The following is a 60948-nucleotide window of genomic DNA, read 5'->3' on the forward strand; positions in this document are numbered from 1 at the left end:
ATATATACACTGCACAGTACCCCTCCTCCTGTCCTGTATATATACACTGCACAGTACCACTCCTTCTGTCCTGTGTATATACACTGCACAATACCACTTCCCCTGTCCTGTATATATACACTGCACAGTACCACTCCTCCTGTATATATACACTGCACAGTACCACTCCTCCTGTATATATACAGTACATGACAGAACAATAATACATTACAGGACACCGAACATAAGAACAAAACAAGACGACAAATCACAGAAAATAAATCCCCCCAGGAATATATACATATACAAGAAATAACTATTATAAAACCTATAAGACCCCCGGCCCAGCTTCATTCATACTACTATATACAATCCCACACAACGCTCACACCGTCCTATATACACATAAAACACCGTCCTATATACAAGATTATATACAATAAAACACTAAACCTAATATAACGTATATACAACCGGGAACTAACACTAACCTACTGGTCCCACTGCCGGACCTTAGTCACCCCCTTACCGCACCTCATTCACACCACAGAAAACCAAAAATAACAATATATACAATAGTGACATGAACAATTTTAAACCTTTTTTTTTTTTGTATATTTTTGTATTTTTTTATTTTTAATTTTTTTTTTTTTTTGTAATTTTTTTAATATACTTTTTTTTTTTTATTATTATTTTTTTTATTTATTTTTTTTATATAAAACACAGCCCTACACTAACTATCCCGCCACCCCTGATCCAGCTCTGGCCACAAAGTTCAGGATTACTCCGAGCTAGGATCAGGCCCCAAAGTTTTTCCCCAGGCGGGGCCTGGACCAGGCCAGATCAGTCCTCTTATCACCGCTGATGAAGAACCCCCCCAAATCCCCCACCCAACCTAACTAAAACCCCCTATTATACATTATATACAATATATACAGAACACAACCTACACACCATCCAAGGCTCAAGTTCGATGCCGGCAAACCTTCTATTCAGGAGACAGAAATACAAAACAAAAATCTAGGGTGGAAAGACATCAGCCCACCACCAGGATATAGGAGTACTACCGGACTAAGGCACCCTGAAGGAAAAGCCCCTCCAGAGACGGGCCGCCCTCCGGGCACCCAGTCCTTCATACTCCAGAGAACGTACCTTCACCAGGTCACCTAGGATGTTCCTACAGACTTCATCTACATGGAGGATTTTACTCTGCGTCGAGACTAAAACTCGTGCGTTCCACGTGAAATACCTCACCACTGCGCTGACTATGAATAAAGTGTCTCGGTCCCTTCTCCCAAGGTCTCCGAACGCTCCATAGGCCCACCCGGCGTAGGACAGAGTAGCCAGCCGCGGCCAACCAATGGAAGCCCCCACCCTGTTGTACACCTCTGTATTAAAGGGACAATGAAGCAGGAAGTGCTCCATGCTTTCCAGCACGTTAGCACAAGCCTCACGGGGGCAATTCCTGTCCTCGGAGCTCCTGAACTTCAAATTGTCCCTCACATACAGCTTACCATGAAAGCAGCGCCAAGTCAAGTCCCAGTACTTCTCGGGGATCCTGCTAGAATTTAACAAACTCAACCCAACCTCCAGATCCCGACTTGGGCAGTCTTTGAGGGCCAATGGACTCTGAAAATGAGAAAGCAAGACCCTCATATCGAGGAGTTTCCTTGGGAGGGACCTCACCTCCCACATTCCCAGACCCCACCGGCGGATCATTTTCAGAACCGAGGTAACATAAGCTGGGAGATGCCCGTGTGGTGAGCGAAGATCCTTCAATCTTCCCCCTGTCTCCCATTCCTGGAAGAAAGGCTGAAACCATCCCTTGCAGGAGAATACCCACGGAGGAGCCCTCTCTTTCCAGAGGTTTGCCACGTTCACTTTCAAGAAGGTGTTCACTAGGAACACCACGGGGTTCACCATATTCAAACCCCCTAGTCTCCTCGTGCGGTAAGTGACCTCCCGCTTGACTAGGTTCAGTCTGTTCCCCCATAACATCTGGAAGAACAGACTGTAGACCCGTGTCCAGAGAGGCTCTGGCAAGACACAGACGCTGCCCAGGTAGATTAGCAAGGGGAGCAGGAAAGCTTTGCACAGGCCAACCCTTTCCCTCAGGGTCAAAGACCAACCCCTCCATTGGTCCACTCTTTGGGTGACACCTTTGATTCTGCCTTCCCAGTTTTTCGTGGGGTAATCACCCTGGCCGAATTCGGTGCCCAGGACTTTGGCATGTTCTTGGGGTTTGGGGAGGGTGTCCGGAAGATCAAACCCGGGATCTCCGCCTCCCAGCCAGAGACTCTCACACTTATCCTGGTTGACCTTGGACCCGGATGCCTCCGAGTAGCGTTCCACTTCTGACATCACCACCACTGCCTCCTCTTGCGAAGAAACAAAGACGGTGACATCGTCCGCGTAGGCCACCACCCTCAGGATAGCCTCCGGCGCCGCCCAGCCCATCCGCACCCCCGCCAGCGGTCCACAATCGATCCTTCTGAGGAAGGGATCGATCGCAAACGCGTAAAGCAAAGGGCTAAGAGGACAGCCCTGACGGACACCGGATCCTACCCCGAAAGGTCGTCCAATCCACCCATTCACCAGAGGGAAAGTCTCAGCCCCTGCATACAAGGTCTTAAGCCAGTCCACAAACCCTCCAGGCAGACCATACCTCAAAAGAGTGGACCAGAGGTACTCGTGGTTAACCCGATCAAAGGCTTTTGCCTGATCCAGGGTCAGCAAGAACCCCTTCCAGAGGCCCGCCCTGCCTTGCTCCACGGCCTCTCGGACACCTAGAACAGCACTAAAAGTGCTACGGCCAGGAACGCAACAGTGCTGAACCTCCGAAAGGAGCCGGGGTGCAAACTTCACCAGCCTGTTGAAAAGTATCTTAGCCAAAATCTTCCTGTCCACATTGAGAAGTGCTATGGGACGCCAGTTCTCAATGCGTGACGGATCCTTACCCTTTGACAAAATGATCAAAGCTGACCTCCTTAATGATCTCGGCAGAGTGCCCGAGGAGAGACACTCGTTAAACACCTGAGTCAAGAGGGGGACCAAAGAGTCCCTAAAGGTCCTAAAGAACTCGGATGATAAGCCATCCGGACCTGGCGACTTTTTGGGCCTAAGCCCATCGATCGCCAGTCTCACTTCCTCTTCTTTGATCGCTTCTGCCAAATCGCCCAGCGAGAGGTCAGCCCCTGGCTCAGGAACGGATTCAGCCAGGAAAGCCGACATCCCGTCACGATCAAGCTCCCTCCTTCCCAAGAGGTGCGAGTAGTAGGAACTGACGACCTCCAAGATCCCTGATCTGGACCTTCTCAGGGACCCCGTACTGTCCACCAGCCCCGTCACTATCTTACTATTCACTGACATCTTACAGTTTCTGTAAGGGTCGGGCGAGCAGTACTTCCCGTAGTCCCTCTCGAAAACCAAAGATGCGTGCCTATCGTACTGACACCTCTTCAGCAAGGACTTCACTCTGGAGATCTCCTCGCGGCTACCTCCAGTCGAGACAAGACGCTCGAGTTTCCTCCTCAGGCTCTGATACAGGCGATCCCTGTTCAGGCTTCTGAGGTTCGAGAGCTGCCGGAAGAATCTCGCCACCCGATGTTTGAACATCTCCCACCACTCTGACTTACTGTTACTTAGGCCCAGCAATGGTACCTGGCTCTGAAAGAATTCCTCAAAAGACCGTCTCACAGCTTCTTCCTCAAGGAGTGACGAATTCAGCTTCCAATAACCTCTTCCCATCCGAGGAGTCTCTGTAACGTTCAGAGAAAACATAATCAAACAGTGATCGGAGAACTCCACCTCCACAACCGACAACGGTGAAGAGACGGCCTCCTCCTTCAAATAAAACCTGTCTAGCCTAGACCTGCACTGACTACCTCTAAAAAAGGTGAATCCCGTGTCGCCCGGGTTGTGCCGGATGTGGACATCCACCAGGCGAGCCTCACTCACTATCCTGTTTAACGCGACGCAGTCATAAGCCAGCCGGTCTCCGGAACCTCCTCTATCACAGGATCTCGTGACATTGTTGAAATCCCCTCCGAAGACCACCTGCCGACTCGAAAATAAAAAAGGTTTGATCTTCAGGAAGAGACATTTGCGGTCCCACTTGGACTGGGAACCATAGATGTTAATGAGCCGAAGCTCTTGTCCCCTCATGGAGACATCTAGGATCAAGCATCTCCCCATTTCTAATTCGATCACTCGTCTGCATTCAACCGCTGCGGTCTTAAAAAGGACCGCCACCCCGCTATACAGCTCGGCCGCAAGAGACCAGTAGGAGGGTCCATGCCTCCACTCCCGCCTTGCTTTATGCAAGGTTGATATATCGGTCAACCTGGTCTCCTGCAAAAACAAAATGTCGGCGTCAAGTTGGCCGAGAAAATGAAAGGCCGTGTACCTTGCCGCATCTGACTTTATGCTGCAAACATTAATAGTTGCCAGCGTCAACGGGGTGGGTGCCGCCATCATGATTGATTGAATTAGATAGCCTTTTTCTTCCCACCACTGACAGTCCCAACCTCTTCCTCCGATAATGACGGGTTTTTAGTGCGCTTAAGACAAACAGACTCGTCCATTCTCTCCTTACATACATTCTTGCCCTCGTCTGGTGGTCCTGGGTTAGTCGTCCCCCCAGAGGGCTTTGTATTTGCCCCCCGAGAGGAAGACCCAGCCATCTCCTGAGCCCCAACCACCTTGTCCGCAACCTCCGGCCCCGGGTCCCCACTTCCCCCCTCCAGAGGGAGGTCCTGGAGAGCCCCGAACAGGTTGGAGAGATCCACCAGAGGGGGGGCGGCTGAACCCTCCAATGGCGCTTGGATCCAGCCAGAGAGTCAGAGGGGTCGCACTCCACAAAGAGGCAGCTCGAGACCTGGTCCCCCTCCTACCTCTGGCCGTTTTTCTGTTACCCTTTTTCTTTTTCTGTGACCACTCCCCCTCTCCCTCATCTAGACTGTCACCAGAAGAGGGTTCCTGGGAAGACGTGGCGTCCTCTCGCTCTTCCTTTTCAAGTCTCTTGACTTCCTCGCTCAATTCACTGTCTTTAGGATCCTCAGCTGCAAGTGAAGTACCTGGGTCAGAGTTTAGGGACATTACTCCCTGCCCCCTGTCCCCACGGCGCTTCTCCTGCCGCCTGATGGTGGATGGCGGCAGCTTGCTCCTCACCGGTTCCCTGCCTCCCCCGCCCCTACTGGTCCCTTCACCGGCAAGATTAGTTCCAGCTTTCGCCTGTCCCGCACTCGCCGCTTTCAGGACCGCATTGGCGAAGGAACGCGGACAGCGACTGAACGGGTGACCGAGGTCACCACACAAGTTACACCTAATCCTGCGACAGGCAGCAGCAAGATGACCGAGGTCCCCACACAGTGCGCATTTCTGGGTGGTACACTGCGCACTGAAGTGTGTGGGGCTACCGCACCTGTGACAGACCTTAGGCTGCCCCCGGTAGAAAATCAAGATCCTATCCCTCCCCAAAAAGGTTGAGGAGGGGATATGGGTAACAGTGTTTCCCGAAACCTTCAATCTCACCATGAAGGTCCAGGCCCCTGACCAGATACCATGGTCATCCAGATTCTTTTCGGGAATATTGGTGACCTCTCCGTATCGACTCACCCAGGTGGTAATGTCCATACAGGAAAGCGACTCGTTACTAGTCAAAACGGTCACTTTCCTGACTGAATCTTGGCGAGTTATTGCCAGGGGAAAGAGACCATGCCATTCGGGGCGACTCCGAGCCAGCTCATGGCGAGACCAGAAAAGCTCAAGGCCCACTGGTCTCACGAAGCTGACATCGAAGTAGGAGGTCCCGTAGGGATGGATCAAGGCAAAGATGTCATATGCCGCAAAGCCCATCCCCATCAGGAGCTCAACCACCTTCGACCTATCAGGGCAGACATCCTTGCTTACCCACTGGAGACGGACCACGTTCCTACGGTTACTCCTCTGCCCCGTTGTCGGCAGAGACCAGACAGTCTCTGCCCCTCTATCTCGGAAGGCTGAAAGACCATGTCTCTCTATCCAGAAAGACAGATCAACCTCCCTCCCCTCTACAGTGATGGAGCTCTCCCCTCTCCTCAGGGCGTCCAGGAGCTGCTGTTGCAAGTCACCATCCCCAGGACCACCAGACGAGGGCGCACTACTACCCCCAGCACTGACAGCTCCTGAATAGCTTTGGGCTGAAGCCCCCGCCAATGCTGGGGGGGCAGCGGGACCAGCGCCTACTTTCCCCCCACCAACACCAGTGCTGCTCACACCATTCACTCCAGTACTATTCACACCATTCGCAGGACCATTACTCCCATCGTTCACTCCACTACTACTCACACCATTCGCAGGATCATTACTCCCACCATTCATTACACCACTACCCCCAACATTTGCTACACCACAACTCCCACCATTCCCACAACTCCCAGCATTCATTCCACCACTACCCCCACCATTTGCTACATCATCATTCACTGTACCACTACCCCCACCATTTGCTGCATCATCATTCACTGTACCACTAATTCCACCATTCCTACTACTCTCATCATTTGCTCCACCATTACTCTCACCATCTGCTCCACCATTACTCCCATCATTCACTGCACCACTATTTCCATTCCCTTTACTTGTCACCCCATTACCTCTGCTGTTCTCTGCACCTTCCACAGTCACCTCCATTCCTTCCTCCCTTGTGTCTGGTGTCTCTGCACTCACACCTGCTGGGCCGGGGGAGGGGAGCACTTCCAGAGACTCCTTTCCCTGCAGCACCACAACCGTTTCCCTTTGGTTGCTGCTGGCTTTCTGCAGGTCGTCTGCTGGAGCGCCCCGCCCCCCTACTGCAGCATTTTGGTCCTTGTTCTGGCCAGACTGTTTTCTCGGCACCTCTGCCCGCCCTGCACCCACAGACTTTGGGGTCTTAGTGTCCTTTTTGGGCGCTGGGGCACACTGCCCCCCTGTCGCAGCAGTGTGCCCAGTGTTCCTCACAGGTGTTTTTTTCACATCCTTCCCTGCCCCCCCAGCCCCGGTGATAACCGGCTTAGCCGCAGAGGGCAGGGTGGGAAACTCCACAGAACTCCCTATGTCCGGCGCTGTGAGTACCTCCACAGCCTCGCCCCCTGCACTGTTCCCCGCACAGATGGCAGCATCGCCGGACGTCCTCCTCCTCTCCCCACCTTGCCTCTGGCTCGAGCCCACTGCAGATCCCGTGCCTTTAGGTTTGGTGGGGTTTAAACAGAAGGTGGCAGGCGCAACATCAGTCATTGGTACATACTTATAACTCACCACCTCCTGTGCAGCTCCTCAGGTCTTCCTCTTCCTCCTCTTGGTCTCCTCCACTGGTTTGTCCTCACCGAAGGAAAACCGCGTCAGGTCCACTGGAGACTCCAGCAGTCGGATCTCCCTCAGCAGTCCTCCTTCCTCCTCCTCCCCCGACACTCCAGCCTCTGCTGTCGGAGTCCTCTGCCCTGCAGGGAGACCACTGGAACTCCGGCTCTGCCCCTCACTGGCTCCAGCAACTGAGACTCCAGTCACCTCTTCATCCTCCTCCTCCTCTTCACTAAGGACGCCGGCTGGCGGTTCTCCTGAGGTGTTTAACCCCTTCATTTCTGAGAACCGCCGCTGGTTCTTAAACCTCTCCAGGAAGGGACCTGCGCTTTTCTCAATCCCTTCCCGGAGGAGCACTAACCTGACCACCTCGTCTCTGAGGGCTTTAAACCTCTGGGAGGTCGCGGGTCTCTCCTTGTTGGACGCCCGGGTGTTCAGGACCCAGGCCTCCCTCAGCTCCTCTTTCAGCTGGGTTAGTGCTTTGCCGGCGTCCTCGTACTCTCGCAACGTGGCGACCACTCGGGAGGAGAAGGAACTTGTGGACTCGCTGGAGCTCATCTCCCCCCAGGATCTTGCTGGGCTCTTGTTCCTGGGGCCTGGGGTGCCCCGGTCTCCCTCTCTGGGCTGGCGGTGAACAGTCTCGGGGTTGGAGCAGGTGGATGTGCTCTTCCTCACCCTTCCCGATCTCCTCACTCCCTCCTGGGCCGGTTGTTGAGGCTCCTTCTCCCCCGCCGGCATAGACCGTGGGATAGGAGGCTGGGAAGCCATGCCGGCCTCCCAGTAGGCCTGCCTCTCCCTGGGGAGAAGAGAGGCAGACGACGACCCTCCTCCTGGAAGTCCTGGAGCTCAGGAGGCAGGTGCTACTCTCAGCACCGCTCCTCCTATCCTGTATATATACACTGCACAGTACCACTCCTCCTGTCCTGTATATATACACTGCACAGTACCGCTCCTCCTGTCCTGTATATATACACTGCACAGTACCGCTCCTCCTGTCCTCTATATATACACTGCACAGTACCACTCCTCCAGTCCTGTATATATACACTGCACGGTACCACTCCTCCTGTCCTGTATATATACACTGCACGGTACCACTCCTCCTGTCCTGTATATATACACTGCACAGTACCACTCCTCCTGTCCTGTATATATACACTGCACAGTACTCCTCCTGTCCTGTATATACACTGCACAGTACCACTCCTCCTGTCCTGTATATATACACTGCACAGTACCACTCCTCCTGTCCTGTATATATACACTGCACAGTACCACTCCTCCTGTCCTGTATATATACACTGCACAGTACCACTCCTCCTGTCCTGTATATATACACTGCACAGTACCACTCCTCCTGTCCTGTATATATACACTGCACAGTACCACTCCTCCTGTCCTGTATATATACACTGCACAGTACCACTCCTCCTGTCCTGTATATATACACTGCACAGTACCACTCCTCCTGTCCTGTATATATACACTGCACAGTACAGCTCCTCCTGTCCTGTATATATACACTGCACAGTACAGCTCCTCCTGTCCTGTATATATACACTGCACAGTACCACTCCTCCTGTCCTGTATATATACACTGCACAGTACCACTCCTCCTGTATATATACACTGCACAGTACCACTCCTCCTGTCCTGTATATATACACTGCACAGTACCCCTCCTCCTGTCCTGTATATATACACTGCACAGTACCACTCCTCCTGTATATATACACTGCACAGTACCACTCCTCCTGTCCTGTATATATACACTGCACGGTACCACTCCTCCTGTCCTGTATATATACACTGCACGGTACCACTCCTCCTGTCCTGTATATATACACTGCACGGTACCACTCCTCCTGTCCTGTATATATACACTGCACAGTACCACTCCTCCTGTATATATACACTGCACAGTACCACTCCTCCTGTCCTGTATATATACACTGCACGGTACCACTCCTCCTGTCCGGTATATATACGCTGCACAGTACCACTCCTCCTGTCCTGTATATACACACTGCACAGTACCACTCCTCTTGTCCTGTATATATACACTGCACAGTACCACTTCCCCTGTCCTGTATATATACACTGCACAGTACCACTCCTCCTGTCCTGTATATACACACTGCACAGTACCACTCCTCCTGTCCTGTATATATACACTGCACAGTACCACTCCTCCTGTATATATACACTGCACAGTACCACTCCTCCTGTCCTGTATATACACACTGCACAGTACCACTCCTCCTGTCCTGTATATACACACTGCACAGTACCACTCCTCCTTTCCTGTATATACACACTGCACAGTACCACTCCTCCTTTCCTGTATATATACACTGCACAGTACCACTCCTCCTGTCCTGTATATATACACTGCACGGTACCACTCCTCCTGTCCTGTATATATACACTGCACGGTACCACTCCTCCTGTCCTGTATATATACACTGCACAGTACCACTCCTCCTGTATATATACACTGCACAGTACCACTCCTCCTGTCCTGTATATATACACTGCACAGTACCACTCCTCCTGTATATACGCTGCACAGTACCACTCCTCCTTTCCTGTATATATACACTGCACAGTACCACTCCTCCTGTCCTGTATATATACACTGCACAGTACCACTCCTCCTGTTCTGTATATATACACTGCACAGTACCACTCCTCCTGTATATATACACTGCACAGTACCACTCCTCCTGTCCTGTATATATACACTGCACAGTACCACTCCTCCTATCCTGTATATATACACTGCACAGTACCACTCCTCCTGTCCTGTATATATACACTGCACAGTACCACTCCTCCTGTCCTGTATATATACACTGCACAGTACCACTCCTCCTGTATATACGCTGCACAGTACCACTCCTCCTTTCCTGTATATATACACTGCACAGTACCACTCCTCCTGTCCTGTATATATACACTGCACAGTACCACTCCTCCTGTCCTGTATATATACACTGCACAGTACCACTCCTCCTGTATATATACACTGCACAGTACCACTCCTCCTGTCCTGTATATATACACTGCACAGTCCACTCCTCCTGTCCTGTATATATACACTGCACAGTACCCCTCCTCCTGTCCTGTATATATACACTGCACAGTACCCCTCCTCCTGTCCTGTATATATACACTGCACAGTACCACTCCTCCTGTATATATACACTGCACAGTACCACTCCTCCTGTCCTGTATCTATACACTGCACGGTACCACTCCTCCTATATATATACACTGCACAGTACCCCTCCTCCTGCCCTGTATATATACACTGCACAGTACCCCTCCTCCTGTCCTGTATATATACACTGCACAGTACCACTCCTCCTGTATATATACACTGCACAGTACCACTCCTCCTGTCCTGTATATATACACTGCACGGTACCACTCCTCCTGTCCTGTATATATACGCTGTACGGTACCACTCCTCCTGTATATATACACTGCACAGTACCACTCCTCCTGTCCTGTATATATACACTGCACAGTACCACTCCTCCTGTATATATACACTGCACAGTACCACTCCTCCTGTCCTGTATATATACACTGCACGGTACCACTCCTCCTGTCCTGTATATATACACTGCACAGCACCACTCCTCCTGTATATACGCTGCACAGTACCACTCCTCCTGTCCTGTATATATACACTGCACAGTATCACTCCTCCTATCCTGTATATATACACTGCACGGTACCACTCCTCCTGTATATATACACTGCACAGTACCACTCCTGTCCTGTATATATACACTGCACGGTACCACTCCTCCTGTCCTGTATATATACACTGCACAGTACCCCTCCTCCTGTCCTGTATATATACACTGCACAGTACCCCTCCTCCTGTCCTGTATATATACACTGCACAGTACCACTCCTCCTGTATATATACACTGCACAGTACCACTCCTCCTGTCCTGTATATATACACTGCACGGTACCACTCCTCCTGTCCTGTATATATACGCTGTACGGTACCACTCCTCCTGTCCGGTATATATACGCTGCACGGTACCACTCCTCCTGTCCTGTATATACACACTGCACAGTACCACTCCTCCTGTCCTGTATATACACACTGCACAGTACCACTTCCCCTGTCCTGTATATATACACTGCACAGTACCACTCCTCCTGTCCTGTATATACACACTGCACAGTACCACTCCTCCTGTCCTGTATATACACTGCACGGTACCACTCCTCCTGTCCTGTATATACACACTGCACAGTACCACTCCTCCTGTCCTGTATATATACACTGCACAGTACCACTCCTCCTGTCCTGTATACATACACTGCACAGTACCACTCCTCCTGTCCTGTATAAATACACTGCACGGTACCACTCCTCCTTTCCTGTATATATACACTGCACGGTACCACTCCTCCTGTTCTGTATATATACACTGCACAGTACCACTCCTCCTGTCCTGTATATACACACTGCACAGTACCACTCCTCCTGTCCTGTATATACACACTGCACAGTACCACTCCTCCTGTCCTGTATATATACACTGCACAGTACCACTCCTCCTGTATATATACACTGCACAGTACCACTCCTCCTGTCCTGTATATATACACTGCACGGTACCACTCCTCCTGTCCTGTATATATACACTGCACGGTACCACTCCTCCTGTCCTGTATATATACACTGCACAGTACCACTCCTCCTGTCCTGTATATATACACTGCACAGTACCACTCCTCCTGTATATATACACTGCACAGTACCACTCCTCCTGTATATATACACTGCACAGTACCACTCCTCCTGTCCTGTATATATACACTGCACGGTACCACTCCTCCTGTCCTGTATATATACACTGCACAGTACCACTCCTCCTGTATATACACACTGCACAGTACCACTCCTCCTGTCCTGTATATACACACTGCACAGTACCACTCCTCCTTTCCTGTATATACACTGCACGGTACCACTCCTCCTGTCCTGTATATACACACTGCACAGTACCACTCCTCCTGTCCTGTATATATACACTGCACAGTACCACTCCTCCTGTCCTGTATACATACACTGCACAGTACCACTCCTCCTGTCCTGTATACATACACTGCACGGTACCACTCCTCCTTTCCTGTATATATACACTGCACGGTACCACTCCTCCTGTTCTGTATATATACACTGCACAGTACCACTCCTCCTGTCCTGTATATACACACTGCACAGTACCACTCCTCCTGTCCTGTATATATACACTGCACAGTACCACTCCTCCTGTATATATACACTGCACAGTACCACTCCTCCTGTCCTGTATATATACACTGCACGGTACCACTCCTCCTGTCCTGTATATATACACTGCACGGTACCACTCCTCCTGTCCTGTATATATACACTGCACAGTACCACTCCTCCTGTCCTGTATATATACACTGCACAGTACCACTCCTCCTGTATATATACACTGCACAGTACCACTCCTCCTGTATATATACACTGCACAGTACCACTCCTCCTGTCCTGTATATATACACTGCACGGTACCACTCCTCCTGTCCTGTATATATACACTGCACAGTACCACTCCTCCTGTCCTGTATATATACACTGTACAGTACCACTCCTCCTGTATATATACACTGCACAGTACCACTCCTCCTGTATATACGCTGCACAGTACCACTCCTCCTTTCCTGTATATATACACTGCACAGTACCACTCCTCCTGTCCTGTATATATACACTGCACGGTACCACTCCTCCTGTCCTGTATATATACACTGCACAGTACCACTCCTCCTGTATATACGCTGCACAGTACCACTCGTCCTTTCCTGTATATATACACTACACAGTACCACTCCTCCTGTCCTGTATATATACACTGCACAGTACCACTCCTCCTGTATATATACACTGCACAGTACCACTCCTCCTGTATATACGCTGCACAGTACCACTCCTCCTTTCCTGTATATATACACTACACAGTACCACTCCTCCTGTCCTGTATATATACACTGCACAGTACCACTCCTCCTGTATATATACACTGCACAGTACCACTCCTCCTGTATATACGCTGCACAGTACCACTCCTCCTGTCCTGTATATATACACTGCACAGTACCACTCCTCCTGTCCTGTATATATACACTGCACGGTACCACTCCTCCTGTCCTGTATATATACACTGCACAGTACCTCTCCTCCTGTATATACGCTGCACAGTACCACTCCTCCTTTCCTGTATATATACACTGCACAGTACCACTCCTCCTGTCCTGTATATATACACTGCACAGTACCACTCCTCCTGTATATATACACTGCACAGTACCGCTCCTCCTGTCCTGTATATATACACTGCACAGTACCACTCCTCCTGTCCTGTATATATACACTGCACAGTACCACTCCTCCTGTATATATACACTGCACAGTACTGCTCCTCCTGTCCTGTATATATACACTGCACAGTACCACTCCTCCTGTCCTGTATATATACGCTGCACGGTACCACTCCTCCTGTCCTGTATATATACGCTGCACGGTACCACTCCTCCTGTCCTGTATATATACACTGCACAGTACCACTCCTCCTGTCCTGTATATATACACTGCACAGTACCACTCCTCCTGTATATATACACTGCACAGTACCGCTCCTCCTGTCCTGTATATATACACTGCACAGTACCACTCCTCCTGTCCTGTATATATACACTGCACAGTACCACTCCTCCTGTATATATACACTGCACAGTACCACTCCTCCTGTATATATACACTGCACAGTACCACTCCTCCTGTATATATACACTGCACAGTACCGCTCCTCCTGTCCTGTATATATACACTGCACGGTACCACTCCTCCTGTCCTGTATATATACACTGCACAGTACCACTCCTCCTGTCCTGTATATACACACTGCACAGTACCACTTCCCCTGTCCTGTATATATACACTGCACAGTACCACTCCTCCTGTATATATACAGTACATGACAGAACAATAATACATTACAGGACACCGAACATAAGAACAAAACAAGACGACAAATCACAGAAAATAGAAACAAAATAAATCACCGCAGGAATATATATATATACAGGAAATAAATATTATAAAACCTATAAAACCCCCGGCCCAGCTTCATTCATACTACTATATACAATCCCACACAACGCTCACACCGTCCTATATACACATAAAACACCGTCCTATATACAAGATTATATACAATAAAACACTAAACCTAATATAACGTATATACAACCGGGAACTAACACTAACCTACTGGTCCCACTGCCTGACCTTAGTCACCCCCTTACCGCACCTCATTCACACCACAGAAAACCAAAAATAACAATATATACAATAGTGACATGGACAAATTTTTTTTTTTTTTTTTTATATTTTATATTTTTTTTTGTAATTTTTAATATATATACATAAAACACAGACCTACACTAACTATCCCGCCACCCCTGATCCAGCTCTGGCCACAAAGTTCAGGATTACTCCGAGCTAGGATCAGGCCCCAAAGTTTTTCCCCAGGCGGGGCCTGGACCAGGCCAGATCAGTCCTCTTATCACCGCTGATGAAGAACCCCCCCAAATCCCCCACCCAACCTAACTAAAACCCCCTATTATACATTATATACAATATATACAGAACACAACCTACACACTCACCATCCAAGGCTCAAGTTCGATGCCGGCAAACCTTCTATTCAGGAGACAGAAATACAAAACAAAAATCTAGGGTGAAAAGACATCAGCCCACCACCAGGATATAGGAGTACTACCGGACTAAGGCACCCTGAAGGAGAAGCCCCTCCAGAGACGGGCCGCCCTCCGGGCACCCAGTCTTTCATACTCCAGAGAACGTACCTTCACCAGGTCACCTAGGATGTTCCTACAGACTTCATCTACATGGAGGATTTTACTCTGCGTCGAGACTAAAACTTGTGCGTTCCACGTGAAATACCTGACCACTGCGCTGACTATGAATAAAGTGTCTCGGTCCCTTCTCCCAAGGTCTCCGAACGCTCCATAGGCCCACCCGGCGTAGGACAGAGTAGCCAGCCGCGGCCAACCAATGGAAGCCCCCACCCTGTTGTACACCTCTGTATTAAAGGGACAATGAAGCAGGAAGTGCTCCATGCTTTCCAGCACGTTAGCACAAGCCTCACGGGGGCAATTCCTGTCCTCGGAGCTCCTGTACTTCAAATTGTTCCTCACATACAGCTTACCATGAAAGCAGCGCCAAGTCAAGTCCCAGTACTTCTCGGGGATCCTGGTAGAATTTAACAAACTCAACCCAACCTCCAGATCCCGACTTGGGCAGTCTTTGAGGGCCAATGGACTCTGAAAATGAGAAAGCAAGACCCTCATATCGAGGAGTTTCCTCGGGAGGGACCTCACCTCCCACATTCCCAGACCCCACCGGCGGATCATTTTCAGAACCGGGGTAACATAAGCCGGGAGATGCCCGTGTGGTGTGCGGAGATCCTTCAATCTTCCCCCTGTCTCCCATTCCTGGAAGAAAGGCTGAAACCATCCCTTGCAGGAGAATACCCACGGAGGAGCCCTCTCTTTCCAGAGGTTTGCCACGTTCACCTTCAAGAAAGTGTTCACTAGGAACACCACGGGGTTCACCATATTCAAACCCCCTAGTCTCCTCGTGCGGTAAGTGACCTCCCGCTTGACTAGGTTCAGTCTGTTCCCCCATAACATCTGGAAGAACAGACTGTAGACCCGTGTCCAGAGAGGCTCTGGCAAGACACAGACGCTGCCCAGGTAGATTAGCAAGGGGAGCAGGAAAGCTTTGCACAGGCCAACCCTTTCCCTCAGGGTCAAAGACCAACCCCTCCATTGGTACACTCTTTGGGCGACACCTTTGATTCTGCCTTCCCAGTTTTTCGTGGGGTAATCACCCTGGCCGAATTCGATGCCCAGGACTTTGGCATGTTCTTGGGGTTCGGGGAGGGTGTCCGGAAGATCAAACCCGGGATCTCCGCCTCCCAGCCAGAGACTCTCACACTTATCCTGGCTGACCTTGGACCCGGATGCCTCCGAGTAGCGCTCCACTTCTGACATCACCGCTGCTGCCTCCTCTTGCGAAGAAACAAAGACGGTGACATCGTCCGCGTAGGCCACCACCCTCAGGATAGTCTCCGGCGCCGCCCCGCCCATCCGCACCCCCGCCAACGGTCTACAATCGATCCTTCTGAGGAAGGGATCGATCGCAAACGCGTAAAGCAAAGGGCTAAGAGGACAGCCCTGACGGACACCGGATCCTACCCCAAAAGGTCGTCCAATCCACCCATTCACCAGAGGGAAAGTCTCAGCCCCTGCATACAAGGTCTTAAGCCAGTCCACAAACCCTCCAGGCAGACCATACCTCAAAAGAGTGGACCAGAGGTACTCGTGGTTAACCCGATCAAAGGCTTTTGCCTGATCCAGGGTCAGCAAGAACCCCTTCCAGAGGCCCGCCCTGCCTTGCTCCACGGCCTCTCGGACACCTAGAACAGCACTAAAAGTGCTACGGCCAGGAACGCAACAGTGCTGAACCTCCGAAAGGAGCCGGGGTGCAAACTTCACCAGCCTGTTGAAAAGTATCTTAGCCAAAATCTTCCTGTCCACATTGAGAAGTGCTATGGGACGCCAGTTCTCAATGCGTGACGGATCCTTACCCTTTGACAAAATGATCAAAGCTGACCTCCTTAATGATCTTGGCAGAGTGCCCGAGGAGAGACACTCGTTAAACACCTGAGTCAAGAGGGGGACCAAAGAGTCCCTAAAGGTCCTAAAGAACTCGGATGTTAAGCCATCCGGACCTGGCGACTTTTTGGGCCTAAGCCCATCGATCGCCAGTCTCACTTCCTCTTCTTTGATCGCTTCTGCCAAATCGCCCAGCGAGAGGTCAGCCCCTGGCTCAGGAACAGATTCAGCCAGGAAAGCCGACATCCCGTCACGATCAAGCTCCCTCCTTCCCAAGAGGTGCGAGTAGTAGGAACTGACAACCTCCAAGATCCCTGATCTGGACCTTCTCAGGGACCCCGTACTGTCCACCAGCCCCGTCACTATCTTACTATTCACTGACATCTTACAGTTTCTGTAAGGGTCGGGCGAGCAGTACTTCCCGTAGTCCCTCTCGAAAACCAAAGATGCGTGCCTATCGTACTGACACCTCTTCAGCAAGGACTTCACTCTGGAGATCTCCTCGCGGCTACCTCCAGTCGAGACAAGATGCTCGAGTTTCCTCCTCAGGCTCTGATACAGGCGATCCCTGTTCAGGCTTCTGAGGTTCGAGAGCTGCCGGAAGAATCTCGCCACCCGATGTTTGAACATCTCCCACCACTCCGACTTAGTGTTACTTAGGCCCAGCAATGGTACCTGGCTCTGAAAGAATTCCTCAAAAGACCGTCTTACAGCTTCTTCCTCAAGGAGTGATGAATTCAGCTTCCAATAGCCTCTTCCCATCCGAGGAGTCTCTGTAACGTTGAGAGAAAACATAATCAAACAGTGATCGGAGAACTCCACCTCCACAACCGACAACGGCGAAGAGACGGCCTCCTCCTTCAAATAAAACCTATCTAGCCTAGACCTGCACTGACTACCTCTAAAAAAGGTGAATCCCGTGTCGCCCGGGTTGTGCCGGATGTGGACATCCACCAGGCGAGCCTCACTCACTATCCTGTTTAACGCGACGCAGTCATAAGCCAGCCGGTCTCCGGAACCTCCTCTATCACAGGATCTCGTGACATTGTTGAAATCCCCTCCGAAGACCACCTGCCGACTCGAAAATAAAAAAGGTTTGATCTTCAGGAAGAGACATTTGCGGTCCCACTTGGACTGGGAACCATAGATGTTAATGAGCCGAAAGCTCTTGTCCCCCCATGGAGACATCTAGGATCAAGCATCTCCCCATTTCTAATTCGATCACTCGTCTGCATTCAACCGCTGCGGTCTTAAAAAGGACCGCCACCCCGCTATACGGCTCGGCCGCAAGAGACCAGTAGGAGGGCCCATGCCTCCACTCCCGCCTTGCTTTATGCAAGGTTGATATATCGGTCAACCTGGTCTCCTGCAAAAACAAAATGTCGGCGTCAAGTTGGCCGAGAAAATGAAAGGCCGTGTACCTTGCCGCATCTGACTTTATGCTGCAAACATTAATAGTTGCCAGCGTCAACGGGGTGGGTGCCGCCATCATGATTGATTGAATTAGATAGCCTTTTTCTTCCCACCACTGACAGTCCCAACCTCTTCCTCCGATAATGACGGGTTTTTAGTGCGCTTAAGACAAACAGATTCATCCATTCTCTCCTTACATAGATTCTTGCCCTCGTCTGGTGGTCCTGGGTTAGTCATCCCCCCAGAGGGCTTTGTATTTGCCCCCCGAGAGGAAGACCCAGCCATCTCCTGAGCCCCAACCACCTTGTCCGCAACCTCCGGCCCCGGGTCCCCACTTCCCCCCTCCAGAGGGAGGTCCTGGAGAGCCCCGAACCGGTTGGAGAGATCCACCAGAGGGGGGGCGGCTGAACCCTCCAATGGTGCTTGGATCATGGCCAGAGAGTCAGAGGGGTCGCACTCCAAAGAGGCAGCTCGAGACCTGGTCCCCCTCCTACCTCTGGCCGTTTTCCTGTTACCCTTTTTCTTTTTCTGTGACCACTCCCCCTCTCCCTCATCTAGACTGTCACCAGAAGAGGGTTCCTGGGAAGACGTGGCGTCCTCTCGCTCTTCCCTTTCAAGTCTCTTGACTTCCTCGCTCAATTCACTGTCTTTAGGATCCTCAGCTGCAAGTGAAGTACCTGGGTCAGAGTTTAGGGACATTACTCCCTGCCCCCTGTCCCCACGGCGCTTCTCCTGCCGCCTGATGGTGGATGGCGGCAGCTTGCTCCTCACCGGATCCCTGCCTCCCCCGCCCCTACTGGTCCCTTCACCGGCAAGATTAGTCCCGGCTTGCGCCTGTCCCACACTCGCCGCTTTCAGGACCGCATTGGCGAAGGAACGCGGACAGCGACTGAACGGGTGACCGAGGTCACCACACAAGTTACACCTAATCCTGCGACAGGCAGCAGCAAGATGACCGAGGTCCCCACACAGTGCGCATTTCTGGGTGGTACACTGCGCACTGAAGTGTGTGGGGCTACCGCACCTGTGACAGACCTTAGGCTGCCCCCGGTAGAAAATCAAGATCCTATCCCTCCCCAAAAAGGTTGAGGAGGGGATATGGGTAACAGTGTTACCCGAAACCTTCAATCTCACCATGAAGGTCCAGGCCCCTGACCAGATACCATGGTCATCCAGATTCTTTTCGGGAATATTGGTGACCTCTCCGTATCTACTCACCCAGGTGGTAATGTCCATACAGGAAAGCGACTCGTTACTAGTCAGAACGGTCACTTTCCTGACTGAATCTTGGCGAGTTATTGCCAGGGGAAAGAGACCATGCCATTCGGGGCGACTCCGAGCCAGCTCATGGCGAGACCAGAAAAGCTCAAGGCCCTCCGGTCTCACGAAGCTGACATCGAAGTAGGAGGTCCCATAGGGATGGATCAAGGCAAAGATGTCATATGCCGCAAAGCCCATCCCCAGCAGGAGCTCAACCACCTTCGACCTATCAGGACAGGCATCCTTGCTTACCCACTGGAGACGGACCACGTTCCTACGGTTACTCCTCTGCCCCGTTGTCGGCAGAGACCAGTCTCTGCCCCTCTATCTCGGAAGGCTGAAAGACCATGTCTCTCTATCCAGAAAGACAGATCAACCTCCCTCCCCTCTACAGTGATGGAGCTCTCCCCTCTCCTCAGGGCGTCCAGGAGCTGCTGTTGCAAGTCACCATCCCCAGGGCCACCAGACGAGGGCGCACTACTACCCCCAGCACTGACAGCTTCTGAATAGCTTTGCGCTGAAGCCCCCGCCAATGCTGGGGGGGCAGCGGGACCAGCACCTACTTCCCCCCCACCAACACCAGTGCTGCTCCCACCATTCACTCCAGTACTATTCACACCATTCGCAGGACCATTACTCCCATCGTTCACTCCACTACTACTCACACCATTCGCAGGACCATTACTCCCATCATTCATTACACCACTATCCCCAACATTTGCTACACCACAACTCCCATCATTCCCACAACTCCCAGCATTCATTCCACCACTACCCCCACCATTTGCTACATCATCATTCACTGCACCACTACCCCCACCATTTGCTGCATCATCATTCACTGTACCACTAATTCCACCATTCCTACTACTCTCATCATCTGCTCCACCATTACTCTCACCATCTGCTCCACCATTACTCCCATCATTCACTACACCACTATTTCTATTCTCTTTACTTGTCACCCCATTACCTCTGCTGTTCTCTGCACATTCCACAGTCACCTCCATTCCTTCCTCCCTTGTGTCTGGTGTCTCTGCACTCACACCTGCTGGGCCGGGGGAGGGGAGCACTCCCAGAGACTCCTTTCCCTGCAGCACCACACCCGTTTCCCTTTGGTTGCTGCTGGCTTTCTGCAGGTCGTCTGCTGGAGCGCCCCGCCCCCCTACTGCAGCATTTTGGTCCTTGTTCTGGCCAGACTGTTTTCTCGGCACCTCTGCCCGCCCTGCACCCACAGACTTTGGGGTCTTAGTGTCCTTTTTGGGCGCTGGGGCACACTGCCCCCCTGTCGCAGCAGTGTGCCCAGTGTTCCTCACAGGTGTTTTTTTCACATCCTTCCCTGCCCCCCCAGCCCCGGTGATAACCGGCTTAGCCGCAGAGGGCAGGGTGGGAAACTCCACAGAACTCCCTATGTCCGGCGCTGTGAGTACCTCCACAGCCTCGCCCCCTGCACTGTTCCCCGCACAGATGGCAGAATCGCCGGACGTCCTCCTCCTCTCCCCACCTTGCCTCTGCCTCGAGCCCACTGCAGAGCCCGTGCCTTTAGGTTTGGTGGGGTTTAAACAGAAGGTGGCAGGTGCAACATCAGACATTGGTACATACTTATAACTCACCACCTCCTGTGCAGCTCCTCCGGTCTTCTTCTTCTTCCTCTTCCCTGTCTCCTCCACTGGTTTGTCCTCACCGAAGGAAAACCGCGTCAGGTCCACTGGAGACTCCAGCAGTCGGATCTCCCTCAGCAGTCCTCCTTCCTCCTCCTCCCCCGACACTCCAGCCTCTGCTGTGGGAGTCCTCTGCCCTGCAGGGAGACCACTTGAGCTCCGGCTCTGCCCCTCACTGGCTCCAGCAACAGAGACTCCAGTCACCTCTTCATCCTCCTCCTCCTCTTCACTAAGGACGCCGGCTGGCGGTTCTCCTGAGGTGTTTAACCCCTTCATTTCTGAGAACCGCCGCTGGTTCTTAAACCTCTCCAGGAAGGGACCTGCACTTTTCTCAATCCCCTCCCGGAGGAGCACTAACCTAACCACCTCGTCTCTGAGGGCTTTAACCCTCTGGGAGGTCGCGGGTCTCTCCTTGTTGGACGCCCGGGTGTTCAGGACCCGGGCCTCCCTCAGCTCCTCTTTCAGCTGGGTTAGTGCTTTGCCGGCGTCCTCGTACTCTCGCAACGTGGCGACCACTCGGGAGGAGAAGGAACTTGTGGACTCGCTGGAGCTCATCTCCCCCCAGGATCTTGCTGGGCTCTTGTTCCTGGGGCCTGGGGTGCCCCGGTCTCCCTCTCTGGGCTGGCGGTGAACAGTCTCGGGGTTGGAGCAGGTGGATGTATTCTTCCTCACCCTTCCCTCCTGGGCCGGTTGTTGAGGCTCCTTCTCCCCCGCCGGCATAGACCGGGGGATAGGAGGCTGGGAAGCCATGCCGGCCTCCCAGTAAGCCTGCCTCTCCCTGGGGAGAAGAGAGGCAGACGACAACCCTCCTCCTGGAAGTGCTTGAGCTCCACAGACAGCTGCTACTCTCAGCACCACTCCTCCTGTCCTGTATATATACACTGCACAGTACCACTCCTCCTGTCCTGTATATATACACTGCACGGTACCACTCCTCCTGTCCTGTATATATACACTGCACGGTACCACTCCTCCTGTCCTGTATATATACACTGCACGGTACCACTCCTCCTGTCCTGTATATATACACTGCACGGTACCACTCCTCCTGTCCTGTATATATACACTGCACAGTACCACTCCTCCTGTCCTGCATATATACACTGCACAGTACCACTCCTCCTGTATATACGCTGCACAGTACCACTCCTCCTGTCCTGTATATATACACTGCACAGTACCACTCCTCCTGTATATATACACTGCACAGTACCACTCCTCCTGTCCTGTATATACACACTGCACAGTACCACTCCTCCTGTCCTGTATATATACACTGCACAGTACCACTCCTCCTGTATATACACACTGCACGGTACCACTCCTCCTTTCCTGTATATACACTGCACGGTACCACTCCTCCTGTCCTGTATATACACACTGCACAGTACCACTCCTCCTGTCCTGTATATACACACTGCACAGTACCACTCCTGCTGTCCTGTATATATACACTGCACATTACCACTCCTCCTTTCCTGTATACATACACTGCACGGTACCACTCCTCCTTTCCTGTATACATACACTGCACGGTACCACTCCTCCTGTCCTGTATATATACACTGCACAGTACCACTCCTCCTGTCCTGCATATATACACTGCACAGTACCACTCCTCCTGTATATACGCTGCACAGTACCACTCCTCCTGTCCTGTATATATACACTGCACAGTACCACTCCTCCTGTATATATACACTGCACAGTACCACTCCTCCTGTCCTGTATTTATACACTGCACAGTCCACTCCTCCTGTCCTGTATATATACACTGCACAGTACCACTCCTCCTGTATATATACACTGCAGAGTACCACTTCTCCTGTCCTGTATATATACACTACACGGTACCACTCCTCCTGTCCTGTATATATACACTGCACAGTACCCCTCCTCCTGTCCTGTATATATACACTGCACGGTACCCCTCCTCCTGTATATATACACTGCACAGCACCAGTTCTCCAGCCCTGTATATATACACTGCACAGTACCACTCCTCCTGTGCTGTATATATACACTGCACAGTACCACTCCTCCTGTATCTATACACTGCACGGTACCCCTCCTCCTGTCCTGTATCTATACACTGCACAGTGCCACTCCCCCTGTATCTATACACTGCACAGTACCACTCCTCCTGTCCTGTATATATACACTGCAAAGTACCACTCCTCCTGTCCTGTATATATACACTGCAAAGTACCACTCCTCCTGTCCTGTATATACACACTGCACAGTACCACTCCTCCTGTATATATACACTGCACAGTACCACTCCTCCTGTCCTGTATCTATACACTGCACAGTGCCACTCCCCCTGTATCTATACACTGCACAGTACCACTCCTCCTGTCCTGTATATATACACTGCACAGTACCACTCCTCCTGTCCTGTATCTATACACTGCACGGTACCACTCCTCCTGTCCTGTATCTATACACTGCACGGTACCACTCCTCCTGTCCTGTATCTATACACTGCACGGTACCACTCCTCCTGTCCTGTATCTATACACTGCACGGTACCACTCCTCCTGTCCTGTATCTATACACTGCACGGTACCCCTCCTCCTGTCCTGTATCTATACACTGCACAGTACCACTCCTCCTGTCCTGTATCTATACACTGCACGGTACCCCTCCTCCTGTATATATACACTGCACAGCACCAGTTCTCCAGCCCTGTATATATACACTGCACAGTACCACTCCTCCTGTGCTGTATATATACACTGCACAGTACCACTCCTCCTGTATATATACACTGCACGGTACCCCTCCTCCTGTCCTGTATCTATACACTGCACGGTACCCCTCCTCCTGTCCTGTATCTATACACTGCACAGTGCCACTCCCCCTGTATCTATACACTGCACGGTACCACTCCTCCTGTCCTGTATCTATACACTGCACGGTACCACTCCTCCTGTCCTGTATCTATACACTGCACAGTACCGCTCCTCCTGTCCTGTATCTATACACTGCACAGTACCACTCCTCCTGTCCTGTATCTATACACTGCACAGTACCACTCCTCCTGTCCTGTATCTATACACTGCACAGTACCACTCCTCCTGTCCTGTATCTATACACTGCACAGTACCACTCCTCCTGTCCTGTATATATACACTGCACGGTACCCCTCCTCCTGTATATATACACTGCACAGCACCAGTTCTCCAGCCCTGTATATATACACTGCACAGTACCACTCCTCCTGTGCTGTATATATACACTGCACAGTACCACTCCTCCTGTATATATACACTGCACGGTACCACTCCTCCTGTCCTGTATCTATACACTGCACGGTACCCCTCCTCCTGTCCTGTATCTATACACTGCACAGTACCACTCCTCCTGTCCTGTATCTATACACTGCACGGTACCACTCCTCCTGTCCTGTATCTATACACTGCACGGTACCACTCCTCCTGTCCTGTATATATATACTGCACAGTACCCCTCCTCCTGTATATATACCCTGCACAGCACCACTCCTCCTGTATATATACACTGCACAGCACCAGTTCTCCAGCCCTGTATATATACACTGCACAGTACCACTCCTCCTGTATATATACACTGCACAGTAGCACTCCCCCTGTCCTGTATATATACACTGCACAGTAGCACTCCCCCTGTCCTGTATATATACACTGCACAGTACCACTTCTCCTGTCCTGTCTATATACACTGCACAGTACCACTTCTCCTGTCCTGTCTATATATACTGCACAGTACCACTGCTCCTGTATACTGGTTGTAATTCCTACGTGACACTATCGCCCTCTTGTGGCCGCACACACGTTATGTCCAGGTCCTCCCGCTGCACAGTATGGACAGGACACATCACCATTCCTGGCGGGGGGCTGCACTAGGTGGAGTGGTCTCTGCCCCAGTATACAGAGAGCTGACCTGGTAATATACATATGTTATTTCAGCACTCAGTCAGTTACAGCCCCCCCTGCAGGTTAGAGATGGTGTTGTATGATGTACATGCTGTGGTTGGCTGTTGGCCGTAGTGATGTACATTGTTGGCCCGGTAACGCTCATGTAACCACGGTGACGAGCGTTATCAATGGTCCCTTCCCGCAGCAGCTTCGGGGCAGATCCGCCACAAGATCCGCAGCTCGGAGCAGCGCGAGGCCGAGCCGCACTGAATCTACAGGCAGAGGACAATCTGCCATCAATCCCAGGACTCCAGATACAACAGGCACCGACTGTGTATGAACAAACCCTTAAGAGGACGCACCCCCTGGACCCCACACTGCCGACTGGCTGGCGATCACCGACCCTCCCCCGTCACGCGATGGACCTGAGCCGCCACCGGAGGAAAGGAACAGAACACTGACCATTTCTCATTTATTTTTCTGCAGATGTAAAACAAAAATATATGAAGTCACAAAAAAGGATAAGATACAAAATGCACCATCTAAATATACAACACGGCTAAGAAGGGACACAAAACACCGAGGATCCGCCGCCCCGGGCACTGGTACAAAATCCGAGCCGCTCCGCTCAGTGTTTGGCAGCCTGACGCTCCGCTCAGTGTTTGGCAGCCTGCTAATAAAAGGCAAAGAGATGTCAGTGAGCGAACGCCATGCGCAGCACCCAGAGCAGCACTCACAATGCACCGATACCAACAGAAGAGCGAGTACAGCTCCGGATTTGACAGGAGCACATGAGGCATGGATGAGCTAGTGTTATGCCCTTGTTGGGTCTTGTCCGCTGTTCTTTACACTACATCCCATTCCGTCACATAATGATGCACCCACCTTGTTGGCACAGTCCTCCTCCTCTACGCCCGCCTGCGTCATCAGATCTGCAATATTCTTCTCCAGGTCGTCGATACGAGTGCTCATGTCATCGAGTGATGGGCTCAGATAAGGAAAGCAAGTTCTACACTTCAGAGTTGGTGACGTGAGATAAGAAGGGCCGGGATTGGCAGCAGCGCCTCCGGGATTGGCAGCAGCGCCTCGCCCGCATCTCTAATAAGTCTCCTCACTGCTGCACAGGTTATGCTGGCTCTGGGGTTGTCACGGTCACATGAACAGACTATTGGACCTGGACTTCCAGTTATACGATAGGAAGCAGAAAGTTGCCAGTGTTACTATGGTAACCCCAGAGCAAGCACAACCATGGCAGTAATGAGAGGTCACTGCATAATGGGGGGAGACCAACATGGAAGTGCCTAGCTCCTGGTACTAGGAGGTGAAGCAGTGAGGGCCTGACCTAGTACCGGGGAGACAGGACTCGGCCGGGGTCTGAAGAGCGATGGTGCAATACGGAGGTGACAGCAAGTCTCCAAATCCAGCAGTAAGGCCATGGGATCTGTGCCCATCATCAGGGAATGTGGAGAGCTGCTGAATATCCGTCTTGACCCTAGTAAACCAGAGATGTTAAATGGAACCTGTCAGAACAATCCAAGCCGTTTATATGGTCATTCTGCCCTCAGAAAGAGAAAATCACCCACACCTTTACTTACGCAACAACAAAGCAATTGAAATGCCGCCATCAATAAAAACATCAACTCACATCGAAAAATAAAAAAGCCCTCGCACACCTCCACAGACAGAAAACTAACTCATGGGTCTCCAAAAGAAACAATCATTTTTTCCCCATTAAAACAAGAGAAAAAGTTGTTGTTTTTTTCCTGTTTTTTTTCAGTACATTATAGAAAATGAATGGTGCAATTCAAAACCACAAGCCCTCAGGACTGTCTGTAAAAAAATAAGAGAAAACCGAAAAAAAAAAAAAAACCAAAAATGAGAAGCGCCCGGTCCTTAAATACCGACAGGAACCGATACACTTTGGTCCAATTTATCAAAGATTTTACTCCAGTCTAAAATTGCTGACGCAATGCGAGACTAATAAAGATGTGACTTTGGCGTACTCATATTATTTTGGCCAAATTCTGACACAGCGGTGGACATGGGACGGGCCAGAGGTGAAGAAAGTCGCCAAACTTCATGACGAGCAGCAGCGTCCCCAAGTGCAGAGTAAGATCCATGGTGAGGGGCGCAGGCCACTCACCAGACGCACAGGATTCATGAAGACCTGTCAATGATCTGACGCCAGGGCCCCCTCACCAGCGTGACGCCACTGATCGTGATGAATCGTGGACGTGGCTTCAGTGCAGGCGGATCCCCCCCGATGCCCACCGTTCACTGCAGGATATTCCTCCCGATGATCTGATCGGACATGGTCTGGAACTTGTCCTGCATTTGTTGCAGCAGATTCTGGACCTGAGGAGACAGAAGACGATAAATCAGACGCGTTTCAGTGCGTCGGAGCCGCAGGCAGGTGTGAGGATGACATCATCGCTGTGATGTCACCATAAAACAGGAGAGGCTGAAACGTCACCGAGATGGAGGAATCCAGCAAATAGTCTAGAAATTATGTGAGATGGCAGCGATGACACCGGCCGTCCCCACACATCATTCATCCGCACAGAGCAAACCAAGGCCGGGACGTGTGCCCGAGGCCAACAGGGGAGGCTCAGGGTACTCAATGCTATAAAATGGATGAGGCCCAAACTGAGGCCATTACTGGAGGCTCAGGGGCCCCTATGTTATGTAACATACCTGGCGGCGTCCTTGCATGGTGGTCCATCTCCCACTGTGCAAGAGCGCGCACTTGATCTCCAGTCCAGAATGTCTCTCTGGCTTCCCTCCATGCTGTCTGTTTGTCTGTTTTGGCTGCATAGGGCGACGCCCGCTGAACTTCCTGTTTCTTGTACCTGCTGCGGACACGCCCCTGTTGCACCTTCAGCCTATTGCTGTCCATCTTTGGGTATTTATACCACCTTCTTCCTCAAGATGGCGCCTGAGCATTGTGTCCTGTCAGTCGGCTTTTTGTCTCTGACATGCCAGGTCCTATCCTGTTTTCCTGCCTGTTTTCCAGTTCTGTGTCTGAACTGTGGTCTGTTTTTGTGAACACGCTTCTTGCCTGTTCTTTCGCCTTCTAGGGGCCGTATTCCTAGATCAGCCTGTCTGTGCCTTGCGGTATCTGTTCCCGTCTGAACAGAGTCCTGTTTGTGTCCCTGCCTTGTGGTATCTGTTCCTGTCTGAACTGAGTCCTGTCTATTTCTCCTGTCTTGCAGTATCTGTTCCCGTGTCTGAACTGAGTCCTGTCTGTGTACTCTTGCCTGCTGCCTTTCCTGGAGGCTGTATTTCCAGGCCTGTCTGAACACGCTCCTTGCCTGTTCGTCCTGCCTCTCTGGGGGCCGTATTCCCAGACCCGCTCCTGTATTCCGCTGCAGTGTCGGTCTCTTCCGTACACTCAGTTCCAGTCTGAACTCTCTCCTATCCTTTACCTGTTTTGCCTCTATGTCCGTTCCTTTCCTTTTTCTGCAGAGTCTGAACTCGTACCTAACTCCTGCTTGTTGTCTCTGTACTCCCGTTTGTGAGTTTGTGGTCCCCTCGCTACTTCACTGCAAGTACCCTGTGGGTATCTGGCTCTGCCTTTCCCTTCCTGTCTGTTCCGTGTGAACAGAGCCCTGTCCGTCCTGCTCTGACTCCTTGCTCACTGCTCCGGCAGCCTTGCTCCGCTCTTACCCTTTTGCCCGCTGCTCCGGCAGTCCTGTCCTGCCCTGCTTCTGCCCGCTGCTCCGGCAGTCCTGTCCTGCCCTGCTTCTGCCCGCTGCTCCGGCAGTCCTGTCCTGCTTCTGCCCGCTGCTCCGGCAGTCCTGTCCTGCCCTGCTTCTGCCCGCTGCTCCGGCAGTCCTGTCCTGCCCTGCTTCTGCCCGCTGCTCCGGCAGCCCCGTCCTGCTCTGTTCTTGCCCACCGCTTTGGGCGTTCCCTCTCTGCTGTGGTTGTCTACCGCATCTGCGGTTCTGTGACCCAGTCTGTACTGGGTCTTAACCTTTCTGTGCTCCAGCCCGTCCTTTCGGCCAGTACCTCCCTGCCTGCATACTCGCCTGTATCCACCCCTCTGCATACCTGCCGTGTTTGCTTACATCCACCAGTCTGTGCCAGCCTAACCTGCCTGTTCCAGTAATTCCAGTGTGGGTCAACCCCCGTGTCCGGAGTTTGACCTGGAGTAGCACCTGGTCCCTCTGCCCGGTTTCTCCCTGGTGCACTGGCGTCGTATGCCGTCGTGCCACCTTGGTCGGATCGGCCAGATACTTAGTCACGCCCCTCCAGGCACTCTTCGGTCCATGGTCCAGTGGAACCACAACACCCGCACACGCCAGTCAGTCCGGGCGTGTGCATAACATGTTATAGAATGGATGAGGCCCAAACTAGGGGCATTACTGGAGGCTCAGGGGCCCCTATGTTATAGAAAGGATGAAGCCATTACTGGAGGCTCAGGGGCCCCTATGTTACAGAATGGATGAAGCCATTACTGGAGGCTCAGGGGCCCCTATGTTACAGAATGGATGAGGCCATTACTGGAGGCTCAGGGGCCCCTATGTTATAGAATGGATGAGGCCATTACTGGAGGCTCAGGGGCCCCTATGTTACAGAATGGATGAGGCCATTACTGGAGGCTCAGGGGCCCCTATGTTATAGAATGGATGAGGCCATTACTGGAGGCTCAGGGGCCCCTATGTTATAGAATGGATGAGGCCATTACTGGAGGCTCAGGGGCCCCTATGTTACAGAATGGATGAGGCCATTACTGGAGGCTCAGGGGCCCCCATGTTATAGAATGGATGAGGCCATTACTGGAGGCTCAGGGGCCCCTATGTTATAGAATGGATGAGGCCCAAACTAGGGGCATTACTGGAGGCTCAGGGGCCCCTATGGTATAGAATGGATGAGGCCATTACTGGAGGCTCAGGGGCCCCTATGTTATAGAATGGATGAGGCCCAAACTAGGGGCATTACTGGAGGCTCAGGGGCCCCTATGCTATAGAAAGGATGAGGCCATTACTGGAGGCTCAGGGGCCCCTATGTTATAGAATGGATGAGGCCCAAACTGAGGCCATTACTGGAGGCTCAGGGGCCCCTATGTTATAGAATGGATGAGGCCATTACTGGAGGCTCAGGGGCCCCTATGTTATAGAATGGATGAGGCCATTACTGGAGGCTCAGGGGCCCCTATGTTATAGAATGGATGAGGCCATTACTGGAGGCTCAGGGGCCCCTATGTTATAGAATGGATGAGGCCATTACTGGAGGCTCAGGGGCCCCTATGTTATAGAATGGATGAGGCCATTACTGGAGGCTCAGGGGCCCCTATGTTATAGAATGGATGAGGCCATTACTGGAGGCTCAGGGGCCCCTATGTTATAGAATGGATGAGGCCATTACTGGAGGCTCAGGGGCCCCTATGTTATAGAATGGATGAGGCCATTACTGGAGGCTCAGGGGCCCCTATGTTATAGAATGGATGAGGCCATTACTGGAGGCTCAGGGGCCCCTATGTTATAGAATGGATGAGGCCATTACTGGAGGCTCAGGGGCCCCTATGTTATAGAATGGATGAGGCCATTACTGGAGGCTCAGGGGCCCCTATGTTATAGAATGGATGAGGCCATTACTGGAGGCTCAGGGGCCCCTATGTTATAGAATGGATGAGGCCATTACTGGAGGCTCAGGGGCCCCTATGTTATAGAATGGATGAGGCCATTACAGGAGGCTCAGGGGCCCCTATGTTATAGAATGGATGAGGCCATTACTGGAGGCTCAGGGGCCCCTATGTTATAGAATGGATGAGGCCATTACAGGAGGCTCAGGGGCCCCTATGTCATAGAATGGATGAGGCCATTACAGGAGGCTCAGGGGCCCCTATGTCATAGAATGGATGAGGCCATTACTGGAGACTCAGGGGCCCCTATGTCATAGAATGGATGAGGCCATTACTGGAGGCTCAGGGGCCCCTATGTCATAGAATGGATGAGGCCATTACTGGAGGCTCAGGGGCCCCTATGTCATAGAATGGATGAGGCCATTACTGGAGGCTCAGGGGCCCCTATGTCATAGAATGGATGAGGCCATTACTGGAGGCTCAGGGGCCCCTATGTTATAGAATGGATGAGGCCCAAACTGAGGTCATTACTGGAGGCTCAGGGGCCCCTATGTTATAGAATGGATGAGGCCCAAACTGAGGCCATTACTGGAGGCTCAGGGGCCCCTATGTTATAGAATGGATGAGGCCCAAACTGAGGCCATTACTGGAGGCACAGGGGCCCCTATGTTATAGAATGGATGAGGCCATTACTGGAGGCACAGGGGCCCCTATGTGATAGAATGGATGAGGCCATTACTGGAGGCTCAGGGGCCCCTATGTGATAGAATGGATGAGGCCATTACTGGAGGCTCAGGGGCCCCTATGTTATAGAATGGATGAGGCCATTACTGGAGGCTCAGGGGCCCCTATGTTATAGAATGGATGATGCCATTACTGGAGGCTCAGGGGCCCCTATGTTATAGAATGGATGAGGCCATTACTGGAGGCTCAGGGGCCCCTATGTTATAGAATGGATGAGGCCATTACTGGAGGCTCAGGGGCCCCTATGTTATAGAATGGATGAGGCCATTACTGGAGGCTCAGGGGCCCCTATGTTATAGAATGGATGAGGCCATTACTGGAGGCTCAGGGGCCCCTATGTTATAGAATGGATGAGGCCATTACTGGAGGCTCAGGGGCCCCTATGTTATAGAATGGATGAGGCCATTACTGGAGGCTCAGGGGCCCCTATGTTATAGAATGGATGAGGCCATTACTGGAGGCTCAGGGGCCCCTATGTTATAGAATGGATGAGGCCATTACTGGAGGCTCAGGGGCCCCTATGTTATAGAATGGATGAGGCCATTACTGGAGGCTCAGGGGCCCCTATGTTATAGAATGGATGAGGCCATTACTGGAGGCTCAGGGGCCCCTATGTTATAGAATGGATGAGGCCATTACTGGAGGCTCAGGGGCCCCTATGTTATAGAATGGATGAGGCCATTACTGGAGGCTCAGGGGCCCCTATGTTATAGAATGGATGAGGCCATTACTGGAGGCTCAGGGGCCCCTATGTTATAGAATGGATGAGGCCATTACTGGAGGTTCAGGGGCCCCTATGTTATAGAATGGATGAGGCCATTACTGGAGGCTCAGGGGCCCCTATGTTATAGAATGGATGAGGCCATTACTGGAGGCTCAGGGGCCCCTATGTTATAGAATGGATGAGGCCATTACTGGAGGCTCAGGGGCCCCTATGTTATAGAATGGATGAGGCCATTACTGGAGGCTCAGGGGCCCCTATGTTATAGAATGGATGAGGCCATTACTGGAGGCTCAGGGGCCCCTATGTTATAGAATGGATGAGGACATTACTGGAGGCTCAGGGGCCCCTATGTTATAGAATGGATGAGGCCATTACTGGAGGCTCAGGGGCCCCTATGTTATAGAATGGATGAGGCCATTACTGGAGGCTCAGGGGCCCCTATGTTATAGAATGGATGAGGCCATTACTGGAGGCTCAGGGGCCCCTATGTTATAGAATGGATGAGGCCATTACTGGAGGCTCAGGGGCCCCTATGTTATAGAATGGATGAGGCCATTACTGGAGGCTCAGGGGCCCCTATGTTATAGAATGGATGAGGCCATTACTGGAGGCTCAGGGGCCCCTATGTTATAGAATGGATGAGGCCATTACTGGAGGCTCAGGGGCCCCTATGTTATAGAATGGATGAGGCCATTACTGGAGGCTCAGGGGCCCCTATGTTATAGAATGGATGAGGCCATTACTGGAGGTTCAGGGGCCCCTATGTTATAGAATGGATGAGGCCATTACTGGAGGCTCAGGGGCCCCTATGTTATAGAATGGATGAGGCCATTACTGGAGGCTCAGGGGCCCCTATGTTATAGAATGGATGAGGCCATTACTGGAGGCTCAGGTGCCCCTATGTTATAGAATGGATGAGGCCATTACTGGAGGCTCAGGGGCCCCTATGTTATAGAATGGATGAGGCCATTACTGGAGGCTCAGGGGCCCCTATGTTATAGAATGGATGAGGCCATTACTGGAGGCTCAGGGGGTCACACTGAGGAGGAGCCTGTTACAGTCAGGGCTCCCGGTGCCGGAGCTGGGGTGCGGGGGTCGCTATGAGGGTGCGGGGCCTTAGCCGCACTCTCCTCGGGGTGCGGCCTCTGTGGCCCCCGGGGCCGGGACTCACCAGGTCTGTCAGGTCCTGCACGGTTTTCGGGTCGGTCTCTGACATCTCCCGTCTCCTCCGGTAATCACAGACGTCGCTTCTCAGCCGCTGCCTCACAGAAATCTCACCGGAAGAGTCACTGCAAGCCACGCCCACAAGTACTGTCAGCTCCACCAATCAGCACAGGCGGCAGATCTACTTCCGGGTGAAGGGACGGCTATTCGGTTGCTAAGGAGACAAAAGCCTGTGACGTCAAAGGCGATAGGTGACAACCGTTATTGCCATGGAGCTGACCGTGTATACAGTAATGGCGGCGTCTGGAAGACACTGCGCATGTGCGAGGTATAGCCACGCTGCTCTGCGTTCTCATTTATAAGATTTACTGCATTTATATGGCGCCAAAATGGCTGATGGGTATACAGTCAGACTGTATGGGTATACCGATGCTCATGTCACAGGCCCACAGCCTGAGAGATAAAATGACAGCAGCAGTGAGAAGAGAGCGCCCCAGCCTGAGAGCTAACAGGAGAGCAGCAGTGAGAACAGAGCCCCCCAGCCTGAGAGCTAACAGGAGAGCAGCAGTGAGAAGAGAGCTCCCCAGCCTGAGAGCTAACAGGAGAGCAGCAGTGAGAAGAGAGCCCCCCAGCCTGAGAGCTAACAGGAGAGCAGCAGTGAGAAGAGAGCCCCCCAGCCTGAGAGCTAACAGGAGAGCAGCAGAGAGAAGAGAGCTCCCCAGCCTGAGAGCTAACAGGAGAGCCGCAGAGAGAAGAGAGCTCCCCAGCCTGAGAGCTAACAGGAGAGCAGCAGTGAGAAGAGCGCTCCCCAGCCTGAGAGCTAACAGGAGAGCAGCAGTGAGAAGAGAGCCCCCCAGCCTGAGAGCTAACAGGAGAGCAGCAGTGAGAAGAGAGCCTGAGAGCTAACAGGAGAGCAGCAGTGAGAAGAGAGCCCCCCAGCCTGAGAGCTAACAGGAGAGCAGCAGTGAGAAGAGAGCTCGCCAGCTTGAGAGCTAACAGGAGAGCCACAGTGAAAAGAGAGCTCCCCAGCCTGAGAGCTAACTGGAGAGCAGCAGTGAGAAGAGAGCCCCCCAGCCTGAGATCTAACAGGAGAGCAGCAGTGAGAAGAGAGCCCCCCAGCCTGAGAGCTAACAGGACAGCAGCAGTGAGAAGAGAGCCCCCCAGCCTGAGAGCTAACGGGAGACAGCAGTGAGAAGAGAGCCCCCGAGCCTGAGAGCTAACAGGAGAGCAGCAGTGAGAAGAGAGCCCCCGAGCCTGAGAGCTAACAGGAGAGCAGCAGTGAGAAGAGAGCGCCCCAGCCTGAGAGCTAACAGGAGAGCATCAGTGAGTAGAGAGCGCCCGAGCCTGAGAGCTAACAGGAGAGCAGCAGTGAGAAGAGAGCACCCCAGCCTGACAGCTAACAGGAGAGCAGCAGTGAGAAGAGATCCCCCCAGCCTGAGAGCTAACAGGAGAGCAGCAGTGAGAAGAGAGCGCCCCAGCCTGAGAGCTAACAGGAGAGCAGCAATGAGAAGAGAGTGCCCCAGCCTGAGAGCTAACAGGAGAGCAGCAATGAGAAGAGAGCACCCCAGCCTGAGAGCTAACAGGAGAGCAGCAGTGAGAAGAGAGCCCCCGAGCCTGAGAGCTAACAGGAGTGCAGCAGTAAGAAGAGAGCCCCCCAGCCTGAGAGCTAACAGGAGAGCAGCAATGAGAAGAGAGCTCCCCAGCCTGAGAGCTAACAGGAGAGCAGCAGTGAGAAGAGAGCTCCCCAGCCTGAGAGCTAACAGGAGAGCAGCAGTGAGAAGAGAGCTCCCCAGCCTGAGAGCTAACAGGAGAGCAGCAGTGAGAAGAGAGCCCCCCAGCCTGAGAGCTAACAGGAGAGCAGCAGTGAGAAGAGAGCCCCCGAGCCTGAGAGCTAACAGGAGAGCAGCAGTGAGAAGAGAGCCCCCCAGCCTGAGAGCTAACAGGAGAGCAGCAGTGAGAAGAGAGCTCCCCAGCTTGAGAGCTAACAGGAGAGCCGCAGTGAGAAGAGAGCTCCCCAGCCTGAGAGCTAACTGGAGAGCAGCAGTGAGAAGAGAGCCCCCCAGCCTGAGATCTAACAGGAGAGCAGCAGTGAGAAGAGAGCCCCCCAGCCTGAGAGCTAACAGGAGAGCAGCAGTGAGAAGAGAGCCCCCCAGCCTGAGAGCTAACGGGAGACAGCAGTGAGTAGAGAGCCCCCGAGCCTGAGAGCTAACAGGAGAGCAGCAGTGAGAAGAGAGCCCCCGAGCCTGAGAGCTAACAAGAGAGCAGCAGTGAGAAGAGAGCGCCCCAGCCTTTGAGCTAACAGGAGAGCATCAGTGAGTAGAGAGCGCCCGAGCCTGAGAGCTAACAGGAGAGCAGCAGTGAGAAGAGAGCACCCCAGCCTGACAGCTAACAGGAGAGCAGCAGTGAGAAGAGAGCCCCCGAGTCTGAGAGCTAACAGGAGAGCAGCAGTGAGAAGAGAGCTCCCCAGCCTGAGAGCTAACAGGAGAGCAGCAGTGAGAAGAGAGCCCCCCAGCCTGAGAGCTAACAGGAGAGCAGCAGTGAGAAGAGAGCGCCCCAGCCTGAGAGCTAACAGGAGAGCAGCAGTGAGAAGAGAGCTCCCCAGCTTGAGAGCTAACAGGAGAGCCGCAGTGAGAAGAGAGCTCCCCAGCCTGAGAGCTAACTGGAGAGCAGCAGTGAGAAGAGAGCCCCCCAGCCTGAGATCTAACAGGAGAGCAGCAGTGAGAAGAGAGCCCCCCAGCCTGAGAGCTAACAGGAGAGCAGCAGTGAGAAGAGAGCCCCCCAGCCTGAGAGCTAACGGGAGACAGCAGTGAGTAGAGAGCCCCCGAGCCTGAGAGCTAACAGGAGAGCAGCAGTGAGAAGAGAGCCCCCGAGCCTGAGAGCTAACAAGAGAGCAGCAGTGAGAAGAGAGCGCCCCAGCCTTTGAGCTAACAGGAGAGCATCAGTGAGTAGAGAGCGCCCGAGCCTGAGAGCTAACAGGAGAGCAGCAGTGAGAAGAGAGCACCCCAGCCTGACAGCTAACAGGAGAGCAGCAGTGAGAAGAGAGCCCCCGAGTCTGAGAGCTAACAGGAGAGCAGCAGTGAGAAGAGAGCTCCCCAGCCTGAGAGCTAACAGGAGAGCAGCAGTGAGAAGAGAGCCCCCCAGCCTGAGAGCTAACAGGAGAGCAGCAGTGAGAAGAGAGCGCCCCAGCCTGAGAGCTAACAGGAGAGCAGCAGTGAGAAGAGAGCTCCCCAGCTTGAGAGCTAACAGGAGAGCCGCAGTGAGAAGAGAGCTCCCCAGCCTGAGAGCTAACTGGAGAGCAGCAGTGAGAAGAGAGCCCCCCAGCCTGAGATCTAACAGGAGAGCAGCAGTGAAAAGAGAGCGCCCCAGCCTGAGAGCTAACAGGAGAGCAGCAGTGAGAAGAGAGCCCCCCAGCCTGAGAGCTAACAGGAGAGCAGCAGTGAGAAGAGAGCACCCCAGCCTGAGAGCTAACAGGAGAGCAGCAGTGAGAAAAGAGCCCCCCAGCCTGAGAGCTAACAGGACAGCAGCAGTGAGAAGAGAGCCCCCCAGCCTGAGAAATAACAGGAGAGCAGCAGTGAGAAGAGAGCGCCCCATCCTGAGAGCTAACAGGAGAGCAGCAGTGAGAAAAGAGCCCCCCAGCCTGAGAGCTAACAGGACAGCAGCAGTGAGAAGAGAGCCCCCCAGCCTGAGAAATAACAGGAGAGCAGCAGTGAGAAGAGAGCACCCCATCCTGAGCGCTAACGGGAGACTGCAGTGCGAAGAGCGCGCCCCAGCCTGAGAGCTAACAGGAGAGCAGCAGTGAGAAGAGAGCCCCCCAGCCTGAAAGCTAACAGGAGAGCAGCAGTGACAAGAGAGCACCCCAGCCTGAGAGCTAACAGGAGAGCATCAGTGAGAAGAGAGCACCCCAGCCTGAGAGCTAACAGGAGAGCAGCAGTGAGAAGAGAGCCCCCAAGCCTGAAAGCTAACAGGAGAGCATCAGTGAGAAGAGAGCACCTCAGCCTGAGAGCTAACAGGAGAGCAGCAGTGAGAAGAGAGCACCCCAGCATGAGAGAGCTAACAGGAGAGCAGCACTGAGAATAGAGCCCTCCATCCTGAGAGCTAACAGGAGAGCAGCAGTGAGAAAAGAGCGCCCCAGCCTGAGAGCTAACAGGAGAGCAGCAGTGAGAAGAGAGCCCCCCGGCCTGAGAGCTAACAGGAGAGCAGCAGTGAGAAGAGAGCGGCCCAGCCTTAGAGCTAACAGGAGAGCAGCAGTGAGAGGAGAACACCCCAGCATGAGAGCTAACTTGAGAGCAGCAGTGAGAAAAGAGCGCCCCAGCCTGAGAGCTAACAGGAGAGCAGCAGTGAGAAGAGAGCTCCCCAGCCTGAGAGCTAACAGGAGACAGCAGTGAGAAGAGATCGCCCCAGCCTGAGAGCTAACAGGAGAGCAGCAGAGAGAAGAGAGCCCCCCAGCCTGAGAGCTAACAGGAGAGCAGCAGTGAGAAGAGAGCGCCCCAGCCTGAGAGCTAACAGGAGAGCAGCAGTGAAAAGAGAGCGCCCCAGCCTGAGAGCTAACAGGAGAGCAGCAGTGAAAAGAGAGCGCCCCAGCCTGAGAGCTAACAGGAGAGCAGCAGCGAGAAGAGAGCGCCCCAGCCTGAGAGCTAACAGGAGACAGCAGTGAGAAGAGATCGCCCCAGCCTGAGAGCTAACAGGAGAGCAGCAGTGAGAAGAGAGCTCCCCAGCCTGAGAGCTAACAGGAGAGCAGCAGAGAGAAGAGAGCCCCCCAGCCTGAGAGCTAACAGGAGAGCAGCAGTGAGAAGAGAGCTCCCCAGCCTGAGAGCTAACAGGAGAGCAGCAGTGAAAAGAGAGCGCCCCAGCCTGAGAGCTAACAGGAGAGCAGCAGTGAAAAGGGAGCGCCCCAGCCTGAGATCTAACAGGAGAGCAGCAGTGAGAAGAGAGCCCCCCAGCCTGAGAGCTAACAGGAGAGCAGCAGTGAGAAGAGAGCACCCCAGCCTGAGAGCTAACAGGAGAGCAGCAGTGAGAAAAGAGCCCCCCAGCCTGAGAGCTAACAGGACAGCAGCAGTGAGAAGAGAGCCCCCCAGCCTGAGAGATAACAGGAGAGCAGCAGTGAGAAGAGAGCGCCCCATCCTGAGAGCTAACAGGAGAGCAGCAGTGAGAAGAGAGCACCCCATCCTGAGCGCTAACGGGAGACTGCAGTGAGAAGAGAGCGCCCCAGCCTGAGAGCTAACAGGAGAGCAGCAGTGAAAAGAGAGCGCCCCAGCCTGAGAGCTAACAGGAGAGCAGCAGTGAGAATAGAGCCCCCCAGCCTGAGAGCTAACAAGAGAGCAGCAGTGAGAAGAGAGCACCCCAGCCTGAGAGCTAACAGGAGAGCAGCAGTGAGAAAAGAGCCCCCCAGCCTGAGAGCTAACAGGACAGCAGCAGTGAGAAGAGAGCCCCCAGCCTGAAAGCTAACAGGAGAGCATCAGTGAGAAGAGAGCACCCCTGCCTGAGAGCTAACAGGAGAGCAGCACTGAGAAGAGAGCCCCCAAGCCTGAAAGCTGACAGGAGAGCATCAGTGAGAAGAGAGCACCCCAGCCTGAGAGCTAACAGGAGAGCAGCAGTGAGAAGAGAGCACCCCAGCATGAGAGAGCTAACAGGAGAGCAGCACTGAGAATAGAGCCCTCCATCCTGAGAGCTAACAGGAGAGCAGCAGTGAGAAAAGAGCGCCCCAGCCTGAGAGATAACAGGAGAGCAGCAGTGAGAAGAGAGCCCCCCAGCCTGAGAGCTAACAGGAGAGCAGCAGTGAGAAGAGAGCGGCCCAGCCTTAGAGCTAACAGGAGAGCAGCAGTGAGAAGAGAGCACCCCAGCATGAGAGCCATCTTGAGAGCAGCAGTGAGAAGAGAGCGCCCCAGCCTGAGAGCTAACAGGAGAGCAGCAGCGAGAAGAGAGCGCCCCAGCCTGAGAGCTAACAGGAGACAGCAGTGAGAAGAGATCGCCCCAGCCTGAGAGCTAACAGGAGAGCAGCAGTGAGAAGAGAGCTCCCCAGCCTGAGAGCTAACAGGAGAGCAGCAGAGAGAAGAGAGCCCCCCAGCCTGAGAGCTAACAGGAGAGCAGCAGTGAGAAGAGAGCTCCCCAGCCTGAGAGCTAACAGGAGAGCAGCAGTGAAAAGAGAGCGCCCCAGCCTGAGAGCTAACAGGAGAGCAGCAGTGAGAAGAGAGCACCCCAGCCTGAGAGCTAACAGGACAGCAGCAGTGAGAAAAGAGCCCCCCAGCCTGAGAGCTAACAGGACAGCAGCAGTGAGAAAAGAGCCCCCCAGCCTGAGAGCTAACAGGACAGCAGCAGTGAGAAGAGAGCCCCCCAGCCTGAGAGATAACAGGAGAGCAGCAGTGAGAAGAGAGCGCCCCATCCTGAGAGCTAACAGGAGAGCAGCAGTGAGAAGAGAGCACCCCATCCTGAGCGCTAACGGGAGACTGCAGTGAGAAGATAGCGCCCCAGCCTGAGAGCTAACAGGAGAGCAGCAGTGAGAAGAGAGCACCCAGCCTGAGAGCTATCGGGAGAGGAGCAGTGAGAAGAGAGCACCCCAGCCTGAGAGCTAACAGGAGAGCATGAGTGAGAAGAGAGCCCCCCAGCCTGAAAGCTAGCAGGAGAGCATCAGTGAGAAGAGAGCCCCCCAGCCTGAGAGCTAACAGGAGAGCAGCAGTGAGAAGAGATCCCCCAAGCCTGAAAGCTAACAGGAGAGCATCAGTGAGAAGAGAGCACCCCAGCCTGAGAGCTAACAGGAGAGCAGCAGTGAGAAGAGAGCACCCCAGCATGAGAGAGCTAACAGGAGAGCAGCACTGAGAAGAGAGCCCTCCATCCTGAGAGCTAACAGGAGAGCAGCAGTGAGAAAAGAGCGCCCCAGCCTGAGAGCTAACAGGAGAGCAGCAGTGAGAAGAGAGCCCCCCAGCCTGAGAGCTAACAGGAGAGCAGCAGTGAGAAGAGAGCGGCCCAGCCTTAGAGCTAACAGGAGAGCAGCAGTGAGAAGAGAGCACCCCAGCATGAGAGCTAACTTGAGAGCAGCAGTGAGAAGAGAGCGCCCCAGCCTGAGAGCTAACAGGAGAGCAGCAGTAAGAAGAGAGCTCCCCAGCCTGAGAGCTAACAGGAGACAGCAGTGAGAAGAGATCACCCCAGCCTGAGAGCTAACAGGAGAGTAGCAGTGAGAAGAGAGCCCCCCAGCCTGAGAGCTAACAAGAGAGCAGCACTGAGAAAAGAGCCCCCCAGCCTGAGAGCTAACAGGAGAGCAGCAGTGAGAAGAGAGCGCCCCAGCCTGAGAGCTAACAGGAGAGCAGCACTGAGAAAATAGCCCCCCAGCCTGAGAGCTAACAAGAGAGCAGCAGTGAGAAGAGAGCACCCCAGCCTCAGAGTTAACAGGAGAGCAGCAGTGAGAAGAGAGCCCCCCAGCCTGAGAGCTAACAAGAGAGCAACACTGAGAAGAGAGCCCCCCAGCCTGAGAGCTAACAAGAGAGCAGCAGTGAGAAGAGAGCGCCCCAGCCTGAGATATAACAGGAGAGCAGCAGTGAGAAGAGAGCACCCCAGCATGAGAGAGCTAACAGGAGAGCAACAGTGAGAAGAGAGCCCCCCATCCTGAGTGTTAACAGGAGAGCATCAGTGAGAAAAGAGCGCCCCAGCCTGAGAGCTAACAGAAGAGCAGCAGTGAGAAGAAAGCCCCCCAGCCTGAGAGCTAACTTGAGAGCAGCAGTGAGAAGAGAGCGCCCCAGCTTGAGAGCTAACAGGAGAGCAGCAGTGAGAAGAGAGCGCCCCAGCCTGAGAGCTAACAGGAGACAGCAGTGAGAAGAGAGCGCCCCAGCCTGAGAGCTAACAGGAGAGCAGCAGTGAGAAGAGAGCCCCCCAGCCTGAGAGCTAACAGGAGAGCAGCAGTGAGAAGAGAGCGGCCCAGCCTTAGAGCTAACAGGAGAGCAGCAGTGAGAAGAGAGTGCCCCAGCCTGAGAGCTAACAGGAGAGCAGCCGTGAGAAGAGAGCCCCCCAGCTTGAGAGCTAACAGGAGACAGCAGTGAGAAGAGAGCACCCACAGCCTGAGAGCTAACAGGACTGCAGCGGTGAGAAGAGAGCGCCCCAGCCTGAGAGCTAACAGGAGAGCAGCAGTGAGAAGAGAGCCCCCCAGCCTGAGAACTAACAGGAGAGCAGCAGTGAGAAGAGAGCCCCCCAACCTGAGAGCTAACAGGAGAGCAGCAGTGAGAAGAGAGCGCCCCAGCCTGAGAGCTAACAGGAGACAGCAGTGAGAAGAGCGCTCCCCAGCCCGAGAGCTAACAGGAGACAGCAGTGAGAAGAGAGCACCCACAGCCTGAGAGCTAACAGGAGAGCAGCAGTGAGAAGAGAGCACCCCAGCCTGAGAGCTAACAGGAGAGCAGCAGTGAGAAGAGAGCCCTCAGCCTGAGAGCTAACAGGAGACAGCACTGAGAAGAGAGCTGTCCCAGCCTGAGAGGTAGCAGGACAGCAGCAGTGAGAAGAGAGCACCCTAGCCTGAGAGCTAACAGGAGAGCAGCAGTGACCAGAGAACGGCCACAGCCTGAGAGCTAACAGGAGAGCAGCAGTGAGAAGAGAGCGCCCCAACCAGAGAGCTAACCGGAGAGCAGCAGTGAGAAGAGCGCCCACAGCCTGAGAGCTAACAGGAGAGCAGCAGTGAGAAGCGAGCGCCCCAGCCTGAGAGCTAATAGGAGAGCAGCAGTGAGAAGAGCGCCCACAGCCTGAGAGCTAACAGGAGAGCAGTAGTGGGAAGAGAGCGCCCCAGTCTCAGAGCTCACATGAGAGCAGCAGTGAGAAGAGAGCTCCCCAGCCTGAGAGCTAAAAGGAGAGCAGCAGTGAGAAGAGCGCCCACAGCCTGAGAGCTAACAGGAGAGCAGCAGTGAGAACAGAGCGCCCCAGTCTGAGAGCTCACATGAGAGCAGCAGTGAGAAGAGAGCGCCCCAGTCTGAGAGCTAACAGGAGAGCAGCAGTGAGAAGAGAGCGCCCACAGCCTGAGAGCTAACTGGAGAGCAGCAGTGAGAAGAGAGCGCCCCAGCCTGAGAGCTAACAGGAGAGCAGCAGTGAGAAGAGAGCACCCCAGCATGAGAGAGCTAACAGGAGAGCAGCACTGAGAATAGAGCCCTCCATCCTGAGAGCTAACAGGAGAGCAGCAGTGAGAAAAGAGCGCCCCAGCCTGAGAGCTAACAGGAGAGCAGCAGTGAGAAGAGAGCCCCCCAGCCTGAGAGCTAACAGGAGAGCAGCAGTGAGAAGAGAGCGGCCCAGCCTTAGAGCTAACAGGAGAGCAGCAGTGAGAAGAGAGCACCCCAGCATGAGAACCAACTTGAGAGCAGCAGTGAGAAGAGAGCGCCCCAGCCTGAGAGCTAACAGGAGAGCAGCAGCGAGAAGAGAGCGCCCCAGCCTGAGAGCTAACAGGAGACAGCAGTGAGAAGAGATCGCCCCAGCCTGAGAGCTAACAGGAGAGCAGCAGTGAGAAGAGAGCTCCCCAGCCTGAGAGCTAACAGGAGAGCAGCAGAGAGAAGAGAGCCCCCCAGCCTGACAGCTAACAGGAGAGCAGCAGTGAGAAGAGAGCTCCCCAGCCTGAGAGCTAACAAGAGAGCAGCAGTGAAAAGAGAGCGCCCCAGCCTGAGAGCTAACAGGAGAGCAGCAGTGAAAAGGGAGCGCCCCAGCCTGAGATCTAACAGGAGAGCAGCAGTGAGAAGAGAGCCCCCCAGCCTGAGAGCTAACAGGAGAGCAGCAGTGAGAAGAGAGCACCCCAGCCTGAGAGCTAACAGGAGAGCAGCAGTGAGAAAAGAGCCTCCCAGCCTGAGAGCTAACAGGACAGCAGCAGTGAGAAGAGAGCCCCCCAGCCTGAGAGATAACAGGAGAGCAGCAGTGAGAAGAGAGCTCCCCATCCTGAGAGCTAACAGGAGAGCAGCAGTGAGAAGAGAGCACCCCATCTTGAGCGCTAACGGGAGACTGCAGTGAGAAGAGAGCGCCCCAGCCTGAGAGCTAACAGGAGAGCAGCAGTGAGAAGAGAGCCCCCCAGCCTGAAAGCTAAAAGGAGAGCAGCACTGAGAAGAGAGCACCCAGCCTGAGAGCTATCGGGAGAGGAGCAGTGAGAAGAGAGCACCCCAGCCTGAGAGCTAACAGGAGAGCATGAGTGAGAAGAGAGCCCCCCAGCCTGAAAGCTAGCAGGAGAGCATCAGTGAGAAGAGAGCCCCCCAGCCTGAGAGCTAACAGGAGAGCAGCAGTGAGAAGAGAGCCCCCAAGCCTGAAAGCTAACAGGAGAGCATCAGTGAGAAGAGAGCACCCCAGCCTGAGAGCTAACAGGAGAGCAGCAGTGAGAAGAGAGCACCCCAGCATGAGAGAGCTAACAGGAGAGCAGCACTGAGAAGAGAGCCCTCCATCCTGAGAGCTAACAGGAGAGCAGCAGTGAGAAAAGAGCGCCCCAGCCTGAGAGCTAACAGGAGAGCAGCAGTGAGAAGAGAGCCCCCCAGCCTGAGAGCTAACAGGAGAGCAGCAGTGAGGAGAGAGCGGCCCAGCCTTAGAGCTAACAGGAGAGCAGCAGTGAGAAGAGAGCACCCCAGCATGAGAGCTAACTTGAGAGCAGCAGTGAGAAGAGAGCGCCCCAGCCTGAGAGCTAACAGGAGAGCAGCAGTAAGAAGAGAGCTCCCCAGCCTGAGAGCTAACAGGAGACAGCAGTGAGAAGAGATCACCCCAGCCTGAGAGCTAACAGGAGAGCAGCAGTGAGAAGAGAGCCCCCCAGCCTGAGAGCTAACAAGAGAGCAGCACTGAGAAAAGAGCCCCCCAGCCTGAGAGCTAACAGGAGAGCAGCAGTGAGAAGAGAGCGCCCCAGCCTGAGAGCTAACAGGAGAGCAGCACTGAGAAAATAGCCCCCCAGCCTGAGAGCTAACAAGAGAGCAGCAGTGAGAAGAGAGCACCCCAGCCTCAGAGTTAACAGGAGAGCAGCAGTGAGAAGAGAGCCTCCCAGCCTGAGAGCTAACAAGAGAGCAACACTGAGAAGAGAGCCCCCCAGCCTGAGAGCTAACAAGAGAGCAGCAGTGAGAAGAGAGCGCCCCAGCCTGAGATATAACAGGAGAGCAGCAGTGAGAAGAGAGCACCCCAGCATGAGAGAGCTAACAGGAGAGCAACAGTGAGAAGAGAGCCCCCCATCCTGAGAGTTAACAGGAGAGCATCAGTGAGAAAAGAGCGCCCCAGCCTGAGAGCTAACAGAAGAGCAGCAGTGAGAAGAAAGCCCCCCAGCCTGAGAGCTAACTTGAGAGCAGCAGTGAGAAGAGAGCGCCCCAGCTTGAGAGCTAACAGGAGAGCAGCAGTGAAGAGAGCGCCCACAGCCTGAGAGCTAACAGGAGACAGCAGTGAGAAGAGAGCACCCCAGCCTGAGAGCTAACAGGACAGCAGCAGTGAGAAGAGAGCCCCCAGCCTGAAAGCTAACAGGAGAGCATCAGTGAGAAGAGAGCACCCCTGCCTGAGAGCTAACAGGAGAGCAGCACTGAGAAGAGAGCCCCCAAGCCTGAAAGCTGACAGGAGAGCATCAGTGAGAAGAGAGCACCCCAGCCTGAGAGCTAACAGGAGAGCAGCAGTGAGAAGAGAGCACCCCAGCATGAGAGAGCTAACAGGAGAGCAGCACTGAGAATAGAGCCCTCCATCCTGAGAGCTAACAGGAGAGCAGCAGTGAGAAAAGAGCGCCCCAGCCTGAGAGATAACAGGAGAGCAGCAGTGAGAAGAGAGCCCCCCAGCCTGAGAGCTAACAGGAGAGCAGCAGTGAGAAGAGAGCGGCCCAGCCTTAGAGCTAACAGGAGAGCAGCAGTGAGAAGAGAGCACCCCAGCATGAGAGCCATCTTGAGAGCAGCAGTGAGAAGAGAGCGCCCCAGCCTGAGAGCTAACAGGAGAGCAGCAGCGAGAAGAGAGCGCCCCAGCCTGAGAGCTAACAGGAGACAGCAGTGAGAAGAGATCGCCCCAGCCTGAGAGCTAACAGGAGAGCAGCAGTGAGAAGAGAGCTCCCCAGCCTGAGAGCTAACAGGAGAGCAGCAGAGAGAAGAGAGCCCCCCAGCCTGAGAGCTAACAGGAGAGCAGCAGTGAGAAGAGAGCTCCCCAGCCTGAGAGCTAACAGGAGAGCAGCAGTGAAAAGAGAGCGCCCCAGCCTGAGAGCTAACAGGAGAGCAGCAGTGAGAAGAGAGCACCCCAGCCTGAGAGCTAACAGGACAGCAGCAGTGAGAAAAGAGCCCCCCAGCCTGAGAGCTAACAGGACAGCAGCAGTGAGAAGAGAGCCCCCCAGCCTGAGAGATAACAGGAGAGCAGCAGTGAGAAGAGAGCGCCCCATCCTGAGAGCTAACAGGAGAGCAGCAGTGAGAAGAGAGCACCCCATCCTGAGCGCTAACGGGAGACTGCAGTGAGAAGATAGCGCCCCAGCCTGAGAGCTAACAGGAGAGCAGCAGTGAGAAGAGAGCCCCCCAGCCTAAAAGCTAACAGGAGAGCAGCAGTGAGAAGAGAGCACCCAGCCTGAGAGCTATCGGGAGAGGAGCAGTGAGAAGAGAGCACCCCAGCCTGAGAGCTAACAGGAGAGCATGAGTGAGAAGAGAGCCCCCCAGCCTGAAAGCTAGCAGGAGAGCATCAGTGAGAAGAGAGCCCCCCAGCCTGAGAGCTAACAGGAGAGCAGCAGTGAGAAGAGATCCCCCAAGCCTGAAAGCTAACAGGAGAGCATCAGTGAGAAGAGAGCACCCCAGCCTGAGAGCTAACAGGAGAGCAGCAGTGAGAAGAGAGCACCCCAGCATGAGAGAGCTAACAGGAGAGCAGCACTGAGAAGAGAGCCCTCCATCCTGAGAGCTAACAGGAGAGCAGCAGTGAGAAAAGAGCGCCCCAGCCTGAGAGCTAACAGGAGAGCAGCAGTGAGAAGAGAGCCCCCCAGCCTGAGAGCTAACAGGAGAGCAGCAGTGAGAAGAGAGCGGCCCAGCCTTAGAGCTAACAGGAGAGCAGCAGTGAGAAGAGAGCACCCCAGCATGAGAGCTAACTTGAGAGCAGCAGTGAGAAGAGAGCGCCCCAGCCTGAGAGCTAACAGGAGAGCAGCAGTAAGAAGAGAGCTCCCCAGCCTGAGAGCTAACAGGAGACAGCAGTGAGAAGAGATCACCCCAGCCTGAGAGCTAACAGGAGAGTAGCAGTGAGAAGAGAGCCCCCCAGCCTGAGAGCTAACAAGAGAGCAGCACTGAGAAAAGAGCCCCCCAGCCTGAGAGCTAACAGGAGAGCAGCAGTGAGAAGAGAGCGCCCCAGCCTGAGAGCTAACAGGAGAGCAGCACTGAGAAAATAGCCCCCCAGCCTGAGAGCTAACAAGAGAGCAGCAGTGAGAAGAGAGCACCCCAGCCTCAGAGTTAACAGGAGAGCAGCAGTGAGAAGAGAGCCCCCCAGCCTGAGAGCTAACAAGAGAGCAACACTGAGAAGAGAGCCCCCCAGCCTGAGAGCTAACAAGAGAGCAGCAGTGAGAAGAGAGCGCCCCAGCCTGAGATATAACAGGAGAGCAGCAGTGAGAAGAGAGCACCCCAGCATGAGAGAGCTAACAGGAGAGCAACAGTGAGGAGAGAGCCCCCCATCCTGAGTGTTAACAGGAGAGCATCAGTGAGAAAAGAGCGCCCCAGCCTGAGAGCTAACAGAAGAGCAGCAGTGAGAAGAAAGCCCCCCAGCCTGAGAGCTAACTTGAGAGCAGCAGTGAGAAGAGAGCGCCCCAGCTTGAGAGCTAACAGGAGAGCAGCAGTGAGAAGAGAGCGCCCCAGCCTGAGAGCTAACAGGAGACAGCAGTGAGAAGAGAGCGCCCCAGCCTGAGAGCTAACAGGAGAGCAGCAGTGAGAAGAGAGCCCCCCAGCCTGAGAGCTAACAGGAGAGCAGCAGTGAGAAGAGAGCGGCCCAGCCTTAGAGCTAACAGGAGAGCAGCAGTGAGAAGAGAGTGCCCCAGCCTGAGAGCTAACAGGAGAGCAGCCGTGAGAAGAGAGCCCCCCAGCTTGAGAGCTAACAGGAGACAGCAGTGAGAAGAGAGCACCCACAGCCTGAGAGCTAACAGGACTGCAGCGGTGAGAAGAGAGCGCCCCAGCCTGAGAGCTAACAGGAGAGCAGCAGTGAGAAGAGAGCCCCCCAGCCTGAGAACTAACAGGAGAGCAGCAGTGAGAAGAGAGCCCCCCAACCTGAGAGCTAACAGGAGAGCAGCAGTGAGAAGAGAGCGCCCCAGCCTGAGAGCTAACAGGAGACAGCAGTGAGAAGAGCGCTCCCCAGCCCGAGAGCTAACAGGAGACAGCAGTGAGAAGAGAGCACCCACAGCCTGAGAGCTAACAGGAGAGCAGCAGTGAGAAGAGAGCACCCCAGCCTGAGAGCTAACAGGAGAGCAGCAGTGAGAAGAGAGCCCTCAGCCTGAGAGCTAACAGGAGACAGCACTGAGAAGAGAGCTGTCCCAGCCTGAGAGGTAGCAGGACAGCAGCAGTGAGAAGAGAGCACCCTAGCCTGAGAGCTAACAGGAGAGCAGCAGTGACCAGAGAACGGCCACAGCCTGAGAGCTAACAGGAGAGCAGCAGTGAGAAGAGAGCGCCCCAACCAGAGAGCTAACCGGAGAGCAGCAGTGAGAAGAGCGCCCACAGCCTGAGAGCTAACAGGAGAGCAGCAGTGAGAAGCGAGCGCCCCAGCCTGAGAGCTAATAGGAGAGCAGCAGTGAGAAGAGCGCCCACAGCCTGAGAGCTAACAGGAGAGCAGTAGTGGGAAGAGAGCGCCCCAGTCTCAGAGCTCACATGAGAGCAGCAGTGAGAAGAGAGCTCCCCAGCCTGAGAGCTAAAAGGAGAGCAGCAGTGAGAAGAGCGCCCACAGCCTGAGAGCTAACAGGAGAGCAGCAGTGAGAACAGAGCGCCCCAGTCTGAGAGCTCACATGAGAGCAGCAGTGAGAAGAGAGCGCCCCAGTCTGAGAGCTAACAGGAGAGCAGCAGTGAGAAGAGAGCGCCCACAGCCTGAGAGCTAACTGGAGAGCAGCAGTGAGAAGAGAGCGCCCCAGCCTGAGAGCTAACAGGAGAGCAGCAGTGAGAAGAGAGCACCCCAGCATGAGAGAGCTAACAGGAGAGCAGCACTGAGAATAGAGCCCTCCATCCTGAGAGCTAACAGGAGAGCAGCAGTGAGAAAAGAGCGCCCCAGCCTGAGAGCTAACAGGAGAGCAGCAGTGAGAAGAGAGCCCCCCAGCCTGAGAGCTAACAGGAGAGCAGCAGTGAGAAGAGAGCGGCCCAGCCTTAGAGCTAACAGGAGAGCAGCAGTGAGAAGAGAGCACCCCAGCATGAGAACCAACTTGAGAGCAGCAGTGAGAAGAGAGCGCCCCAGCCTGAGAGCTAACAGGAGAGCAGCAGCGAGAAGAGAGCGCCCCAGCCTGAGAGCTAACAGGAGACAGCAGTGAGAAGAGATCGCCCCAGCCTGAGAGCTAACAGGAGAGCAGCAGTGAGAAGAGAGCTCCCCAGCCTGAGAGCTAACAGGAGAGCAGCAGAGAGAAGAGAGCCCCCCAGCCTGACAGCTAACAGGAGAGCAGCAGTGAGAAGAGAGCTCCCCAGCCTGAGAGCTAACAAGAGAGCAGCAGTGAAAAGAGAGCGCCCCAGCCTGAGAGCTAACAGGAGAGCAGCAGTGAAAAGAGAGCGCCCCAGCCTGAGATCTAACAGGAGAGCAGCAGTGAGAAGAGAGCCCCCCAGCCTGAGAGCTAACAGGAGAGCAGCAGTGAGAAGAGAGCACCCCAGCCTGAGAGCTAACAGGAGAGCAGCAGTGAGAAAAGAGCCTCCCAGCCTGAGAGCTAACAGGACAGCAGCAGTGAGAAGAGAGCCCCCCAGCCTGAGAGATAACAGGAGAGCAGCAGTGAGAAGAGAGCTCCCCATCCTGAGAGCTAACAGGAGAGCAGCAGTGAGAAGAGAGCACCCCATCTTGAGCGCTAACGGGAGACTGCAGTGAGAAGAGAGCGCCCCAGCCTGAGAGCTAACAGGAGAGCAGCAGTGAGAAGAGAGCCCCCCAGCCTGAAAGCTAAAAGGAGAGCAGCACTGAGAAGAGAGCACCCAGCCTGAGAGCTATCGGGAGAGGAGCAGTGAGAAGAGAGCACCCCAGCCTGAGAGCTAACAGGAGAGCATGAGTGAGAAGAGAGCCCCCCAGCCTGAAAGCTAGCAGGAGAGCATCAGTGAGAAGAGAGCCCCCCAGCCTGAGAGCTAACAGGAGAGCAGCAGTGAGAAGAGAGCCCCCAAGCCTGAAAGCTAACAGGAGAGCATCAGTGAGAAGAGAGCACCCCAGCCTGAGAGCTAACAGGAGAGCAGCAGTGAGAAGAGAGCACCCCAGCATGAGAGAGCTAACAGGAGAGCAGCACTGAGAAGAGAGCCCTCCATCCTGAGAGCTAACAGGAGAGCAGCAGTGAGAAAAGAGCGCCCCAGCCTGAGAGCTAACAGGAGAGCAGCAGTGAGAAGAGAGCCCCCCAGCCTGAGAGCTAACAGGAGAGCAGCAGTGAGGAGAGAGCGGCCCAGCCTTAGAGCTAACAGGAGAGCAGCAGTGAGAAGAGAGCACCCCAGCATGAGAGCTAACTTGAGAGCAGCAGTGAGAAGAGAGCGCCCCAGCCTGAGAGCTAACAGGAGAGCAGCAGTAAGAAGAGAGCTCCCCAGCCTGAGAGCTAACAGGAGACAGCAGTGAGAAGAGATCACCCCAGCCTGAGAGCTAACAGGAGAGCAGCAGTGAGAAGAGAGCCCCCCAGCCTGAGAGCTAACAAGAGAGCAGCACTGAGAAAAGAGCCCCCCAGCCTGAGAGCTAACAGGAGAGCAGCAGTGAGAAGAGAGCGCCCCAGCCTGAGAGCTAACAGGAGAGCAGCACTGAGAAAATAGCCCCCCAGCCTGAGAGCTAACAAGAGAGCAGCAGTGAGAAGAGAGCACCCCAGCCTCAGAGTTAACAGGAGAGCAGCAGTGAGAAGAGAGCCTCCCAGCCTGAGAGCTAACAAGAGAGCAACACTGAGAAGAGAGCCCCCCAGCCTGAGAGCTAACAAGAGAGCAGCAGTGAGAAGAGAGCGCCCCAGCCTGAGATATAACAGGAGAGCAGCAGTGAGAAGAGAGCACCCCAGCATGAGAGAGCTAACAGGAGAGCAACAGTGAGAAGAGAGCCCCCCATCCTGAGAGTTAACAGGAGAGCATCAGTGAGAAAAGAGCGCCCCAGCCTGAGAGCTAACAGAAGAGCAGCAGTGAGAAGAAAGCCCCCCAGCCTGAGAGCTAACTTGAGAGCAGCAGTGAGAAGAGAGCGCCCCAGCTTGAGAGCTAACAGGAGAGCAGCAGTGAAGAGAGCGCCCACAGCCTGAGAGCTAACAGGAGACAGCAGTGAGAAGAGAGCACCCCAGCCTGAGAGCTAACAGGAGAGCAGCAGTGAGAAGAGAGCCCCCCAGCCTGAGAGCTAACAGGAGAGCAGCAGTGAGAAGAGAGCCCCCCAGCCTGAGAGCTAACAGGAGAGCAGCCGTGAGAAGAGAGCCCCCCAGCTTGAGAGCTAACAGGAGACAGCAGTGAGAAGAGAGCGCCCACAGCCTGAGAGCTAACAGGACTGCAGCGGTGAAAAGAGAGCGCTCCAGCCTGAGAGCTAACAGGAGAGCAGCAGTGAGAAGAGAGCCCCCCAGCCTGAGAACTAACAGGAGAGCAGCAGTGAGAAGAGAGCCCCCCAACCTGAGAGCTAACAGGAGAGCAGCAGTGAGAAGAGAGCGCCCCAGCCTGAGAGCTAACAGGAGACAGCAGTGAGAAGAGCGCTCCCCAGCCCGAGAGCTAACAGGAGACAGCAGTGAGAAGAGAGCACCCACAGCCTGAGAGCTAACAGGAGAGCAGCAGTGAGAAGAGAGCACCCCAGCCTGAGAGCTAACAGGAGAGCAGCAGTGAGAAGAGAGCCCTCAGCCTGAGAGCTAACAGGAGACAGCACTGAGAAGAGAGCTGTCCCAGCCTGAGAGGTAGCAGGACAGCAGCAGTGAGAAGAGAGCACCCTAGCCTGAGAGCTAACAGGAGAGCACCAGTGACCAGAGAACGCCCACAGCCTGAGAGCTAACAGGAGAGCAGCAGTGAGAAGAGAGCACCCCAACCAGAGAGCTAACCGGAGAGCAGCAGTGAGAAGAGCGCCCACAGCCTGAGAGCTAACAGGAGAGCAGCAGTGAGAAGCGAGCGCCCCAGCCTGAGAGCTAATAGGAGAGCAGCAGTGAGAAGAGCGCCCACAGCCTGAGAGCTAACAGGAGAGCAGTAGTGGGAAGAGAGCACCCCAGTCTGAGAGCTCACATGAGAGCAGCAGTGAGAAGAGAGTTCCCCAGCCTGAGAGCTAAAAGGAGAGCAGCAGTGAGAAGAGCGCCCACAGCCTGAGAGCTAACAGGAGAGCAGCAGTGAGAACAGAGCGCCCCAGTCTGAGAGCTCACAGGAGAGCAGCAGTGAGAAGAGAGCGCCCCAGTCTGAGAGCTAACAGGTGAGCAGCAGTGAGAAGAGAGCGCCCACAGCCTGAGAGCTAACTGGAGAGCAGCAGTGAGAAAAGAGCGCCCCAGCCTGAGAGCTAACAGGAGAGCAGCAGTGAGAAGAGAGCCCCCCAGCCTGAGAGCTAACAGGAGAGCAGCAGTGAGAAGAGAGCGGCCCAGCCTTAGAGCTAACAGGAGAGCAGCAGTGAGAAGAGAGCACCCCAGCATGAGAGCTAACTTGAGAGCAGCAGTGAGAAGAGAGCGCCCCAGCCTGAGAGCTAACAGGAGAGCAGCAGTAAGAAGAGAGCTCCCCAGCCTGAGAGCTAACAGGAGACAGCAGTGAGAAGAGATCACCCCAGCCTGAGAGCTAACAGGAGAGCAGCAGTGAGAAGAGAGCCCCCCAGCCTGAGAGCTAACAAGAGAGCAGCACTGAGAAAAGAGCCCCCCAGCCTGAGAGCTAACAGGAGAGCAGCAGTGAGAAGAGAGCGCCCCAGCCTGAGAGCTAACAGGAGAGCAGCACTGAGAAAATAGCCCCCCAGCCTGAGAGCTAACAAGAGAGCAGCAGTGAGAAGAGAGCACCCCAGCCTCAGAGTTAACAGGAGAGCAGCAGTGAGAAGAGAGCCTCCCAGCCTGAGAGCTAACAAGAGAGCAACACTGAGAAGAGAGCCCCCCAGCCTGAGAGCTAACAAGAGAGCAGCAGTGAGAAGAGAGCGCCCCAGCCTGAGATATAACAGGAGAGCAGCAGTGAGAAGAGAGCACCCCAGCATGAGAGAGCTAACAGGAGAGCAACAGTGAGAAGAGAGCCCCCCATCCTGAGAGTTAACAGGAGAGCATCAGTGAGAAAAGAGCGCCCCAGCCTGAGAGCTAACAGAAGAGCAGCAGTGAGAAGAAAGCCCCCCAGCCTGAGAGCTAACTTGAGAGCAGCAGTGAGAAGAGAGCGCCCCAGCTTGAGAGCTAACAGGAGAGCAGCAGTGAAGAGAGCGCCCACAGCCTGAGAGCTAACAGGAGACAGCAGTGAGAAGAGAGCACCCCAGCCTGAGAGCTAACAGGAGAGCAGCAGTGAGAAGAGAGCCCCCCAGCCTGAGAGCTAACAGGAGAGCAGCAGTGAGAAGAGAGCGGCCCAGCCTTAGAGCTAACAGGAGAGCAGCAGTGAGAAGAGAGTGCCCCAGCCTGAGAGCTAACAGGAGAGCAGCCGTGAGAAGAGAGCCCCCCAGCTTGAGAGCTAACAGGAGACAGCAGTGAGAAGAGAGCGCCCACAGCCTGAGAGCTAACAGGACTGCAGCGGTGAAAAGAGAGCGCTCCAGCCTGAGAGCTAACAGGAGAGCAGCAGTGAGAAGAGAGCCCCCCAGCCTGAGAACTAACAGGAGAGCAGCAGTGAGAAGAGAGCCCCCCAACCTGAGAGCTAACAGGAGAGCAGCAGTGAGAAGAGAGCGCCCCAGCCTGAGAGCTAACAGGAGACAGCAGTGAGAAGAGCGCTCCCCAGCCCGAGAGCTAACAGGAGACAGCAGTGAGAAGAGAGCACCCACAGCCTGAGAGCTAACAGGAGAGCAGCAGTGAGAAGAGAGCACCCCAGCCTGAGAGCTAACAGGAGAGCAGCAGTGAGAAGAGAGCCCTCAGCCTGAGAGCTAACAGGAGACAGCACTGAGAAGAGAGCTGTCCCAGCCTGAGAGGTAGCAGGACAGCAGCAGTGAGAAGAGAGCACCCTAGCCTGAGAGCTAACAGGAGAGCACCAGTGACCAGAGAACGCCCACAGCCTGAGAGCTAACAGGAGAGCAGCAGTGAGAAGAGAGCGCCCCAACCAGAGAGCTAACCGGAGAGCAGCAGTGAGAAGAGCGCCCACAGCCTGAGAGCTAACAGGAGAGCAGCAGTGAGAAGCGAGCGCCCCAGCCTGAGAGCTAATAGGAGAGCAGCAGTGAGAAGAGCGCCCACAGCCTGAGAGCTAACAGGAGAGCAGTAGTGGGAAGAGAGCGCCCCAGTCTGAGAGCTCACATGAGAGCAGCAGTGAGAAGAGAGCTCCCCAGCCTGAGAGCTAAAAGGAGAGCAGCAGTGAGAAGAGCGCCCACAGCCTGAGAGCTAACAGGAGAGCAGCAGTGAGAACAGAGCGCCCCAGTCTGAGAGCTCACAGGAGAGCAGCAGTGAGAAGAGAGCGCCCCAGTCTGAGAGCTAACAGGTGAGCAGCAGTGAGAAGAGAGCGCCCACAGCCTGAGAGCTAACTGGAGAGCAGCAGTGAGAAAAGAGCTCCCCAGCCTGAGAGCTAACAGGAGAGCAGCAGTGAGAAGAGAGCCCCCCAGCCTGAGAGCTAACAGGAGAGCAGCAGTGAGAAGAGAGCGGCCCAGCCTTAGAGCTAACAGGAGAGCAGCAGTGAGAAGAGAGCACCCCAGCATGAGAGCTAACTTGAGAGCAGCAGTGAGAAGAGAGCGCCCCAGCCTGAGAGCTAACAGGAGAGCAGCAGTAAGAAGAGAGCTCCCCAGCCTGAGAGCTAACAGGAGACAGCAGTGAGAAGAGATCACCCCAGCCTGAGAGCTAACAGGAGAGCAGCAGTGAGAAGAGAGCCCCCCAGCCTGAGAGCTAACAAGAGAGCAGCACTGAGAAAAGAGCCCCCCAGCCTGAGAGCTAACAGGAGAGCAGCAGTGAGAAGAGAGCGCCCCAGCCTGAGAGCTAACAGGAGAGCAGCACTGAGAAAATAGCCCCCCAGCCTGAGAGCTAACAAGAGAGCAGCAGTGAGAAGAGAGCACCCCAGCCTCAGAGTTAACAGGAGAGCAGCAGTGAGAAGAGAGCCTCCCAGCCTGAGAGCTAACAAGAGAGCAACACTGAGAAGAGAGCCCCCCAGCCTGAGAGCTAACAAGAGAGCAGCAGTGAGAAGAGAGCGCCCCAGCCTGAGATATAACAGGAGAGCAGCAGTGAGAAGAGAGCACCCCAGCATGAGAGAGCTAACAGGAGAGCAACAGTGAGAAGAGAGCCCCCCATCCTGAGAGTTAACAGGAGAGCATCAGTGAGAAAAGAGCGCCCCAGCCTGAGAGCTAACAGAAGAGCAGCAGTGAGAAGAAAGCCCCCCAGCCTGAGAGCTAACTTGAGAGCAGCAGTGAGAAGAGAGCGCCCCAGCTTGAGAGCTAACAGGAGAGCAGCAGTGAAGAGAGCGCCCACAGCCTGAGAGCTAACAGGAGACAGCAGTGAGAAGAGAGCACCCCAGCCTGAGAGCTAACAGGAGAGCAGCAGTGAGAAGAGAGCCCCCCAGCCTGAGAGCTAACAGGAGAGCAGCAGTGAGAAGAGAGCGGCCCAGCCTTAGAGCTAACAGGAGAGCAGCAGTGAGAAGAGAGTGCCCCAGCCTGAGAGCTAACAGGAGAGCAGCCGTGAGAAAAGAGCCCCCCAGCTTGAGAGCTAACAGGAGACAGCAGTGAGAAGAGAGCGCCCACAGCCTGAGAGCTAACAGGACTGCAGCGGTGAAAAGAGAGCGCCCCAGCCTGAGAGCTAACAGGAGAGCAGCAGTGAGAAGAGAGCCCCCCAGCCTGAGAACTAACAGGAGAGCAGCAGTGAGAAGAGAGCCCCCCAACCTGAGAGCTAACAGGAGAGCAGCAGTGAGAAGAGAGCGCCCCAGCCTGAGAGCTAACAGGAGACAGCAGTGAGAAGAGCGCTCCCCAGCCCGAGAGCTAACAGGAGACAGCAGTGAGAAGAGAGCACCCACAGCCTGAGAGCTAACAGGAGAGCAGCAGTGAGAAGAGAGCACCCCAGCCTGAGAGCTAACAGGAGAGCAGCAGTGAGAAGAGAGCCCTCAGCCTGAGAGCTAACAGGAGACAGCACTGAGAAAAGAGCTGTCCCAGCCTGAGAGGTAGCAGGACAGCAGCAGTGAGAAGAGAGCACCCTAGCCTGAGAGCTAACAGGAGAGCAGCAGTGACCAGAGAACGCCCACAGCCTGAGAGCTAACAGGAGAGCAGCAGTGAGAAGAGAGCGCCCCAACCAGAGAGCTAACCGGAGAGCAGCAGTGAGAAGAGCGCCCACAGCCTGAGAGCTAACAGGAGAGCAGCAGTGAGAAGCGAGCGCCCCAGCCTGAGAGCTAATAGGAGAGCAGCAGTGAGAAGAGCGCCCACAGCCTGAGAGCTAACAGGAGAGCAGTAGTGGGAAGAGAGCGCCCCAGTCTGAGAGCTCACATGAGAGCAGCAGTGAGAAGAGAGCTCCCCAGCCTGAGAGCTAAAAGGAGAGCAGCAGTGAGAAGAGCGCCCACAGCCTGAGAGCTAACAGGAGAGCAGCAGTGAGAACAGAGCGCCCCAGTCTGAGAGCTCACAGGAGAGCAGCAGTGAGAAGAGAGCGCCCCAGTCTGAGAGCTAACAGGAGAGCAGCAGTGAGAAGAGAGCGCCCACAGCCTGAGAGCTAACTGGAGAGCAGCAGTGAGAAGAGAGCGCCCCAGCCTGAGAGCTAACAGGAGAGCAGCAGTGAGAAAAGAGCGCCACAGCCTGAGAGCTAACAGGAGAGCAGCAGTGAGAAAAGAGCGCCCTAGCCTGAGAGGTAAAAGGAGAGCAGCAGTGAGAAGAGAGCGCCCCAGCCTGAGAGCTAACAGGATAGCAGCAGTGAGAAGAGAGCCCCCAGCCTGAGAACTAACAGAGCAGCAGTGAAAAGAGAGCGCCACAGCCTGAGAGCTAACAGGACAGCAGCAGTGAGAAGAGAGCACCCCAGCCTTAGAGCTAACAGGAGAGCAGCAGTGAGAAGAGAGCGCCCCAGTCTGAGAGCTCACATGAGAGCAGCAGTGAGAAGAGAACTCCCCAGCCTGAGAGCTAAAAGGAGAGCAGCAGTGATAAGAGCGCCCACAGCCTGAGAGCTAACAGGAGAGCAGCAGTGAGAAGAGAGCGCCCCAGTCTGAGAGCTCACAGGAGAGCAGCAGTGAGAAGAGAGCGCCCCAGTCTGAGAGCTAACAGGAAAGCAGCAGTGAGAAGAGAGCGCCCCAGCCTGAGATTTACCAGGAAAGCAGCAGTGAGAAGAGAGCGGCCCAGCCTGAGAGCTAACAGGAGACAGCAGTGAGAAGAGAGCGCCCCAGCCTGAGAGCTAACAGGAGAGCAGCAGTGAGAATGTAGCCCCCCAGCCTGAGAGCTAACAGGAGCGCAGCATTGAGAAGAGAGCGCCCACAGCCTGAGAGCTAACAGGAGACAGCAGTGAGAAGAGAGCGGCTCCAGCCTGAGAGCTAACAGGAGAGCAGGAGTGAGAAGAGCGCCCACAGCCTGAGAGCTAACAGGAGAGCAGCTGTGAGAAGAGAGCGCCCCAGCCTGAGAGCTAATAGGAGAGCAGTAGTGAGAAGAGAGCGCCCCAGTCTGAGAGCTCACATGAGAGCAGCAGTGAGAAGAGAGCGCCCCAGCCTGAGAGCTAACAGGAGAGCAGCAGTGAGAACAGCGCCCACAGCCTGAGAGCTAACAGGAGAGCAGCAGTGAGAAGAGAGCGCCCCAGTCTGAGAGCTCACAGGAGAGCAGCAGTGAGAAGAGAGCGCCCCAGTCTGAGAGCTAACAGGAGAGCAGCAGTGAGAAGAGAGCGCCCACAGCCTGAGAGCTAACAGGAGAGCAGCAGTGAGAAGAGAGCGCCCCAGCCTGAGAGCTAACAGGAGAGCAGCAGTGAGAAAAGAGCGCCCCAGCCTGAGAGCTAACAGGAGAGCAGCAGTGAGAAAAGAGCGCCCTAGCCTGAGAGCTAACAGGAGAGCAGCAGTGAGAAGAGAGCGCCCCAGCCTGAGAGCTAACAGGAGAGCAGCAGTGAGAAGAGAGCCCCCCAGTCTGAGAACTAACAGAGCAGCAGTGAAAAGAGAGCGCCCCAGCCTGAGAGCTAACAGGACAGCAGCAGTGAGAAGAGAGCGCCCCAGCCTGAGAGCTAACAGGAGAGCAGCAGTGAGAATGTAGCCCCCCAGCCTGAGAGCTAACAGGAGAGCAGCATTGAGAAGAGAGCGCCCACAGCCTGAGAGCTAACAGGAGAGCAACAGTGAGAAGAGCGTCCCAGCCTGAGATCTAGCAGGAGAGCAGCAGTGAGAAGAGAGCGCCCACAGCCTGAGAGCTAACAGGAGACAGCAGTGAGAAGAGAGCGGCTCCAGCCTGAGAGCTAACAGGAGAGCAGCAGTGAGAAGAGAGCGCCCATAGCCTGAGAGCTAACAGGAGAGCAGCAGTGAGAAGAGAGCGTTCCCAGCCTGAGAGGTAACAGGAGACAGCACTGAGAAGAGAGCGTTCCCAGCCTGAGAGGTAACAGGACAGCAGCAGTGAGAAGAGAGTGCCCTAGCCTGAGAGCTAACAGGAGAGCAGCAGTGAGAAGAGAGCGCCCACAGCCTGAGATCTAACAGGAGACAGCAGTGAGAAGAGAGCCCCTCCCCCAGCCTGAGAGCTAACAGGAGACAGCAGTGAGAAGAGAGCTCCCCAGCCTGAGAGCTAACTGGAGAGCAGCAGTGAGAAAAGAGTGCCCCAGCCTGAGAGCTAACAGGAGAGCAGCAGTGAGAAGAGAGTTCCCACAGCCTCACAGCTAGCAAGAGAGAAGCTATGAGAAGAGAGCGCCCACAGCCTGAGAGCTAACAGGAGTGCAGCAGTGAGATGTGAGCGCCCCAGCCAGAGAGCCATACGGAGACAGCAGTGAGATGTGAGTGTACACTCAGTATCAACACGTTTTTCCTGGATGAAGATCAGATGATTTCTCGCGCCCCCTGACCTCGGCAGTTGCTGCAGTCATTCTGTGTGTTCCCCACCAGAAGATGCGGCCGATGGTTTCTGCAGTGTCATCTGTGCTGCACTCGTTTTCTCTCATCCGTTCCCTTTGCAGCTGGCGGCCGTGTGTTTCCTTTCTCATTGACTCTCGGTGGTGGATCTCTGAGGACCGCCTGCCTCCGAGTGTCGTCTGTTGTATTCGGACCCCCGAGTCTGATCCACATGGGTCAGAAAAGGACGAGCGCTGAGTCTCACAGACTGAGTAAAACTGATGTGTGAGTAGATCTATAAAGCTCTATGTATAAAAAAAAAAAAAAAAAAAAAAGAAGGCGCGAGGACATGCCGCACAGTGTGACTGCAGCCTTAACAGGCAGCAGCATTGTGTCCCCGGTGCAGTATTACCAGCACCTCGGCTCCATGTCCTGTCCTTCTGTGACCTCCACCCTCCTGATATCACACATTCGTCTCCTCGTCCTGCACCCCGGCTCCATGTCCTGTCCTCCGGTGACCTCCTCCAACCCCGATGTCACACATTCAGCTCCTTGTCCTGTCCTCCGGTGACCTCCGCCACCCCCTATGTCACACATTCGTCTCCTCGCCCTGCGCCCGGCTCCATGTCCTGTCCTCCGGTGACCTCAGCCAACCCCGATGTCACACATTCGTCTCCTCATCCTGCGCCCGGCTCCGTGTCCTTTCCTCCGGTGACATCCGCTAACCCCTATGTCACACATTCGTCTCCATGTCCTGTCCTCCCGTGACCTCCGCCATCCCCGATGTCACACAATCGGCTCCTCGTCCTGGGCCCCGGCTCCACGTCCTGTCCTCCGGTGACCTCAGCCAACCCCGATGTCACACATTCGTCTCCTCATCCTGCGCCCGGCTCCGTGTCCTTTCCTCCGGTGACCTCCGCTAACCCCTATGTCACACATTCGTCTCCACGTCCTGTCCTCCGGTGATCTCCGCCATCCCTAATGTCACACATTCGGCTCCTCGTCCTGGGCCCCGGCTCCACGTCCTGTCCTCCGGTGACCTCCGCCAACCCCGATGTCACACATTCGGCTCCTCATCCTGTGCCTCGGCTCCACGTCCTGTCCTCCGGTGACCTCCGCCACCCCCGATGACACACATTCGTCTCCTTGTCCTGCGCCCCGGCTCCATGTCCTTTCCTCCGGTGACCTCCACCAACCTCGATGTCACACATTCAGCTCCTCGTCCTGCGCTCACCTGTCCTGATCCGTCTTCATCTCTATATTTAGCTACTAATGAAAGATATGAAGTGCGACAAAGAAGGTCCAAGACAAGATACTTGGAAGGAAGGTAAGAAAATTTCTAATACAATCCACAGGGAGAAGATTGGAACAAAACAAAATCGTGTAAACTGCGTGCTAGCAAATGCCAGGAGCCTGACAAACAAGATGGATGAACTGGAAGCAGAAATATCTACAGGTAACTATGACATAGTGGGAATAACCGAGACATGGTTGGATGAAAGCTATGACTGGGCAATTAACTTACAGGGTTACAGTCTGTTTAGAAGGGATCGAAGAAATCGGAAAGGGGGTGGAGTCTGTCTATATGTAAAGACGTGTCTAAAGCCTACAATACGGGAGGATGTATGGGAGGGAAATGAGGAGGTCGAGTCCTTATGGGTGGAGATACATGGGGCAAAAAACAATAATAAAATTATCATAGGAGTCTGTTATAAACCACCAAATATAGCAGAAGCCACGGAAAGTCTATTAATGAGACAAATAGACGAAGTAGCAAAAAATAACGAGGTGATTATTATGGGGGACTTCAACTACCCCGATATAGACTGGGAAACCGAAAGCTGTAGATCTCAGAAAGGAAACAGGTTTCTGTCAATTATCAAAGACAATTATTTGTCACAACTTGTGCAGGAACCAACTAGAGGGACGACCCCAACATTATACAATTCCACATGTGCTTCAGTAGGTGCCCAGCAAGGGGGTCACAAAAACACTGAACTTCAGCTAAGAGATGCCCTTCACCTTATAGACTGGGATAGTATCTTCAGTAATAGGAGCACGGATAGAAAATGGGAAATTTTCAAAACAGTCCTACATAGTCACTGTAGAAGGTCCATACCTTATGGGAATAAAAGGGCGAGGAATAGGAGGAAGCCAATGTGGCTAAATAAGGAAGTCAAGAGGGCAATGAAAAACAAAAAAAGGGCTTTCGGTAAACTTAAACAAGAAGGCAGCGAGGAAGCGCTAATATCTTATAGGGAAAAAAACAAAATCTGTAAGAAACAAATAAGAATAGCAAAAGAGGAGACAGAGACTAATTGCCAAGGAAAGTAAAACCAATCCCAAACTGTTCTTTAAC

General features: G+C 54.0%; 1 protein-coding gene and 1 long non-coding RNA gene across 2 annotated transcripts; one reads left to right on the forward strand and one right to left on the reverse strand.

The window, feature by feature from the left end:
- Window positions 1–25755: 25755 nt before the first annotated feature.
- HSBP1 (heat shock factor binding protein 1) lies at window positions 25756–33680 on the reverse strand. The gene is made up of 4 exons (XM_073659900.1): window positions 33521–33680; window positions 27586–27652; window positions 26183–26277; window positions 25756–25970 (listed from the first exon to the last, which is right to left on the reverse strand). Exons 1-4 carry the CDS (start codon window positions 33563–33565, stop codon window positions 25953–25955), a joined length of 225 nt encoding a protein of 74 aa, XP_073516001.1. The 5' UTR covers window positions 33566–33680; the 3' UTR covers window positions 25756–25952.
- A 42-nt stretch (window positions 33681–33722) lies between these two features.
- Window positions 33723–60569, forward strand: LOC141175907 (uncharacterized). The gene is made up of 3 exons (XR_012253068.1): window positions 33723–33841; window positions 58715–58874; window positions 59856–60569. It is a non-coding gene; the product is annotated as an uncharacterized lncRNA (long non-coding RNA).
- Window positions 60570–60948: the final 379 nt, after the last annotated feature.

The sequence above is a fragment of the Phyllobates terribilis genome, unplaced genomic scaffold (assembly GCF_046119375.1).
Source record: "Phyllobates terribilis strain yellow unplaced genomic scaffold, ASM4611937v1 Scaffold_14__1_contigs__length_39327217, whole genome shotgun sequence".
NCBI classification, from domain to species: Eukaryota; Metazoa; Chordata; class Amphibia; order Anura; family Dendrobatidae; genus Phyllobates; species Phyllobates terribilis.

What these genes read in the sequence shown, in the direction of transcription:
- HSBP1 (XM_073659900.1), bottom strand. Translation starts at nt 33,565, where the DNA reads ATGTCAGAGACCGACCCGAAAACCGTGCAGGACCTGACAGACCTG. An exon ending in TGCAGGACCTGACAGACCTG is followed by an intron (nt 27,653 to 33,520) that starts GTGAGTCCCGGC and finishes CTGTCTCCTCAG; the next exon opens with GTCCAGAATCTGCTGCAACA. An exon ending in CGATCAGATCATCGGGAGGA is followed by an intron (nt 26,278 to 27,585) that starts ATATCCTGCAGT and finishes TGAGCCCATCAC; the next exon opens with TCGATGACATGAGCACTCGT.